This window comes from Natator depressus, chromosome 20 (assembly GCF_965152275.1).
Source record: "Natator depressus isolate rNatDep1 chromosome 20, rNatDep2.hap1, whole genome shotgun sequence".
NCBI lineage: Eukaryota > Metazoa > Chordata > Testudines > Cheloniidae > Natator > Natator depressus.
The window spans coordinates 8,706,607-8,777,884 of NC_134253.1; the positions used below are offsets into that span (position 1 = coordinate 8,706,607).

The window sequence follows — 71,278 nt, forward strand, 5'->3', positions numbered from 1 at the left end:
TGGTCCCACTATTGTGGGGAACTTTCCTGGCTTATACATGACCCCGGTGGAATGGGCTGGCAAAAGGATCTGAGCCCTCGCTCCCACTCCCTTTACCCAGAGGCCTGCCTGACCTCGAGGGTTCCCCTTCCACTCTCCTGTGGCAAAGTCCTTGTAACCCTGACAAGGCTGGGGGGGCTCGACCCCCAACCTTGTCGTGGTCACTTAGGGCAAGGGCTCGGGTGTCCCCACTCCGGGGTGCTCTCTCTGCTCTGGACGCGTCCCTGACCCACTGATCATCACACACAGTTATTAAACAGCAATCAATTTTAAAAAATAAGGAGAAAAAGGGAACCGGTTAGAGGAAAACACGTCACCCTGCTCTGTGGCCCAGGGACACCACAACCAGCATCTCTGGAATGTCAGGGCAGATCACAGTCTGTCCCGCACATGGCCCTGGCTGTGCTCCGGACTGCCCCAGCCCCAGCCCCAGCCCCTGCCCCTGCCCCTGCCCCTGCCCCAGCTCCAGCCCCAGCTCCAGCCCCTGCCCCTGCCCCTGCCCCTGCCCCTGCCCCAGCCCCTGCCCCAGCTCCAGCCCCAGCCCCAGCTCCAGCTCCAGCCCCAGCAGCTCCAGCACCAGCCCCAGCCCCTGCCCCAGCTCCAGCAGCCCCAGCCCCAGCCCCTGCCCCAGCCCCAGCTCCAGCTCCAGCAGCTCCAGCCCCAGTCCCAGCCCCAGCTCCAGCCCCAGCCCCAGCAGCCCCAGCCCCAGCAGCCCCAGCTCCAGCCCCAGCTCCAGCTCCAGCAGCCCCAGCTCCAGCCCCAGCAGCCCCAGCTCCAGCCCCTGCCCCAGCAGCTCCAGCTCCAGCCCCAGCTCCAGCACCAGCCCCAGCTCCAGCACCAGCCCCAGCCCCAGCAGCTCCAGCTCCAGCACCAGCCCCAGCTCCAGCACCAGCCCCAGCCCCAGCCCCTGCCCCTGCCCCAGCTCCAGCCCCAGCCCCAGCCCCTGCCCCTGCCCCAGCTCCAGCCGCCCCAGCTCCAGCTCCAGCTCCAGCCCCAGCTCCAGCTCCAGCAGCTCCAGCCCCAGCTCCAGCTCCAGCCCCAGCCCCAGCAGCTCCAGCTCCAGCCCCAGCCCCAGCAGCCCCAGCCCCAGCTCCAGCCCCAGCAGCCCCAGCCCCAGCTCCAGCCCCAGCAGCCCCAGCCCCAGCCCCAGCCCCAGCCCCAGCTCCAGCTCCAGCCCCAGCTCCAGCCCCAGCAGCCCCAGCTCCAGCCCCAGCTCCAGCTGCTGCTCTGCCTCCAGCTCCCTGGGCTGCTTCTCTGGCTCTGGTTGCTGCAGCTCTGCTCCCAGCACTGTCCTGCTCCCTGGGCCTCTTCTCTGGTTCTGTCTGGCCGGCGCAGCCCTGCTCCCCAGATCAGCTCGGGCCCCTGCTCTTGTCTTAGCTCCACCCGCTCTGGCCCAGGCAATTCCAGCTCATACAGAGGATGGGACCCCCCCTGGCCTCCTGACTCCCTCATTAGCCTGCCCGCCCTGTCAATCAGGCTGACCTGCAGCGTTGGCCTCTCCTCATTGCCCCTGGGGACTGTCAGTCTCAGGGCCCTGGTTTCCCATCCACCCTTCCCCTTCCTTTGGGACTGGGAGCTAGCCAGCCAACCCTCCCCACTGAGTTTTAGTAAGAGGACAAGAGTCCTCTTACATAAGGATCAGCTGCTGCTGGGCAGGTCCCATGCTGCAAAGGGAGCTGTGAGCTTTGGCCCTCTCGCCACGTCATGTGCCATGCGGAGGGGGAGGATGAGCGATTAACACTGGTCTAATATAACAGTGATATTAATATTCTGGGTTCCATCCCCAGTGGTGCGAGGGAGCGCGGTACAGTGGTTAGAGAAGGGGGCTAGTCAATAGCAATCCCTCATTTGAGTGGTTAGAGCAAAGGACTGGGAATCAGGACTCCTGGGTTCTTTACCTGCCTTTGTGAGAGGAGTGGTGTCTCGTGGTTAGAGCAGGGAGTGCTGGAAGTCAGGACTCCTGGATTCTGTTGCTAGCCCTGTCACTGACTCTGTGTGGGGCTTGGGCAGGACACTTCCCCGCTTCGTGCTTCCATTTCCTCCTCTCTAGAATGGTCGGTGTTACTGACCTGCCCAGGGCGATTGTGTTAACATGGCTGGAGGGTGATTGCTCTGAGCTGTCCAGTGGACAGAGCCATGGAGGGGCCAGTTTGCCATGTGGATTGATCTCACTGACTCAAGATGTCAAGTGGCATGAGCAGCACATGGGTTTTCTCTGTGATCTCCCCACACTGAATAATGAGCCTAGCTAATCCCCCTCAGGAGCCAGGGAATAGAACATGGAGCTTCCCATCCCCAGGGCACCGGCGCAGCTCCCTCTGTCGCTCTCCACTGGCCGGTTTGGAGTGAGCAGTGTGTCTGGTCAGTGAGTTCTTAGTGGAAAGGGCCCAGAGCCCACACCCCTCGCAATCGCTGGTTCCCGATGTGGCTTTCTCCAATGAGTCGTTGCCATCTCTGGGGCTGGCTGGGGAGAAGAAAGCTGCCTGGGGGAATGCTCAGTGCCCTTCCCCATGGGCGCTGGGTGGGGGAGGGTGTCTCCCCAAATCCGTGCCTTTTCACCAGTGGTGCAGGAATGCGCGAGAGACGGGTAAGTGCTTGGCATGTGGCCGTTCTGCTGAGGGTGAGGAGGGCTCTCCATCACTTGCAAGCATTGAGTCAAGCCTGGGTGTCTCTTTCTAAGGGCACAGCTACACTGCAATTGCAAACCCGTGGCACCAAGTCTCAGAGCCCGGATCAATTGACTCAGACTCGTGGAGCTTGGGTTGTGGAGCTAAAAATAGCAGTGTAGACGTTCAAGCTCGAGCTGGAGCCTGGGCTCTCAGACCCACCTCCTCATGGGGTTCAGACCCTGGGCTCCAGCCCCAGCCTAAACATCTCCACTGCAATTTTTAGCCCCACAGCCCCAGCCCTGCGATCCCAAGTCAACTGACTTGGGCCAGCTGAGATTGTGTGCTGGGTCTGTTGTTGCAGTGTGGACGTACCCATAAAGATCTGCTCTAGCTCGACCAGACTTGCTGGGCTCTGGGTGATGCTTTGCAGGAGCTCCGATTGGATGAGTAGAACCGTCCCTTCTAGCCTTAATGTCTATTAAGCTTGCCATGGCTCTGGGCGGTGCTGCTAGAGCCCTGAGGCCTCTAGGTATGCCTATAAAGTGCATAGTAACAGAGATGGCAAACCTGAGCCACAGAGAGGAGAAGGGACCAGAACCCAGGTTTCTTCAGTGCTGGTACATGGACCTCTCTGCTGTCGGATGGGTAATATGGAGCTAAGTCAATTGTGTGACTTAGATGGAGACTGGTCTGGGGTGGATGCATGGCCATATGACCCCCCAATCATTCTGAATGTGTGGTTCACCCTGTGATGAAGCGGGACTATTCTTAATGTTTCCTCTGAATATTGTGGGGGTGCCTCAGTTTCCCCTATGCAGTTCTTAAGTATCTAGGTGGTGGGATAAGGGTGTATGATCGTTCCAGAGCCCTAGAGGGCAGGTGTGTGAAGGGGTCTGGACACAGAGAATGGCCGACACCCTGTTTCCTGGTGACTGATGGCCTGGGCCCTTCCTCCCTGCAAGGTGAGAGCTAAAGAGTTGAAGACAAAGAGATCAGGTGACCTCCTGGCCCGGGAAAGGGACAAAGCCCAGAGGAGGAGGGGCTGGAGAGAGTTTCAGTTTGGGGCTGGCTGGGGACATGGAGTGAAGTGCAGACGTGGTTGTCTGGCTCACTGCCCCCCAAAATGGACCCGGCTGAGGGGTCCTGTTCTGTGTATCTACAAGCTCTGTTTCAGACCATGTTCCTGTCGTCTAATAAACCTTCTGTTTTACTGGCTGGCTGAGAGTCACGTCTGACTGCAGAGTTGGGCTGCAGGGCCCTCTGGCTTCCCCAGGAACCTGCCTGGGCAGACTCGCTGTGGGAAGCGCACGGAGGGGCAGAGGATGCTGAATGCTCCGAGGTCAGACCCAGGAAGGTGGAAGCTGTGTGAGCCGTGTGTCCTGAAGACAGTCTGCTCACAGACAGGAGACTTCCCCAGAGTCCTGCCTGGCTTCGTAGGGAGCAGTTCCAGAGCATCGCCCAGGGACTCCATGACACACCCCATCCCCGCACACATTACACCCTGTTCTGAGACAGGTAGGGCCCGATCCAGCTCCTAGTGATGTCAATGGGAATCTCTCTCCTTGCTTTCATTGGAGGTGGCCCAGGCCCTGACACCAATACCATTACAGCTGGAGTGAGAGTCTGTGCAACATGCGTGGTGGGAGGCCAGCCAACTGCTCGTTTGCCTTGGATTCAGCAAGAGCAGAAAAAGAGAAAACAGGAAAACAATCCACAGCCCTGAGCAAGACCATTTAAAACAAGAGTCACAGCTTTATTTGCGCCAACAAGCCGATTTTGCTTTCTTTACAAAAGGATAGAACGTTTGCTCTTAGTACAAAACAAAATGAACCAATAATAATAATGCTAGGGGCTGTACAAACAGGTTCCTTTGGAGTTCGAGACATTACAAAATTCCAAACTCTATACAAATGTCCTCTGCAAAATAGTGAGGATTCCCCAATAAAGGGCTCTCTGGGCCAACAGTCATAGCGTGGGATTCCAAAAATAGTGGCCTGGCTTTTCTTTAAAAGTTATTGCTCGTATAAAAGTGTTTAGGGACGGAGTCAGGAACTGATAGGCCAGGTCCTACAAAGAGCTTCAAAAAAATGAAAAAGGGCAACATTAAATATGCAATTCCTTGGTTAAATACTTGGTTTAATAACCAGAAGATGGGCACAGAAGCAGCAGAGGGAGAATAAATTAAATAAATAATGTTCTAATAAATAATCATGGAGCAACAGCACGGCAAAAACCTACATGCATTTCCCCACAAAGCTAAACTCCAGCTAGACACTTTGAAGTTGATTGGGAAACAAGCAGGTTATTTAGCACGTTCCACATTTTCTGTAAAATGGAAAAAAAAATAAATTAGACCCAGTTAAATAATAAATAAGAGAGGAACTTAAGACACACTTATTTTGGCAGGATCTGTTTTCGAAACACAGGGTGTGATAAATATACTACAAACCATAATGACACATTTGCCCTGGCCGTGTATGTGTCTGTGGTTTAGTTCTAAACACTTTTGTAATTATTACGTCCAAGTTTTACGTGACAGATATTTGTGCTTCTGCAAGGTGAAGAGTCTTACGGTTTGGAGTCTTCGGTTTCTCCGCAGGTTACATGTAACTGCCCCACACGCTTCTGCACATGGTCTCTGACATGGACTGAAAAAAGGGTTTCATGCTCTGATAAGCTCATGCTGGTTTTGAGCAGCACAAAAAGTGCTGAAGGACAGGATTTCACTGGAGGCAGATCGGCAGCCTCAGGACAGGCGTAGATGTCGGAGGCGATTTCCTTGAAGCTTTGAACCTGGGCTGATCTTCTAGTGCCTGATTGAGAAGGGGACAGTGAAGGCAAAGTGTCCAGGGTTTCAAGCTTCTTGTCTCCATGGCGTTAGACGCTTCAGGAGGGAATAATAATTTTGTTCCTGCTTGGAGGACAGGGGATGTTTGGGAGCTGGGAGGATATCAAACGCATTGAAGAGCTGGCTGGGAGAACTCACCACAACATGTCTTTTTGCACATTTATTTTAGTGCTGTCTGTATCTGGTTCAGATAATCGCCACCTTCCCCAGCCAATAAAGCCACGGCTGGACTTGAGAGACCACTAGGGAAAAGCTGAGCTGCCTTTCCCAGGCGCATAGTCCATGTTATGCTGATCATTCAGAATGAAAAAACCCTGCATGCTGCCCTCAGAACAGTGGTTATTAATCATGTGGCTGAGATGCATCCACACTCTGGGAGTATCTTGCGTCTAAATTGTGTTTGGTGGGATTCCTCAGGATGAAGTCTGGGTGCAAAGGCAAGGTTCTGGTGCCAAGACACCCCAAAGAAGGAGCTAAAGGGAGACCTATTTGATTGGCAACAGACAAAGAGAAGGTTTGTCCAGTGGCTACTGCACTGATCCTTCTTCACCCCCTGGCAGGGATGGAGCTTTCTGCGGTATCGTTTTCAGGTTCCAGTCTAGCTGTCTTGTGTTTGTCTCTCTTTCTTGATTCAAGCTCCTTTGGGAGGTGGTTATGACTCAGTTGACTCAATTTCTTCTGTTAATGGCTGTTGCTTTTATCAGTTCCAAATTCCAGAATTCAGCAACCAGGTTTCCCCCAGATGGATCAGTGTGTTGGATTCTGTTGCTTGCGGCAGAAGCCTGGTGAGGAGTGGCTGTTCCGTTCCGATACTGGATGCATCTGGAACCAGTGCAGAGCCCTGAATGGTGCAGATATCTTGAAATACTCTGCAGGCTCCTACCCCCACCACTGTATCTCCCAGGGTGTCTGCAGAAGGGGGCATTGGATGTTCCATTCAAGAGCCAAAGTGATCATCCCTGTGTGTGCTTGGCTGTCAATAAACAAAGAAGGAGACAGTCACGGAGTTTCTGGGGGCAAACGTGAAAACCAGCAAAATAGCACAACTAAACAATTGTCAAGACAGTGTGAAAAGGGCTAGCAGAGATTTTCATAGAAGTGTCTCAATGAGACCAGTCCAGAGATCTTTCATACAGCTTTGGAGCAGTGATATCCCTGTCCCAGTCGTGTTCACTCCAGAAACATCTACGCCGCCTGGCTGCATTTCTCTTGATTCTCATATGTTCATGTCGAACTGTCATCTTTCTCATTATTCATTAAATATGGCGTTGAGCTGGGGCCCAACCACATGGTGCGGGTAGGACTCGTAGTTCATGTCTATGGGGAGCTCGTAGCGGGGCACTGTGCTTTGGAAATGAGACGTGTGTCCATGAGCTCCGGCCAGGCTCACCGAAGGGTAGTGGGCCATGAACGTGTAGGACTTGTCCAGGTCTGGAGACCCATCCTGCTTCAAGGAGAAGTTCCCACTGATGCTCAGGGGAGGCGTCAGGGGCCCTTCATACGGTGGAGTGGTGCAGTCTGGGTGGTGGCTCCCAAAGGAAGGATCCACCAAACTTTTGAAGGTGGGAGGCTTTAGATGTAAGAGGTGAGTTTCCATGTTCCCATAGGGGGGGCTCGGCAGTCCCGGGGATTGGTAGTTGAAGGTATGGCTGGGTATGGCAGAGTCACACACTGGGGACTTCTCTTCATGCTTCTCAAGGAAGAGGGACTGAGGCCCCAGCTGCAGACAGCCGGCAACTAGGTTACTGGTTGGCTGTGACAGACCTTTGCAAAGCATCTCCACAAAGCCCTTCCCTTCTGGGGTCTGCCCAGTCTCCAGCACCTCAGACAGAGCCCATATGTAATTCCTTGCAAGCCTCAGAGTCTCAATCTTGGACAGCTTCTGAGTCTTGGAGTAACAAGGCATCACCCTCCTCAGATTATCCAGAGCATCATTCAGACCATGCATCCGAGTGCGCTCCCTGGCATTGGCCTTGACCCGCCGGGCTCTGAACCGCTCCAGACGTGCCTTGGTCATTTTTTTCTTCTTTGGTCCTCTTCTCTTAGGCTTTTCTCCATCCTCCTCCTCCTCCTCTTCCTCCTCAATGCTGTCATGTTCTTCGTTCAAGCCAGCCATCATTCCATAGGGGGCTTGTCTGCTGTCTTCTTCCTTCATTTCATCTTGGGAGCTCAGGGCTTCATCCATCCATGACTGGGAGCTGACAAGCTCTGACATCTCTTTGGGTTTGGCATATGTCTTGGTCATCTCTGATGTCTGCAACAAAGAAAACAGTGGGTGTTAATAAGGCCCAGGCCAGGGACTCACTCATCACTTCACATGCATCAGAAATTGAATGCAAGATCACCTTCCAATAATGTTAATGTTACAGAACAAATCTATGAATGACAGGCAGTATCTAGCTCTGCATCTATCTGGCTGTCTCTCCGCCTAGGTGCCTACAGTATCTAATTTAATCTATCTATCTATGTTTTTATTCCATGCCTATCACTGTGGTATCTGGTCATCATGTGCATAGATTTCAGTGGCGTGGACTCCTGCCAGCTGGGATGAGCTTCTCCCAAGAGCACAAGGCAGAGGAATCTCCGGCACTCCCTAGTTAAGGAGCTGTATTTTGGGAGCAGTAGACCACAAGTTCTGTCCATCCCCTCCATCCCCCTTCCATACTGCATGGATGGGATTTACCAGTGAGCACAGTGTTCCTTATTATGCATGGTTGTGTGCCCAGCCTCTGGATTCAATCCCCTCTTACCCCTGGGTGTTAAGGGTTCATTTTGCCTAAGAGGGGGAGCATGGACAGACCAGCTAGCTGTGGACCCACTGCCCCTGCTGGATAGCATTAGAACTCAGTGAGAGTTTGTCTGTCACCTCCGCAGTACTGGAGGAGAAGAACCCTAAAGTCTCATGCTGATGTTGTGCATATCTTCCATTCAGGGTCTCATGGGTTCCAGTGACGGAGTTTTATGGATTTTTTTTACTCCTTTAAATTTCACTGTGAGTATTTCAAGTCTGAATTCAGTCTGGCTCCATGAGGCTCATGACCTGCCTGGCCATGCTGGGGCTCCACTCTGCACAGCATGGAACAGGGATGGATTTGTCTGATTGCTTCATGGCTGGTTGGAAAATAAAAATAAAGGGAACGATCCTACTCTGTGAGCTGGAGATATGCAGGAGGCGGGAGAGGGACAGATCTCCACAGAGCAATTTGGGTTGAACCAGGCAGACCTCATCCTGAAAGTCCCCAGGGCAGACACAGCAATGCTAGCTCAGCCCCTCTGCAGAGGGGGTAGCATATTCCCTGCTCCACCATCTTCCCAATCCACCATGTCCTGTGACTGATGAGCTGGAGCATGGGGCCCTCAAACTTTTTAATGCAGCTGACTTGGGGGTATAGCGGTCCTGGCTAGCTGGGAGAGGCCTCCCATCATAGCAAAGGTTGAGAATTACTGAGCTAAGGAAAGGCTAAGGTTTACTCTTGTAAAGTGTGTGTGTGTGTGTGTGTGTGTGCGCGTGCGTGTGTGTGTGTGAGCATATGTGCATTCTTTCTGCCTGGTTGTGGAATTGTGTTGCTGTTTGGAACATGGGCGCCTCTGTGCTAGCTTGGCTTAGCATCTCTGTGTTCAGGACTCTCATGCCCTCTTTTTCAGAGGTGCTGAGCTCGTGCGGCTCCCACTGACTGTGGAGGGGACTGTCAGTCTCCAGAGCTCTGGAAGCTAGGCTTATGGACAGGGCATCCCTATGCAGGAATAAGCTATCATCCAGGACCTGGAGTTTGAGCTCCACCTCAACACACAGTAAAGCAGGTTCAAATGTTGAAAAAGCAATAGCAAAAAAAAATTTAAGTACATCAGAAGCAGGAAGCTTGCTAAACAACTAGTGGGGCCACTGGATGATCGAGATGCTAAAGGAGCACTCAAGGACGATAGGCCATTGCGGAGAAATTAAATGCCATCTTTGCATCGGTCTTCAAGGCAAAGGATGTGAGGGAGATTCCCAAACCCTGAGCCATTCTTTTTAGGTGACAAAACTGAGGAACTGTCCCAGATTGAGGTGTCAGTAGAAGAGATTTGGGAACAAACTGATAAACTAAACAGTAATAAGTCACCAGGACCAGATGGCATTCACCCAAGAGTTCTGAAGAAACTCAAATGTGAAATTGCAGAATTACTAACTGTGGTTTGTAACCTATCATTTAAATCAGCTTCTGTACCGCATGACTGGAGGATAGCTAATGTGACGCCAATTTTTAAAAAGGGCTCCAGAAGCGATCCCAGCAATTTCAGGTCAGTAAGCCTGACTTCAGTACCAGGCTAAGTGGTTAAACCTATAGTAAAGAACAAAATTGTCAAACACATAGATGAACATAATTTGTGGGGGAAGAATCAAATCATCACTCACCAATCTACTAGAATTCTTTAGGGAGTCAACAAGCATGTGGACAGTGGGGATTCAGTGGATATAGTATACTTGGATTTTCAGAAAGCCTTTGACAAAGTCCCTCACCAAAGACTCCTAAGCAAAGTAAACTGTCATGGAATAAGAGGGAAGGTCCTCTCATGGATCTGTAACCGATTAAAGGATAGGAAATAAAGGGTAGGAATTAATGTCCTGTTTTCAGAATGGAGAGAGGTAAATAGTGATGTTCTCCAGGGACCAGTACTATTCAACATATTCATAAATGATCTTGAAAAGGGGGTGAACAGTGAGGTGGCAAAATTTGCAGTTGATAAAAAAACTACTCAAGATAGTTAAGTCCCAAGATGACTGCAAAGAGCTACAAAGGGATCTCACAAAACTGGGTGACTGGGCAACAAAATGGCAAATGAAATTCAATGTTGATAAATGCAAAGTAAGGCACAATGGAAAACAATAATTCCAACTATACATATAAAACGATGGGGTCTACATTAGCTTTTACCACTCAAGAAAGAGATCTTGGAGTCATTGTGGATAGTCCTCTGAAAACATCCACTCAATGTGCAGCGGCAGCCAAAAAAAGCGAGCAGAATGTTGAGAATCATTACAAAAGGGATAGATAATAAGACAGAAAATATCATATTGCCTCTATATAAATCAATGGTACACTCACATCTTGAATACTGCGTGCAGATGTGGTTGCCCCATCTCAAAAAAAGATATATTAGAATTGGACAAGGTTCAGAAAAGGGCAACAAAAATTATTAGGGGTGTGGAACAGCTTCTGTATGGGGAGAGATTAATAAAGCTGGGACTTTTCAGCTTGGAAAAGAGACGACTAAGGGGGGATATGATAGAGGTCTATAAAATCATGACTGGGGTGGAGAAAGTAAATAAGGAACTGTTATTTACTCCTCATAACAAAGAATTAGGGGTCCCCAAATGAAATTAATAGCCAGCAGGTTTAAAACAAATAAAAGGAAACAACGAGGAGTCCAGTGGCACCTTAAAGATGACCAGATTGATTTGGGCATAAGCTTTCATGGGTAAAAAACCCACTTCTTCAGATGCATGGAGTGAAAATTACAGATACAGGCATAAATACTGTAAGGTAACTCGCTTCTCTTCATGTGCCAATATATATTTATGCTTATATCTGTAATTTTTACTCCATGCATCTGAAGAAGTTGGTTTTTTACCCATGAAAGCTTATGCCCAAATCAATCTGGTCGTCTTTAAGGTGCCACCGGACTCCTCATTGTTTTTGTGGATACAGACTAACAAGGCTACCCATCTGATAAACAAAAGGAAGTATTTCTTCACACAACGCACAGTCAACCTGTGGAACTCCTTGCCAGAGGATGTTGTGAAGGCCAAGACTTTAACAGGGTTCAGAAAAGAACTAGATAAATTCATGGAGGAGAGATCCATCAATGGCTATTAGCCAGGATGGGCAGGGATGGTGTCCTTAGCCTCTCTTTGCCAGAAGCTGGGAATGGGCGACAGGGGATGGATCACTTGCAGATTACCTGTTCTGTTCATTCCCTCTGGAGCACCTGGCATTGCCACTGTCAGAAGACAGGATTCTGGGCTAGAGGGACCTTTGGTCTGACCCAGTATAGCCATTCTTATGTTCTTATCTTCGTAATGCTAGTCCCAGGGCTTCACAGTGCGGGTGTTGACATGCTGTGCAAGCCCCTTATCTAGCAGTGCAAAGACCCTGCAAGACAACTGGGTGCATCATCGCTCTGAAGAAGGTGCTATCCAAGCTTCTTTTGCAGGAAGTTTGGCCACAATGGAACAGAGCCTGGGGGGTCAGTGAGGAAGTCTCTTGCAGAGGATTTCTCCTGAAAATGTAGCCATGGTGGTGCGGGGGGGTTGTCTGTCTACCTGTTACAGTACATGGTTAGATCAGGGGCTGGTACTTATTCTGGATTCTGTAGATGTGAAACCAATGTTTGCTACATACAGACAGTGCCAGAGACAAGCAATGAAAAGAAAGGGCCATGCTGATGGATGAGAGGAAGGAAGGCCCAGTAGATCAGACACTGACCTGGAACTCAGGAGAGTTGTGGTCAATTCCTGGCTCTGCCACAGACTCGCTGAGTGACCTCAGGCAAGTCACTTCATCTGTCTGTGCCTCAGTTCCCCCACCTGGAAAACAGGGACAATAACCCTGCCTTTGTGTCTTGTCTGGATAGGTTGTAAGCTCCCTGGAGAAGGTCCACTGCTCCCCATGGATCTGTGCAGTGCCCAGCACAGTGCAGGCTTGACATGGCTGGGGCATTTAAGTGCCTACTGCACCATAAGTAAACATGTAAAATCAAATGGCTCTGATGGGTGGTTAAATCTCAGCAAGAACCTATTAGACATATATTGTCCCTGGATCTCTCACAATGGGCTCCAGCTTGCCATCTGAGTTCTGGTAGATATAACGTCTTCCATGTACTGAGTTGTTTCAGTCCTTACAGGTCATTTAAGGCTCCTCTTCTAAAGGGCAAATACCAGGTAGCATGAAAACCTGATCTCGGTAGGAGACAGGGGCAGAGCCCTCTGTGAGCTGCTCTGGTTTTCATTTTTCTGCATTAGCTCTTGTAACCTGAGCTTGTTTGCCTGGAACTTCGTTTACCTCCGCTGCATAATTAATACAGTCACACTGCACAAAACAGCCTCGGTTTCATGTTAATCAGCCCCCCAAATCCCGCCAGCTTGACTGACTCATTTAATAAAGCTTAAAGTGTAAGCAGCTTTATTGAAAGTGTGCCGTCCAAGCAATGGGTCAACTGGCCACCATCCCATCCAATGTGGAAAATCCCACATTTAATATGCATCGTGGGGCTTGTGCAGTGGATTAGGTTGTTAATTGCTGCAAACACGGGTCGCATCCCAGAAGCACCAGGTGGGCACTAATTAGCAACAGTAATAGGAAGTAGTCACAAGATATTTTCCCTATTAAATCAATCATAGAATCACAGAATCAGAGAATCTCAGGGTTGGCAGGGACCTCAGGAGGTTCTAGTCCAACCCCCTGCTCAAAGCAGGACCAGTCCCCAACTAAACCATCCCAGCCAGGGCAATGTGGGCAAATATGACAGGAAACATTTGGGGGCCATATCTTTGGATGCAGCCAAGCCATGAGGGGGTATGTCCTCTGTGCTAGGGAGCAGCCAGGGACTGATCCATTCTCTGGCATAAGGAAAGCCAGGTTCTGGGCTGCTCTAATCTATATTGCAATGGCCCCCTATGGGCTGGTCCACTGCCCTCGGATGGCCAGAAAGCAAAGCAGCCCAGCCACACCTGATCCTGCCACAGCACATCCCTATGCAAGATGACCACTTGGGGCAGCTTTCCAGACCCTTTGCATCATGAGCTGAAGAACTGCTGCATTCGCTCTTCAGACTGGGGAGACTGTCAACCCACCAGCAAGGGCAGAAACTGCAACTCCAAACTTCCATGCTCTGGTACTGAGCGCAGGGCTAGCACTGACTGGGGGAGTTCGCCATCGCTGCCTACTTTGAAATCGAGAGTGGCTGTTCTTATAAAAGATCTGCTCAAGTTCAACCAGGAATGAAGGCGGGGCAGGTCTCTGGCCCATGTTACAGGTCAGGCTACATGGCCACAGGGTCCCTTCTCACCTTTATCAATAATCTAGGAATGCAAAAGGCGAAGTGGGATTTAGTGGCCGGTCTCACCTTGATTTTAATGGGAGATCTCAGAATCCACGAGTGAGAATGACTAACCTGCCAGCATTGACCAGTCTGACAGGAATGCAATAAAGTGAACAGTGCAGATAAGGGGAGGATCAGGGGAGTGCTAGGAACCCACAGCTGCAGGGTGTCCTGAGGGAGGGGAGGGAATGCCCCGGAGTGCCATTTCCAGTATCCGCAGCATGCATGTGTTTGTGACAGAGAGAGGATGAAATCCAGTAGTAATGTCCAGCCCCCAAAGGCTCAGGACACTGGCATGTAGTGCTCCATCACAGGAAGATACCCATTCATACAGCAATGTTCAGGCTGAAGGAGGAACGGTCTCAAAGCCCTTCAAAAACAGAGCAAGCGAAAAGAAAATCTGCATTGGGCTCAGTTTATTCTCCACTGAAATGCAGACACCTCTAGGATGGCCATGCAGAGGCTATAAAATGGTGCACAGCGACACCACCCAACAATCTACATTGGGTAAGGAAAGAAGGTTCCCTTATCCAGCTGACAATGCAGGAAGAATGTGATCAGTTTCCTGAGCTGGAGTTTGAGCAGGATACGAGGCAGGACACCCCAGCTGCTGAAAAAAAGTGTTCTGTTCTTTTTTTTAAAGACGACAAATGGCCAGCACCTCTGTTCTATCCCCCACCCCAAAGAAGCCACCTCTCAGAGCACGGGGTCCCCTGGAATCAGACGAGGCTTGGGCTCAGGACTCAGGACTTGATTCTGCCACCCATTGCTAAGTCACATAGATGCGAGCAAGCTCAGTGTGACTAATGGTGGGAGTCCAGAGCTACTCAGCAGGAGGGCCAGGGATATGGCCCATTAGAGGGAAGGGAATAAACAGCACCAGTCCCGGGGACACCCATGTGCTCTTTGTTGGCCTCACACAGCCAAACTCAACCGAGTTTATCACTGAGCTGCAGGATCTTGGTACCAGCTGTTACCTAGGGCAGCTCAGATTGCAGGGGGGTCATGAAAAAGACAGAAAACAAACAGGTTTTGTTCATTGGACCTTTTACATTTTTCCCCATTTTCAGTGAAATATTCCAAGTAAATTTTTTTTCAAAATGAAATGAAAATTTTTGTTTCATTTTTAATAATTTTGGTTTGAATTTTTAGGGATTTTTTTCCCTTTCTCTCACTTTTTTACATTTCTCCCTTTTATTTTCAATGGAAAAGTGGGAGGCAAAGGGGGTAAAGAGTTTAAAATGGGAGCTGAAGTAAGACTTTCTTTTGCAAAACTCTGTTCACATTTTTCCAGCGAAGAAATGTTTAAAAGTACGAAGCCCTGCTTTTTCCACTGGGAAAAAGGGGGTTGGAAAATAACACACTGAGAGAATTTCCCCTTATTTCAAAATAAAAAATATTTAAAAATCAATGGTTTTTTTCAACAATTTTCATTCTGAACATTTTTCATTCCACATTTTTTTGCAAAATGAAAAATTTCATTGAAAACTAATTTTTTTTCCAAAAAAACTCATTTTCTGTGAAAAATCATATTTCGACAAAAAGCTTTGTCGCAAAATAATGTCGAGCTACTCAACTCTTCTGACGGTGCTGCAGAGGGGAGAGAAGCCAATGGACAGGGCCTGCAACGGGAACATCACAAACCAGGAAGCCACAGTGAGGCTCAGGCATAAAGAAGGGGGATCCACTGGTCATGGTATTAGCCTGGGACTTGGGACACCTGGGTTCTTCATAGATTCCAAGGCCAGAAGGGACCATTGTGATTGTCTAGTCTGTCCTCCTGTATTGCACAGGCCAGCGACTGGGGGCACTGGGCATGGATTTGTAGATTCATAGATTCCAAGGTGAGAAGGGCCTGACCTGGTGTATAGCACAGGCCTGAGAGACCTGCCCCCAGTAACTTCTAGAACAGAGCTTTTAGATACACATCCAATCTTGATGTTAAAATTGTCATTGATGAAGCGTCCACCACAACTCTCGGCAAATTGTTCCAACGGTTAATTATGTGCCCGGGTAAAAATTCACACCTTCTTTCCAGTCTGAATTTGTCTAGCTTCAACTTCCAGCCATTGGCTCACGTTAGACCTTTCATTGCTAGACCTAAGAACCAATTATTAAATATTTGTTCCCCGTGTAGGGGTCTTACAGGCACTTGTAGACTGTGATCAAGTCTACAACCTTCTCTTTCTTAAGATAAATAGATTGAAATCCTTGAGTCTCTCACTCTAGGGCAGGTTTTCTGATCCTTTGTTCATTCTCATGGCTCTTCTCTGACCCCTCTCCAATATATCAACATCCTTTCTGAATGGCGTACATCAGAACTGGACACCATATTCCAGCAGTGGTCACATCAGTGCTAAATATAGAGGTAAAATGACCTCTGTGCTCCTACTTGAGATTCCCCTGTTCATGCATCCAAGAATCGCATTAGCCCTTTTGGCCACAGCATTGCACTGGGAGCTCATATTCAGCTGATTGCCCATTTTCAGTCACTGCTTAATCAAAATGTTATGCAGTATGAAGACAAAACCTTACAGAAGTCCCAGTCTATTACATCAACACTATTTCCTTTATCACCCAAACTTGTAATCTCAAAAAGAAAAGAAAAAAAGCTATCAAGTTAGTTTGAACAGAATCTATTTTCTATAAACCCATGTTGGTTGGCATTAATTATATTACCCTCCTTTAATTCTTTATTAACTGAGTCCTGTATCAGCTGCTATCTTTTCTTGTCTCAGCTCAATATCAGATTAATAGGCCTATAATTACCCAGGTCATCCGGTTTACCCTTTTAAAATATACTTGCACAACATTAGCTTTCTTCCAGTTCTCTGGATGTTCCAAGACTTATTGAAAATCAACATTAACAGTCCAGCGAGATCCTCAGCCAACTCTTTTAAAACTCTTGGATGCACATAAGCTGGACCTGCTGATTTAAAAATGTTTAATTTAGTAGTTTTACATTCTCCTGATATACTAGTGGAAGGGGGAAACGTTATCATGATCATAAGATAAGACTGCATTATCTGTTTTTTCCCAAATACAGATCAGAAATATTTATGGAACACTACTGCTTTTTCTGTATTGCTATTGAGAACTTTACCATTTCCATCTTGCAATGTACTGATGCCATTGTCAGGGTTCCTTTTGTTCCTAATATACTTTAAAAATTCCTTCTTATTGTGCTGCCTCACAGTGAGCAGCATCCCCTAACAGAACACTCATAGCACTGAATGCAGGTGTCCTGCTGCGGGTTGTCCTGTTTCTACCATGTGGGAGTCACTGGAGATACTGAGCAGTTCTTCATCAAAGAACTGTATTGAGTCACCTCCTCTCCCTCTCTAGCTGCATTAGCAAAATTAGACTGGGCTCTACCCATGGTTCCTTGCTCGTGCTTCGCTATGGGGGTTCCGTCCTCCAAAACAGCTGGTACCTGGCATTGTCTGAGAGGAGGCTCTGGGCACTGTCTAAGACCAGGCTAGATGGATCCCTGCTCTGACAATGCCTCTGCTTCTCGCCTTGCATTTCCTTTAGGCTGGCACTTGGCACTAAACACCCAGCACATGATGGGTGGGCCAGTGCCTTTGGGAACAGAATATTCAACCCCCCCCCACACACACATATTCTCCAGAACCAGGCAAATTAGGCCTCCCAGACAAACACTGTGGACCCCTGGCAGGTACTGACACTGTGATGGGTATTTCAGAACTGTTGGGGTCTCCAGAGCATGCATGTCATTCCCCAATGGCTCCCAGAGCCGTTAGTATCATTGTTTCAATTGTGGTGATAGGCAGCAGAAGCGCACACCAGGGCCATGTTGTGCCTTGAAGGCAGTGCACAGACTCAGAGCAAGAGACAGCCTCTGCCCTGAAGGACTCAAGGCTGCACAAACACAGGTTGGGAGAAAAAGTTGAGTCATTATACCCATTTTGCAGATGGAAACTGAGGCCCAGAGCATTGCAATGACTTGGCCAGGGTCTTTCAGGGAGTCACTGGCAGAGTTGGATTTGAATCCAAGTCTCTTAAGCCCCAGCCCTGTGCGTTCATCATAGGCCCATCCTTCTTCTACCTGTAACCCCCTACTAAAGGAGAAGGAAAGCCAGCATTTGTCAATACAAGCTTGACTGAGCTTCTTGGGACATAAAATCTGAGCATTACCCAGAAGGAATTCCAAATCTGGATGAGATGCTCCCTTGGGCTCATCCCCTAATGGCCCTGAATGTGTTTTCACTGGAAAAATTAGTACATTTCTTTTTAAACTGGAGAGTTAAAGGCATTCCCCAGGTCTGGTCAGAAGAAGCCTGTTTTGGTGATTACACTGATTTCCAAGCTAGTCTTCCTGGGGGATTCAGGCCTAGGTACTATATATCTCCCACCCTGTACTGCCTGGCAGGTGGTCTGAGGGGCAGGGAGGGAGGTACTGAGGAGGGGAGGGCAGCATAGGCAGCTCCAGGCTGGAAAGGAGACACCCCAAGGTTCCCACCTGCTCCTGGGCCCATTCTAACCCCTCCAGGTCCCAATCCTGGGTCCTACTCTCACCTCTCTCCCAATCCCCACCGTGCACAAGTTTATGCAGGGGCAGAGGTGTACACAATACTTCCATAGCAAGGGTGCTGGTCCTCTGTCCCCCACCGCCCTGGGGTCTAGGCACTTCACAGTCTTTACTGTATTGGCTAGATTGTCGGGCTCAACGGGTAGTGATCAATGGCTCCATGTCTAGTTGGCAGCCGGTGTCAAGTGGAATGCCCCAGGGGTCGGTCCTGGGGCCGGTTTTGTTCAATATCTTCATAAATGATCTGGAGGATGGTGTGGATTGCACTCTCAGCAAATTTGCGGATGATACTAAACTAGGAGGAGTGGTAGATATGCTGGAGGGCAAGGATAGGATACAGAGGGACCTAGACAAATTGGAGGATTGGGCCAAAAGAAATCTGATGAGGTTCAATAAGGATAAGTGCAGCGTCCTGCACTTAGGACGGAAGAACCCAATGCACCGCTACAGACTAGGGACCGAATGGCTCGGCAGCAGTTCTGCGGAAAAGGACCTAGGGGTGACAGTGGACGAGAAGCTGGATATGAGTCAGCAGTGTGCCCTTGTTGCCAAGAAGGCCAATGGCATTTTGGGATGTATAAGTAGGGGCATTGCCAGCAGATCGAGGGACGTGATCGCCCCCCTCTATTCGACATTGGTGAGGCCTCATCTGGAGTACTGTGTCCAGTTTTGGGCCCCACACTACAAGAAGGATGTGGATAAACTGGAGAGAGTCCAGCGAAGGGCAACAAAAATGATTAGGGGTCTGGAACACATGACTCATGAGGAGAGGCTGAGGGAACTGGGATTGTTTAGTCTGCAGAAGAGAAGAATGAGGGGGGATTTGATAGCTGCTGTCAACTACCTGAGAGGTGGTTCCAGAGAGGATGGTTCTAGACTATTCTCAGTGGTAGAAGAGGACAGGACAAGGAGTAATGGTCTCAAGTTGCAGTGGGGGAGGTTTAGGTTGGATATTAGGAAAAACTTTTTCACTAGGAGGGTGGTGAAACACTGGAATGCGTTACCTAGGGAGGTGGTGGAATCTCCTTCCTTAGAAGTTTTTAAGGTCAGGCTTGACAAAGCCCTGGCTGGGATGATTGAATTGGGGATTGGTCCTGCTTTGAGCAGGGGGTTGGACTAGATGACCTCCTGAGGTCCCTTCCAACCCGGATATTCTATATTCTATTGATCCTTGAACCACCTGTGAGACAGAGCCGATGGTGAACAAAGGGCCAGAGAGTCTAAGTGATGTGAGAAAGGTCACGGGGAGCAGTGGCAAGCCAGGGACGGGAGCCTCCGATCACTGGGGAAGTTCCAGAAGACTGGAAGAAAACTAATGTTGTGCCAGTTTTAAAAAAGGGTAAATGGGATGGCACAGGGAATTATAGGCCTGTCAGCCCAACATCGATCCTGGGCAGGATAACGGAGTGGGTGATATGGGACTGGATTAATAATGAACTAAAGGAGGGTGATGTCATTAATGTCAGTCAAAATGGGTTTATGGAAAATAGATCCTGGAAAACTAACTTGATAGCTTTTTTTGATGAGATTGCAAGTTTGGTTGATAAAGGTAACCGTGTTGATGTAAAATATACTTAGGCTTCTGTAAGGCGTTTGACTTGGTGCTGCAGACATTTTGATTAAAGAACTAGAACAATATAGAATGTACATGGCACACATTAAATGGATTAAAAGCTGGCTAACTGATAGGTCTCAAAATGTAACTGTACATGGGAAATCGTCATCACATAGGTCTGTTTCCAATGGGGTCCTGCATGGATTGGCTCTTGGCTCTATGCTGTTTAACATCTTTATCAATGACTTGGAAGAAAACATAAAATCATCGATGATAAAGTTTGCAAATGGCACAAAAATTGGAGGAGTGGTTAACAATGAAGAGGACAGGTCACTGATTCAGAGCAATCTAGATTGCTCTAGATTGCTGGGGGGGAGGGATAGCTCAGTGGTTTGAGCACTGGCCTGCTAAACCCAGGGTTGTGAGTTCAATCCTTGAGGGGGCCATTTAGGGATCTGGGGCAAAAATTGGGAATTGGTCCTGCTTTGAGCAGGGAGTTGGACTAGATGACCTCCTGAGGTCCCTTCCAACCCTGATATTCTATGATTCTATGAAATTGTTTGATAAACTGGGCGCAAGCAAACAATATATATTTGAATACAGCTAACTGAATGTACACAGCTAGGAACAAAGAATGTAGGCCCTGCTCCCAGGATGGGGGCAGGGGCTCTATCCTGGGAAGCAGAGACTCTGAAAAAAGATTTAGGGGTTGTGGTGGATAATCAGCTGAACATGAGCTCCCAATGTACACTGTGGCTGAAAGAGCTAATGTGATCCTGGGATGCATAAACAGGGGAATTTCACGTATGAGCAGAGCACATCTGTATTTGGCCCTGGTACAAGTGCTGCTGGAATGCTGTGGCCACAATTCACAAAGGATGTTGATAAACTGAAGAGGGTTCAGAGAAGAACCATGAGAATGATTAAAGATTAGAAAACCTGCCTTATAGTGACATACTCCAGGAGCTCAGTCTATTTAGCTTAAGAAAGAGAAGGTCAAGGGGTGACTTGGTCAGAGACTAAAAGTACCTACATGGGGAACAAATATTTAATAACGGGCTCTTCAGTCTAGCAGAGAAAGATCTAACATGATTCAATGGCTGGAAGTTGATGCTAGACAAATTCAGACTGAAAATAACGCATAAATATTTAACACTGAGTGTAATTAACCACTGGAAAAACTTACCCAGGGTTGAGGTGGATCTTCCATCACTGACAATTTTTCAGTCCAGATTGAAAGTTTTTCTAAAAGCTCTGCTCTAGGAGTTACTCGGGGCAGGTCTCTCTGGCCTGTGCTATACACCAGGTCAGGCCCTTCTGGCCTTGGAATCTATGAATCTACAAATCCATGCCCAGTGCCCCAGTGAGGCACTAGGGGGCACTGTGCTGCTGCAAGCACCATCTTTTGGGACCAATACAAAGCCATGCTCCCAGCATCCATGGTCACTAAATATCACAGGGCACTTTCCAGAGGAATAGGCAGCTGGCAGCTTCGATTTGCACTGGTGCATGCATGGGTTCTGCTCACACACACCTCACTGGTCTGTTGCCAAAGAGGCCACAACAGTGCCAGGATCTGGCCTGTGGATTCCTTCAACCCTCCTCCATCTCTTCAACTGGATCAGAACGAAACCCATTTCAGTTTGGAAACGGGCCATCTCATCTGCCCTCCTCCCCCACTCCTGACCTCTGTGCTGGGGTTTCTGGGCCAAGTGTGGCCTACTAGCCACAGTAGCTAGCCTGTAGCCCTGTTGCTGTTCCAGTGATGGGTGCTGCCCTCACAGGTGGGTTTGCTCCCTTCATTGCCCTCTGGAGCCCACCTCGCCAGTTCTGTGTAAGAGACTCAGAAACTGCCCTGTTGGCTCCTGCTGCCCCCTCCCTTTAAGCTGTTATGGGGCTGGGGAGCCGAAGCCTGGAGCAATCAGGGAGCTCACCCAGCCCCCACACAGCTGGGGCAGAAGGAACATGAGCATCAGAGGGGGTTCCCTGGAGCCAGGCCTGCTCTGTGGTGGGGATCCGGGGCAGGTTTTCAAGAGCCAAGAAGCAGAAAAGAAAGTCCCTGTTTACTGGATCCCTCAGTTCCCGGCCAGTCACTGAACTGCCCTGGAGATCCTGGACCCACGTACTAGGCCTCATTCACCAAGGTACCCTAATCCTATTGGGGCTTACTGCAGCCAGTTCCAATGCTGACCCTTTGATGGTCCCCCATCACAGTACCCATGCTTACAGGGCCTGGGGAGGGCGCTGCACACCACAGTGGCACACACTGCCCTGGCAAAGGGCCAAGCCTATTGAGAGCGGAGTCACCAGGACCCACATGACCAAGACCAGGATCTCAGGGACGGTGGGGGTCACCTGGGGCCTGGCTGTCAGGCCAAAGCTGCAGCTTGAAAGGTACACAACCAGAGAGACTTGTAGGGCCCAGCTCCCTCCCCATTCACACCAGGTTTTACACCAGTGCGACTCCCCTGGCCGCAATGCAGTCACACCCAGGTGAGGGAGATCAGAATCAGTGTCAGACAAGAAGATAAACTTAGCTTCAGGTCCCTCCTCAGCCTTTTTGTAGTTTTATGATCCCAACCCCTCATAAACCATCCGGCAAGCTGCCCTGCAGAAGGACCCTTCAAGCAGCCACAGCCCAATTCAGAGCCCATTCCCACTGGTGCCAGGGCCCCGCAGCTCCACGGCTGGCTGTGCTCAGCACCTCCGACAAATCCGACACCAGCTGCTGGAAATGCAGCCAGAGCACAGATAGGAGTGGAGGGTTTGCACTTCCCATGCTCTGACCATTACAGTCTGAGCTGCTGCTGTAACAACATGAGATGTGCATGTCCAGAAAGGAGCTGGGGTTTTATCAACAACAGCCATCCCATGCATGCGCACACCCACACATACACCTACGCACAGACACAGATATGCACCTTGCCTGGCTTACCTATACTGGTTGCAATATTGGAGACTTGGATTAGGATGGGTTGGAGAAGATGGATTTCTGTCTGGCCTCTCTCAGTCCCAAGAGAGAACAACCACGTAAACAAAAAGCACAAACAAACCCCCCCCCTCCTCCGCCCCCCGCAAGATTTGAAAGTATCTTGTTCCCTTAGTGGTCCTTTGGGTCAGGTGCCACCAGGTTAGCTGAGCTTCTTAACCCTTTACAGGTAACAGGATGTTGCCTCTGGCCAGGAGGGATTTTATAGCACTGTATACAGAAAGGTGGTTACCCTTCCCTTTATATTTATGACACGCCCCCCAAATCACAGATAGGGTGAAACACTGGCTGTGATTTCTTCCTGGAGCTCTAGGAGAAAACAGAGTTAATAAGACACATGCATCTCTAAATATACTACTAACTGTATAAAGACTAACAATATTTCCCACATCTTAAAGACGATTTGGACCAGTTGATTCTGGGAAACTTTCACAAGAGAGTGCATCAGCCACTTTGTTAGAAGCTCCTGACATGTGTTGGATGTCAAAATCAAAATCTTGGAGAGCTAAACTCCACCAAATACGTTTTTTGTTATTTCCCGTGGCGGTATGAAGCCACCGAAGCGCAGCATGGTCGGTTTGCAGGTGGAAACGCCGTCCCCAAACGTATGGGCGTAGCTTTTCCAGAGCGTAGACAATGGCGTAACATTCCTTTTCACTGATTGACCAGTTGCTTTCCCTCTCAGACAGCTTCTTGCTGAGAAACACGACAGGATGGAACTCTTGATTCGGTCCTTCCTGCATTAAGTCTGCTCCCACACCACGCTCGTATGCATCTGTGGTCACTAGGAACGGTTTGTCAAAGTCTGGGGCCCTTAGCACAGGGTCAGACATGAGTGTCGCTTTAAGCTGGTTAAAGACCTTCTGACACTCTTCAGTCCACTGAATGGCATTTGGCTGTTTCTTTTTGGTTAGGTCTGTCAGTGGGGCGGCGATTTGGCTGTATTGCGGTACAAATCGCCTGTAATATCCGGCCAAGCCTAAGAAGGATTGGACCTGTTTCTTTGACTTTGGGACAGGCCACTTTTGGATAGCATCCACTGATAGTTCCTTGACCCACCTGGTATCCAAGGTAAATCACTCTGTTTCGGCCTATTTGATACTTCTTAGCCTTAACAGTTAGTCCTGCCTCCCTTATGCGCTCTGTGGCAAATTGCTGGTACAATTAGGATGGGTCCCGCCCTTCCTCTTCTTGTGGGGGGGTTCAGGGTGCAGTTTCCTGCCCCTGAACTAGGGTATTTACTGTCCCACTAGTAACCCAGAGAAGGGTAGTGGAGAGGGAGAGACCTGGGCCCGCCCTCTACTCCGGGTCCCAGCCCAGGGGCCCTTGGGATAGTGGTAAACCACTTGAACTAGTGCATCCTTCCCCTGGGCTACTTCCCTCTCCTGGTCTTCAGCTTGTGGGGCTTCCTGTCCTCTCTCTCTGCACAAGCCAGGTGTCTCTTTACCTAGGGTCTTGGTCTTCTAGCCAGCCATGGCAGTTCTCCAAACTCTCCTCTACTTCAACTCCTCCAAACTGCACTCTGCTCCAACTCCTTCCCCTGGCTGATTGAAGCAGGGGGTTTTTATCAGGTGACTAACTTCAGGTGCTCTAATTGGCTTCAGGTGCTTTTAATTAATCTATAGAAACCTTTCTTCCCTCTACAGGGAATAAGGCTTCTCCTCATCCTGAGACTTACATATCTCTCCTATATCACTCTCCTGCTGCCTTCTGGCCATGCTGTATCACAGCTCGAAGACTTTTTGTAAATGTTCCAGGTGTTCTGCCCAGGAATCCAAAAATATAGCCACATCGTCAAGGTAGGCAACTGCATATTCTCCTAATCCCGCTAGGAGACCATCTACAAGTCTTTGGAAGGTGGCGGGTGCATTCCGCAGCCCGAAAGGGAGCACATTAAATTCATACAGCTCGACATGGGTGGTGAAGGCTGACCTTTCCTTGGCGGATTCATCTAGCGGTACCTGCCAGTACCCCTTGGTTAAGTCCAAGGTAGAGATGAACTGGGCCCATCCCAGTTTCTCTAATAGTTCATCTGCGTGTGGCATTGGATAGTTGTCTGGGCGAGTTACAGCATTTAGCTTATGGCAGTCGACACAAAAACGTATCTCCCCATCTGGTTTGGGAACTAGAACCACTGGAGATGCCCATGCACTGCCAGAGGGGTGGATTACACCCATCTGTAACATATCCTGGATCTCCCGTTCTATAGCAGTTTTAGCTTGAGGAGACACCCGGTAAGGTTGGACTTTAATTGGGTGAGCATTACGTGTGTCAATGGAGTGGTATGCCCGTTCAGTCAGTCCTGGGGTGGCTGAGAACGTTGGCACGTAGCTAGTGCACAGCTCCTTGATCTGCTGTCACTGCATACACCCAAGGGTCATGGAGAGGTTCACCTCTTCCACACCACCAGCAGTTTTCCCTTCGTAGTAGAGACCTTCAGGCCACTCAGCATCCTCTCCTCCCTGGGCTGTAAACTGACAAACCTTTAATTCTCTGGAATAAAAGGGCTTTAGAGAATTAATATGGTACACCTTAGGCTTTTGGTTTGAGGTGGAGAATGCTATGAGATAATTAACAGCTCCCAGGTGCTCTTGGACCGTGACTGGCCCTTCCCATGATGCTTCCATTTTATGGGCCTAGAGCACCTTTAAGACCATGATTTGGTTCCTTACTTTGAATGAACACTCTCTGGCATGTTTATCATACCAGGCTTTTTGCTCTTTTTGAGCATCTTTTAGGTTTTCTTTAGCAAGGGCTAAAGAGGTTCAGAGGGTGTTTTGTAGGTTGGTTACAAAGTCCAGAATAATAGTTCCTGGAGAAGGTGTAAGCCCCTCCCATTGCTGCTTCACCAACTGTAATGGCCCCTTAACCATGCGGCCATATACAAGTTCAAATGGTGAAAACCCTAAACTGGGATGTGGTACAGCTCTGTAGGCAAACAGCAACTGCTGCAACACTAGGTCCCAATCATTGGAGTGCTCATTTACGAATTTACATATCATGGCCCCCAAAGTCCATTAAATTTCTCCATCAGGCCATTTGCTTGATGATGGTAAGGGGTGGCAACCAAGTGATTCACCCCATGAGCTTCCCAAAGGCTTTCCATTGCCAGGAAATTAGTTCCTGCATCTGTAAGGATGTTGGAGGACCAACCTACCCTGGCAAAAATGTCCGTTAGTGCCTGGCACACTCTTTTAGCCCTCGTGTTACTTAGAGCTACTGCTTCCGGCCTTCGGGTGGCAAAATCCATGAAAGTCAGTATGTACTGCTTTCCTCTGGGTGTCTTTTTCAGAAAAGGACCCAGAATATCCACAGCTACTCGCTGAAATGGAACCTCAATGATGGGGAGTGGCTGGAAAGGGGCTTTGACCTGGTCGTGGGGTTTTCCCACTCTTTGGCATACCTCACAAGATCAGACATAGGCAGAAACATCCTTGCCCGTTCCCTCCCAGTGGAATGACCTCCCCAAATGATCTTTGATTCTGTTCACCCCAGCATGGCCACTAGGATGATCATGGGCTAAGCTCAAGAGCTTGACCCGGTACTTAGTTGGAACTACCAACTGTTTCTGAGGATGCCAGTCTTCCTGGTGCCCACCAGAAAGAGTTTCCTTGTATAAAAGTCCTCTTTCTACAACAAACCGGGATTGATTAGAAGAGTTGAGAGGCGGTGGGTTGCTCCGTGCCGCCGTCCAAGCTCTCTGGAGGCTTTCATCTGCTTCCTGTTCGGCCTGGAACTGTTCCCCTTGATGCTGGAGACATCAGTTCCTCACTGGATTGTGAACCTGGGCTTGGTCCCTCTGGAAGTGATGCAGGGGATGGGGCTGTTTCCGTTGATGCTGAACCGCTCTCCGCTGGTGCACTATGGGGTATTTCAGGCTCTGGCTGAGCCTCTTGTGTAGGTCATCTGCTGCTGCTGCCAGTGCAGGGTCGGTGGTGCCCTCTGGTGTTGGAGCTGTAGATGGGGTTTCAAGCGCTGGACTCAGTGCTGGCAATGGTTCTGGTGCTGGTTGCTTCTCCAATTTCGGTTCGGGGACTGGCTTTGGCTGGGTCTCTGGGACTGGATCCACTACGGCTGCTGCAGTTGTTGGCAGGGGATCCAGTTCCACCACCTCCATCTGGTAACACAGACGGGGGCCTGGTGGAAGGCTCAGGAACAGGGATAGGTGTGGAAGCTTGCTTACTCTGGCTGCGGGTGACCATTCCCACCCTCTTGGCCAGCTTTACCTGGTTGGCCAAGTCTTCCCCCAGCAGCATGGGAATGGGATAATCATCATAGACTGCAAAAGTCCACACTCCTGACCAGCCCTTGTACTGGACAGGCAACTTGGCTGTAGGCGAATCGAAAGAGTTGAACTTGAAGGGTTGAATCGTCACTTGGGCCTCTGGGTTGATTAAGTGGGGGTCCACTAAGGATTGATGGATAGCTGACACCTGTGCTCCAGTGTCCCTCCACGCTGTAACCTTCTTCCTTCCCACACTCACAGTTTCCCTTCGCTCTAAGGGTATCTGGGAGGCATCTGGGCCTGAGGACCTTTGGTGTGACCCCAGTGCAATGAGCTGTAATCTGTTGGGTCACTGGGGCGAGGTGGGTTGCTGGAGAATGGTGTGGTGGGACGATAAGGTGTCTGGGTTTTCCTTGGGATGTAGGTGGGGCCTTGGGTTGCCCCCGGTGATAGGCTTTTGTTTTGGGTTGCCCCTTCTGATATTTGCCCCAACTGCGACTAGTTTTTTTCTTTTCTGCACCTCCACCCATTTGGCTCCAATCTCCCCCTCCTCGATTACAGTTTTGGGCTTCCCATCTAGGATGTATCTTTCTATTTCCTCAGAAACACCCTCTAAGAACTGCTCTGTTTGCATTAGGAAGGGCAACTCTTCTGGAGATTTAACACTTGCTCCTGATATCCAGGCATCCCAATGTTTCACAATGTGGTAGGCATGTCGGGTAAATAACACGTCTGGTTTCCACCTTAGGGCTCTGAACCGCCGATGGGAATGTTTGGGTGTTAGCCCCATTCTGACTCTCGCCTGGATTTTTAAAAGTTCATAACTGTTCATGTGTTCCTTAGGCATTTCAGCCACCACCTCCGCTAAGGGTCCACTGAGCTGCGGCCTCAGCTCTACCATGTACTGGTCTGTAGAGATGCTGTACCCAAGGCAGGCCCTTTCGAAGTTTTCTAAGAAGGCCTCGGTATCATCGCCTGCCTTGTAGGTGGGGAACTTTCTGGGATGGGAAGCGGTACCTGGAGAAGGATTTCTATTCTGCTGAGCCTTTGCCTTCTCCATCTCCAGTGCATGCTTCCTCTCTTTTTCTTTCTCCTCCATAGCTCTCTTGTGGGAAGCTTCCTCTCCCTGGCTTTTTCTACCTCCATCTCCAAGCACCTTAAGGCCATCTGTCTATCATGCTCTTTTTGTTTCTCTTCAGCTTTGAATCTGGCCAGCTCTAGTTTATTAGCTGCTTCACTGGTAGTCATTTTCCTGCTTTCTTGTGCTTAACTCTAGCTATACCCAAGAGTTAGGAAAGAAAAAAAAAACTTGTGAATTTCCCTGCAGGAGGTTAACTACCCTGCCTTTAGGTAGAGAAAACTCCTGCTCAAAAAGAAAAAACCCTTTGTAAAAAAACTAACACCTCTGTCTCCAGGCAAATAGACAGAAAACCCTCTAGCTGCTCTCAGCTTAAAAAAAACCTCTTCAGGTCTGTGTTTTTGGTTCAAAATGATCCCACCACTCTGTCATCATGTCAGGGTTCCTTCCCCACTCTGAACTCTAGGGTACAGATGTGGGGACCTGCATGAAAGACCCCCTAAGCTTATTCTTACCAGCTTAGGTTAAAAACTTCCTCAAAGTACAAACTTTGCCTTGTCCTTGAACAGCATACTGCCACCACCAAGCATTTTAAACAAAGAACAAGGAAAGAGACCACTTGGAGACATGTTCCCCCAAAATATCCCCCCAAGACCTACACCCCCTTTCCTGGGGAAGGCTTGATAAGAATCCTCACCAATTTGTACAGGTGAACACAGACCCAAACCCTTGGATCTTAAGAACAAGGAAAAATCAATCAGGTTCTTAAAAGAAGAATTTTAATTAAAGAAAAGGTAAAAGAATCACCTCTGTAAAATCAGGATGGAAAATACTTTACAGGGTATTCAGATTCAAAACACAGAGGATCCCCCTCTGGGCAAAACCTTAAAGTTACAGAAAACAGGAATAAACCTCCCTCATTAACACAGGGAAAATTCACATAAAACAAAAGATAAACTAATCCGCCTTGCCTGCCTTACCTATACTGGTTGCAATACTGGAGACTTGGATTAGGATGGGTTGGAGAAGATGGATTTCTGTCTGGCATCTCTCAGTCCCAAGAGAAAACAAACACTTAAACAAAGAGCACAAACAAAAGCCTTCCCCCCCCCCAAGATTTGAAAGTATCTTGTTCCCTTATTGGTCCTTTGGTTCAGGTGCCAGCCAGGTTAGCTGAGCTTCTTAACCCTTTACAGGTAACAGGATGTTGCCTCGGGCCAGGAGGGATTTTATAGCACGGTGTACAGAAAGGTGGTTACCCTTCCCTTTATGTTTATGACAGCATGTAAACACGAACACATACACACACACACCTATATATGTCTGCACACATACACACACATGCATATTCAGACACACAACCCGGCACACATGTACACACACAGACTTACACACACATGGCAATAATAAAGGTTTCAGTGAGCGGTTACTGCTTAGACCCAGCTCCCCACCTGATATCACAACTGGCACGTACTATGGCAATGGCTTGGCTGTGACTGTATTTAGTAATGGACCTTGGGAAACTGAGGCAAAAGGGTTGGAAAAGGATCTGAAAAGAAAGTGCAGGTGGGGTGGAGCGAGGGCCTAGAACCTGGCTGTGTAAATCAGTCACTCTCTTGATGTCAATGGAGCTACACTCACTGACCCCAGCAGCCAGATCCAGCACCATTCAAGTCACTGCATTGACTCCAGTGGAAGCAGGATCGGGCCCTCTCAGAGGATCTGGCCCAGAGTCTATAGGAGACTCTTAAATGGCTCATAGACCTTGTGTTGCATGGGGACAAATGGCACCCACGAGGCCCAGTTCACCACTGCCCCTCCCACAGTCGCACCAGGGCACAGGGGTGTGAAACGCTAGCAGACCAACAGGGTGATGTCCTGGGGTGCGTGACTATGCTGGCACAGGCAGGCATGAATTGTGCCCACCCTGGGAGTGTTGCAGTGTGGAGCCTGGCCCAGGCTTCGCTTGGCACCATTCCACAGTCACAGGCTAGCTCCAGAATGAGGCCTGGACATTGTCGCCTCTGAGCAGGGGAGTCACTAGATAGAGCAGCGGGAGAGAGACTTATTCTTGCCCAAGGGGAAATCTCAGAGCCCCCTGGAAGCAGTGCCCGGGCAAGCTAGTCCTGTGTGTGCTCTGAGCTCCTGTCCCCACCATGCAAATCTCATGGCCGCTCTCAAATGAATTGCGTTCAACTTGCCCCTCATTCCCTGAGACAGGGAAGTGGCGGAAGAACCCCAGCCCCCCAGACAGCATACTGCCCCCATATCCTTTCCAGGGCCCAACCCCACCCTGCTTTCCGCTCCCACTGCCCCCTCCCCCAGCATGGGAGTTACAGCATCCTTAGCATAGCCCTCAGGCCAGCCCTGCAGGATGCCCTGGCAGCAGCTCTTACTGCCCGCATGCCAAGCGCTGTGTGGGAGTCGGTCCAGGCTGGATGTCAGGCTGCTGGCGATCGCTACCCATGTGCCAGCAGTTTGAACAAGGCTGGTTGGCCCTCGCACTGTTCCATATGCCTTCACTGGCATCACTCCTGCTCTTACACCTAGGAGAAGGCAGGCAGGCCCTGACTTCTGCATAACCCCTCCCGCTACAGTACTGCTGCTTGCTGCAGGGAGAGCAGGGCCGAGAGCAGCTGAGCTTCCTCGTCAGCTCCAGCTCCTCCACCTCACTCTGCCTGGCTTCCTGGCTCCCCCTCCCTCACACATAGCAAACCTGGCTACTCTGTGGCTTTTAAATCATTGTAACTCTGTGTAAAATTGGGCTGAGCATTATCCCTGTCCAACCCCTGCAAGCGACCCCAAGCCTCTGATCCGGGCTCCGGATCCAGACAAGCCCATGGTCTAGCAGCACTCAGAGCCACCGTGGGTGTGGTTGGTTAAAGGGATGGGAGACAGCCACATCTTTGTACCCAGTCAAGGGCAGAGAGAGTTCTGTGCAGCTCCTGGTATGACAGAGTCCCTGATCTCAGGAGCAGGAAGTGGGTGTGCCTAGCACAACAGGGCCCTGATTTTGATGTGCCACCAGCATACAAATAACAGTGAAACCAGAAGAAATCTGTGAATTGCTTGAGAAAGGATGGGATCTAGGGAACAGCCAAGCTGCAGAGTCAGTTCCAGCAATCCCAGGGGTCAGCATATTCAGAGACTCTGAGGGTGAAGGCTGGGTTGGTACCTGAGTTGATAAACCAAGAGACCCAAAACTTATGACAAGGAAAAGTAGAATGCCATTGGGCACAGACTCTTAAGGTTCTGTGTTACTACTTCATGATGCAAATGATGTGTATGACCTGCCCTGGCTGAGTCCAGGTCTTCGTCCCCCCTCTAAAGACTAGTCAGTCTATGAGATTAAAAGCCTACCGTGGCGGCCAGCTAGAGAAGCTGCTCATTGAGCTCAAGCAGAGAGAACTCATCCTGAAGGGATGTTTACACTGCAGGTGGGAGTGTGCCTCCCAGCTTGCGTAGACAGACATGCACTAGTGCTAAAAATAGCTCCCCAGATGTGGCAGCGTGGGCTAGCAGCCCAAGATTGGGCCCAGGGGGTTGGAGGGGCTTGAACTCAGGTGGCTCGCCCAGGCGGCTACAACATCCACCCTGCTATTTTCAGGTTGCTAGTGCAGGCGGAGCTAGCGTGTCTGTCTACCCAGGCTGGGAGGCTCACGTCCAGCGGCAGTGGAGACAGGCCCAAAGAACCAAGGCCCTAGGAGAGGGCTGTTGTAGGAAACGCTATTGAAGTGCTAGGGCAAGCTGTGACTGCTGCTTTGGTGGGATAGTGATCCCTCTCCCCATGAACATGCCCAAATTTCAAACCTTTCTAATCTCTCCCACGTTGCAGCCCTCTACATGTCACCGGGGGCCAGCAGTTCTCTAGGGTGCGTCACATCGCAGGGGATATTCTGGGGCAGCACCACTTACCAGCATGGTGCAGTGGGAACAGGAGCAGGGGCTACAGTAACTTCCACTGCCTCTGAGGGTCAGACATTTCCCTACGCAGGCACCTGAGACTGGCTCTGATCAACTTCCCTGCAGCAGTGCCCCCCTTGCTCTTAAAAATCTGGGATGAATCAGAGCATGAGCCAGCCCTGGCTTCTCTCTCTTCAGGGAGATCCCTGCCCAGAAATATTCTCTCTTCCCTTGTGGTGGTAGGATTTGTGTTAAACACCCGCCCCTCAGACACACAGTCTCTCCCTTCCCTCCCCCTAAAGCACAGATAATTACCCAGGTACTCACACTTTACTCAGGCCAACTCCATGTGGCTGGCGGGGGGAATTTGTCACAGGGAGCAGGGACCATGCAGTGCACACAGGACCTAAGGTTTGGTTCTGTTCTGCTGTCCCCATCACCCGAGTGCTGAGATCCCATTGAGAGCTGAAGTAGTTTGGCCCATGCCTTGTACTGAAATGTCACTAGATCAAGGCGGATGACGTGGCTTGAGTCTGGAGTTAGAGCCCCCACCCTGGGCAGGAGAACTTGCAGGATTTCAGGCTCTGCTGGGAATCCAATAGGTGGGCCTTTCCTCTCGCCATAGGGCTAGGGGACGCTGTACTGCAGGAGGAGAGGCAGCGACCCTGTGGTGTGTTTTGCAAGAGCAGGGGGGTTAACTCTAGTGTCCTGATTAAATCCCAAGCTAGGTAATTACATTCTCCTCTCCTAAATCCCTCCCGCAGCTCCAACTGCACACGGCATTCTGCTTTACTTCCTCCCTAAGCCCTTGTATAGTGTTGCTGTGATCTGTTAAGGAGACACTGTACTCCGCCCCAAAGGTGGGTGCATCTCAGTGGCTACCAGCTCGTTAATTAAGTGCTTTTGGATGAAAACTGCATAGGCACCAGAACTTCAAACCAGCCAAGTGACAGCCGGATAGCTGGGCAGTGGGCCGACCCGAAGGCAGCCTCTGCAATTCTTTGCTGATGGATGTGGTCAGGGAAATACATTCCCCCAAATGCTCCTATCAGCCAGTGGACAGAGCTCAGCTGCACGATGTCTTTGCCAGTGATGGTCCAGAGATTCCTCACCCGATTCCTGCGCACTTTCAAGCCCCACAAATGTCATGGATTGCTATTAACCCTGAACGTCCCTTGCTAGCATCTGTGCTAGCTCCTGCCTAGTTCATTTCTGCTGCCACAGCACTGTTTACCCCTCATTTGCTCACTGGGGTAGTTATTTATGACTTAGCAAACTTCTCAGAAGTGGGAGGGACTTGGGGAGTTGACGGAGGTGGGGTTGTGTTGGAGTACACAGAGGCGTGTTTAACTAGGACAGGTAATGTGGTGCCCTAACACACTGGGCACTCTTGGCAGGTTACACTGGGCACGGTTGGTGGGAATTCACTTTTGAAGTGATGTTAACAACTTGGAGCTTTTAAAATTCTATAACGCTTGGAACATGAGAAGGAAAGAAAGAAAGAAAGAAAGAAAGAAAGAAAGAAAGAAAGAAAGAAAGAAAGAAAGAAAGAAAGAAAGAAAGAAAGAAAGAAAGAAAGAAAGAAAGAATCTCCTGATCTGGGGACTGTAACAGGTTCTGTCCCCTCCCAAGCTCCCTTAGCAAAATATGCCAATGGCAGGCTAATGGTGGGACAACCCAATATGGGAATGGCAGGAAAATATTTCCTGCAGTGCAGCCCCAACCAAAGGCAGAGCTGAGATGTTGGGGAAATACCTTATTCATGCATCTGTTTCGGGCTTTGCTTCCTGCAGCGGGTTTGCCTTGCGACACTGCTTTACAAACCACAGTGGGAACTTCCATCTGCCGGTGGCTCGGCCAGTCTGAAGTGGGAGTGGAAGAATTTCCAAGCCACCGACTTTCACCCCCTGGCAAGCATTTAAGGGATTGTTGGTAGAAGCAGGAGCCCCGTGCAGTGCACAGCTGGGAACAGCTACTCTCTGCTCCTGTCGCTCCAGAGGTCCATCGCTCCAGCCTCGGCTGGCTAAGCACCGCAACCCTCCCGCAAATCACCCTGCCCGCCGCTGACCGGATTCTAATGCTAACGTGCCCCTGTGTCCCGAGGGCTCCGCAGCTGTTGGTGACTAGCGGTTTCTCACCACCGGCCTGGAGCTGGGGGAGCGGTTTGGGAGGAATAATTAATTGGTAGGGTCGCACCGCTGCTTTCTGCTCACAAACAGCCCCAGGCTTTCCGGCGCGGGTCACCGCTTGAGCTTAGCGGCCAAATGGTTCCGAGACGCAGCCCCACTTTGGGCCTTGCGCCAGAGCACTTCGCCGAGAGCATCTGTTATTCCGAAAGCCAGGGGGCCGCTTTGGAGACGCAGCTCACCCGGCACATGCCGCTCCCCGGGGGGGCCAGGGGCAGGGCTCCCAGTCCGCAATCTGAACTTCAGCTTTCCCGGCAGGTCCCTTGGAAAGGGGAGCCGAGCTCTAAGGTGAACGGGCTGAGCTGGGTCTGCCCATCTCCGCAGAGGGGCAGGCCCCCGTGCCCAGCGTCCCCAGGGGACAAGCGGGGCTCGGGGCTCAACCCCCGGCTGCTTCCCTGCTGAAGACCGGTGGGATGTGCTAGCAGGCAGCCCGGTACTCTCCAAGCCGGCTTCTCCGCTCCGGCCGTCTCCGCTGTCCGAGCACAAGGGGCAGGCCCCCGCCGAGCCCGGGGTGCAGGCAGTGCCCGCCTGCCCTTGCCGGGGCCCCGGAGAGCCCGCTGCCCGCTCACCCTGTCTGGCGGCGCAGCCCCGGCTCCTGCGGCCGCCTCCGCCGGGCTGGGTCCCGTCGCTGGCGGCTTGAGAGGGGTGGGACCGGCCGCAGCCCGCCCCGGGGAGGTCCCAGCTCGCCGCGGTCGCACCCTTTGCCCCGCTCGGGTTGTCCCGCCCGTCTGGCAGGCGCGGGCCGGGCTCGGGGCCGGTCCCGCCCGCGGGGAGCCGCGAGGGCGCAGCCTTACCTGCCGCCAGCGCCGAGCGAGTCCCCGACGGTGCCGCCGTCAGCGAGCCAGCGCCGTGCGCTCCGCCCGAGCCGCGGGTTCAGCACCAGGGCTCTGGCCAGCTCCTCCCGCCCCGCCGGCCTCGGGGCTTCCCCGACGCGCCCGGCCCAGCCTGCCCCGCCCGGCCCGAGCGGTCCAGGAGCAGAGCCCGCCAGGCTGGGCTGCTCCTTCTGGGCCACGTGCAGGACCACGCTCCCCTCGGGCAGCTCCGCGGCTCTGCTCCAGGCGCCCGGGCCGCGGCCGTTTTGAAAGCCTCCCCGGGTGCAATTTCTGCACCACTGCGCCGCCGGGGCGACTCCTCCCCTTTCCGAGGGGCCGGCCGTAACCTGGGGCTGGCTCCTCCTGGCGGGCAGGCCGGCCCCTCCGAGCGCTCCTCGCAGCCCCGCCCGGGCACGGCGCGGCCGCGCTCCGGTGACTTTCCAAGGCGGGGCGTTGCACTGTGTGAGGCAGAATGCGCCGGGTTAGTACAGCACCGGGCACCCGGCGCCTGGCCCCGGCCTGGGGCTCCTAGCAGCTACCAGCAGCCTCAGAGCAGGCTAGGGACCATCTTCACAAGCCCCGAAGTGCCACGGATTTTCCCACTGACTCCAGCTCCTAAATGCGTGAGTCACTTTTGAAAATGGGCCCTAGGCTCCTAAGTCACTTCCACGCTTTTGAAAATTGCATTGTAGGGCCTATAATCACAATGACCTTCTAGCTAATCTGTTGATTTATCTATCTACAGCATGTGCCATATTAACACAGCTCTCTATTGTTATTCTTATTCTTATTAATAATAACAACAATAATATTGTATATAACCAATAATTATTATTAATACTATAATTAATCATAATAGTAGCTCACATTCTTCCCACCCCCTCCCCCCCACCATCCAAAAGTAATTTTCAATTTGCTAATTCTTCCCAGGTGGAAGCCAAAGAGCAGTTCTCAAACAACTTTAGATTTTGTTTAAGAACAAAGTAGGATCGCTCAAAGAATTGCATGAGTTCGGTTTTAAATGCCCATGAAAATAGCAGATTAAAAACAAATGGAACATTTCCCCATGTTGTTAGAAATCCAAATTCAGCTGTGTTGGGGCTGAGCATGGAGAGGTGGAAAATGAAGTTGACTAGAAACTGATCACAGACAAAATGAAACTGCCTGGCAGATGTGTGGGTGCTCTAGGGTTAAGGCAATGGACAGGGGCTCCGGACACCTTGGTTCAATCCCTGGCTTTGATACAGACTCCCCATGGGACCTTGGGGGAGTAACATGGACACTCTGTGTCTCAGTTCCCATCTGTAAAAGCACGTAAATAATTCATAGATTTTAGGGCCAGAAAGGACCATCCAGTCAGAGCTCCTGCATAGCACAGTGAATGCACCCAATGACTCCTGGATCGACTTCTGGTTGAGCCAGAATGGATCATACGGAAAGAGACAACCACTCTTGACTGAAAGACTCCAAGTGATGGACAATGCACCTGTCCCTTGGTCTGTTCCAGTAGCTAATTAAACCCATTCTCTGTCTATCTTGCCTATTTAGAGTGTAAGCTCTCTGTGGCAGAGACCACTTAATACAGCATCGCCAACTCGAAAATCTTGAATCAGGTCTAAAATAAGCATGAGGTTAGTTTTAAAAGAATAATAAAAATAGGGCTCTTTTTATTTGCCTTCTGCTTTTTGAACCTGTTGCTCATGATTCAGTCACATTTCCAGAGTTTTATCCTCAACCACAAGGGCAAGAAACTTTCTTCTTATTCAATGAAAGCTGAGATTCTCATGTGATCACTGGACTCCTGGAGCTGGGACTTTAAGAAAAGCACCAAATATCATGCAACTTGCAACAGAATCATAAGAGTTGGTAACACTGCTCTTGCACTGTGTCTGTGCAGCGCCCGGCACAACGGGGCCCTGATCTCAGTTGGGGTCTGTGCAGCACCCGGCACAACGGGGCCCTGATCTCAGTCGGGGTCTGTGCAGCACCCGGCACAACAGGGCCCAGATCTCAGTCAGGGTCTGTGCAGCGCCCGGCACAACGGGGCCCAGATCTCAGTCGGGGTCTGTGCAGCGCCCAGCACAATGGGGCCCTGATCCAATTTCAGTTGGACGCCAAGTGTTCTCAACCTCTCTGCACTTCCCTGTGAATGGTGGGTGCCCAGCCTTTCTCTCAGCCAGGCCTGCATCCCCGCATCCTCCAGGTCAGTGTCAGTGAGGGCCCTGGGAGGAGGGTGATGTGAATGATGCACAGCAGCCACTGTTAACACTCGATGCCATGTCTGGCTGTTTGGTGTCCTTGGCTTGGGCACACAGTACACTTGTTTGGGAGATTCCCTGCCTATGCCAACACTGAGGACACTTCACATTAATTTAGGGCGTGCACACTCATTTCCTTGGGAGCCTGGGATTACAGGGAATACTAATTAATTCATTAGTGGATTGATGCCTTAGGTCCCATCTCTAGGCTTGGATGCTCAGGGTGTGCAGGGAACAGATTGCAGCCAATAAATCTGCCTGTTGCCACACTCCCCCCAGCTCTGTATCGAATATCACCCTCTCCCTTCCTGGCAGATGGTTCCAACAGGTTTGGACTCCTGCCTCTATTCGGAAATATACAAAGGGGGAGAGCGGCCGACCAATGAGATGAATCTGGTAGCAGGAGTGGTACATGCAAATGTCCCTGCTTTTCTGGACAGCCCCGGCCCCTGAAACGTCTGAGTCTCAGAGAATGAGCAGCAGTCTGCCTGGCCTCCTCTGGGCTGAGTCTGTGCGAGTGACCCCAGTGAACTAACGGGGGAGATCATGGCCCATTGTCTGCCGACAGGCTCCCTTTCATTGCAGAGCCAGAGGAGCCCACGTGCCACAGACTAATCCTATTGTGAGGAGACTTTACATCTGTTCGAGTTAAGAGGGACTTGCCCCCTGGGAGCTTTCTCTCAAGATGTTCACCTTTCCGCTCAGATTGCTAGCTCCTCCTTGCTCCCCCCTTATGAATAATACGGGGGGGGCTGACCCTCCTTTCAGGACAGGTCACACACCAGAGATCTTTGAAACAGAGGCCTCAGCATGGAGTGTGACACAGAGGGAGATTGCCCCAGCTTGGTTCCATCGAGTGTAATAGACACACTCCAGCAAGTCTTTGGTAGGGCTCGGCATGTCCTAGTGTTGCCTCCACCCTCCAGAGCAGAGAATCAGATCCACATGCAAACCTCTCCAAAGTTTGTTATAGGGCCAGAGTTGGTACATGGACACAGATTTCCCCATAGTTCAGGGGAGTTCAGTTTTGGGGCTCAGTTACTCTCCAAAGGGAAGTCTGGACCTTGCTGTGGGGACAATGTGAGGGCAAGGTCCTGGGCCAGTTTTTACGCAAGGGAAGTTTTTCAAAGTAGGGGCTGGGACTTGGCAACCCTTGATATCTACACGGCAAACACAGACCCACAGTAGGGAGTCTAAAGAAAAGGAGGACTTTTGGCACCTTAGAGACTAACCAATTTATTTGAGCATAAGCTTTCGTGAGCTAGAGCTCACTACATCAGATGCATACTGTGGAAAATACAGAAGATGTTTTTATACACACAGACCATGAAAAAATGGGTGTTTATCACTACAAAAGGTTTTCTCTCCCCCCAACCCACTCTCCTGCTGGTAATAGCTTATCTAAAGTGATCACTCTCCTTACAATGTGTATGATAATCAAGGTGGGCCATTTCCAGCACAAATCCAGGTTGGGAGTCTCTGAGCCTGGGTCAACTGACTTGGGCTCGTGCTCTGGGGTTGAAATTTGATGTTCAGGCTCAGGCTGGAGGCTGAACTCTGAGACCCTCCCCCCTCTCTGGGTTTCACAGCCCGGGCTCCAGCCCTGAACACCTAGGTGGCTATTTTTAGCCCAACAGCACAAGCCCCGCACAGAAACCCGAGTCAGTTGACCTGGGCTCTCAGATTTGCTGCAGTGGGTCTTTTTTTGCTGTGTAGATGTACGATAATGGGACAACACAGATGAGGTGAAGGAGTGTCTGGGAAAGTAAAGGGAACACAGAACAATTTCAAAAATCCCTCAGGCCCAGATTTTGAAAGCAATTTAGGCCTTGCTGAGTTCAGCATTGCAATTTAGGAGCCTAGCTCTCATTTTCAAAGTGGGGGTTGGGTGCTCCTAAGTGGCTAAGTTCCAGGATCCACAAAGGGACCATGGTGCCTAAGGCCAGTTTTAGGCTTCACTGCAACTGCCACCTAACCCCACAGGTGCCTAAACTCACTCAGTGCCTACGTCATCAGGGGAAAAGTTCCCTAGGCACCTATATTGCTGGGCAGCCCCAGGGAGTTCCACGAACCAGAGGAAAATAGGCAGAAGTGTACCTATATCACCCATGGGCCCTGATCCAGCAGGTGTGGTCAGAAGCTACCTACTGGATAAGGCCCCATTCAAAATCCAGCCAGAGGAGGAGGAGGTGGGTGCCCACCTTATAAGGGTTAAGACATGACTTGATTACAGTCTATAAATATCTACATAAGGAACACATATTTGATAATGGGCTCGTCAATCTAGCAGAGAAATGTATAACCTGATCCAATGGCTGGAAGCTGAAGCTCGACAAATTCAGGCTGGAAATAAGGCATACATTTTTAACAGTGAGAGTAATTAACAACTGGGCAGAAAATTAACTCAGCGGCAGACAAGCTTTGAACGGAGGTCTCCCCTCTCTTGGGAGAGGGCCCTCACGTCTGGGATACTCTGATGTGGGGCTCCTTCAGTCTCTCCTGTCCAAGCTGTTCCACTGTGGATAAATAAAGTCACGGGGCCAAGGAGAGGGGGCGTATGCTAGCCGGGCAGTCAGGCTACATGCCTGCCAGCTGGGAGACTTGGGATCCTGACTCCAAGGGTTAATCACTTATACAAAGTGGAACACCCTCAGCAGGAGAGACTGAGGGAGCCCCACATCAGAATATTGCCTACCCCAGTGGCTAGAGCACTTAGCTGAGACAGATTCCTGCTCAAATCTCTGCCAGAGCCCGGGGTCTTGTACTGGGGCCTCCCACATCCCGCACTAGCGTGTTAACCACTGGGCTAAAACCAGCCAAAAAGCACCTCCTCGTGGCTGTTTTGTGTGGAGCAAAGCACGTGTCTTGCTCAGAGAAAGAGCTTAGGGGCTTAAGCCACTGGCCTCTGGAAGAGGGCTTCCTGGTTGTGAATGGCTAGCAGAGACAGCCCTGATTTAAGTGTCTAGGTCTGTGGGGGCTGGAGCTTAGGACACACCCCTCCTTCAGCATCTCCCATGGGCTGGCTTAGGCGACTCCTTGCCAGGTGTGCTGACTTTGGGGGGTCGCATTCTGAGGTACCCTTTTCTCCCCAATCGTTGCACAGCAGCCTGGGGGCCTAACTCAGCTCTGTGGGTCCCATTGTTGTTCTGTGATTTTCCAGGTGTCTAAAAGTGAGAGCTGCAGCGCTAAGCATCCCAGTGCCTGAGTGCCTTTGTGTGTCTGGGCCTAAATCCCATCTGAAAATGAGACTTAGGCCAGGTCTACACTATAAAGTTACAGTGACCCAGCTGTGTGAAAAATCCACCCCACTGAGCAACGGAGTGAAGCCGACCTAGCCCCCAGCATAGGCAGCACTATGTCTCTAGAAGAATATTCTCCTGTCAGCCTAGCTGCTGCCTCTCAGGGAGGTGGATGAGAGATGGGAGAACCCCTGCTGTCAGCACAGGTAATGTCTACGGGGAAGCACGGCGGCCTTAGGCTCCTACCTCGGTCAAGCTGAGTGTCAGCAATGCCTAAAGAGCTTTAAAACTTACGGGCCCCACTGACAAAGGGCCCTAAGGTCCATTTCAAAAGTGACTCAGGCACTCAAGAGCCTAAATTTCTTTGAAAGTAAATGGGACTCAGGCTCCGAAGTGACACTGCTGCTTTGGAGAATGTTTTCCTCGGCTGCTGCATCAACTGCACCCTAGGGATCCAGGGAGCTGCCGGAGGGCTGAGGACAACAGTGCTGACTGGAGCAGAGCATATTTTTCTGTAGATATTGGTTCAACCCCTGCAGCGGCTGCATCTGTGGCCCATTGGTATTCGCTTTCCACAGGTGTTCGGGCTCTTGTACTGTTCTGGTTGGGAGCCTGGGGGCAGTGGTGGGTTAGCCACTGGGTCAACGGGGGGCTCTGGAAAAATGGGTGCCCCCAGACCCTGACTTGCTCTGCCCACCCGGCACTCCTGCCGGGGAGTGGGGTCAGGGCACGGGGGCTTGCTCCGCTCTGCCCGCCCACCTGGTGTTCCTGCCAGGTAATGGGGGAAGCCCCCATGCCCCAACCCCAATCTCCAGTAGGAGTGCTGGGGGGAGTGGGGAGGGGAACTGCAGGTGGGAGGAGTGGGGAGGGGTCCCCACTTGTTCTGTCCCAGGGCCCCACAAAACTGTAATCCGCCTCTGCCTGGAGGAAAGCGCAGTTTAAGATCAATTATTGGCCGAAAACAAATTTCAGTTGTATTCTGCCATTGAATTGCAGAGCACATGTTATTAGCATTTCTATTACAGTGGAGCCTGGAGGCCCCAAGTGAGATCAGGCCACCGTGGTGCCAGGCATTACTGAGCTCATGGCACCATCATGCCGGGCGCTGCACAGACCCTACTCAGGCCAGGCCCCATTGTGCTGGGTGCTGTACACACACAGAGTGAGAGACAGTTCCTGCTCCACATCCTAAATAGACAAGACAGATTGAGAAGGGGAAACAGAAGCCAGCTATTTGCCCACAGTCACACAGCAGGTCAATGCAGAATCAGGACCAGAGCGCAGGTACCTGGGCTCCCGAGCCAGAGCTGCACATGCTGCCCCTCTCAATAGTGTCTGCCTGGTTGTCTAGTTCCATTGTTATCAGCTGCAGCCACATGAAGCCCTATCAGCATGGGGAGCCATTCCAGCAAGTTTGTTCCAAAGTCGGTGGAGAACAAGGGCAGTTTATTTTGCAGCCTCTTTTCTAGGCATGGTTAGTGCCTGAGGGTCTGGAGAGCTGGGTTTGAATCCTGACTGTGCTGTTGATTCATTGTGATGTTGGCTGAGGCAATTACCCTTCTGTGACTCAGTTTCCCTCTCTCTACCAATATACACCACTACTGGAGATGGCCCTCAGCAAAAAGATGATAATATTTATTGATTGTTATTCTGCTCTCACCCATCCGCCATCTGTTTTTGACTGTGGCGGTTGTCAGCTCTTCATGACATGGGCTGGATTTTATTCCCTGGGTGTGAGCTGCCCAGCATACTGGGGTGCTGTAGAAAAACAATTACAAATAATGGCCAATTTAATCTATGTGTTTAGCAAGCCCCACAACCAGAATCAGTGCAGTATCTCTGGGTATATCTACTGGCCTGTGGCCGCCGACTCGGGCTCGTGGGGCTTGGGCTTAGGGGCCGTTTCATTGCTGTGTACTTCCGGGCATGGGCTGAAGCCTGGGCTCTATGAACCTGTGGGATCGGAGGGTCCCAGAGCTCTGACTCCAGCCCAAACCCAAAAGTCTACACAAGAAACAGCCCCATAGCCAGCGAGCCTGAGTCGGCTGGCACAGGCCAGCCACAAGTTTTTCTTTCCTGTGTAGACATACCCTTGGACTCCTGCTTTCTGTATTACTTCACTCTCCTTTCTGGTTTCTCCTGGCTCTCCCAGTGTTTGCCAGTGCACATCTCTTGGCTCACTGGCGCTAGAACACTGCACATCTCTTGGCTCACTGGCGCTAGAACACTGCACGTCTCTTGGCTCACTGGCATTAGAACACTGCACATCTCTTGGCTCACTGGCTCTAGAACACTGCACATCTCTTGGCTCACTGGCGCTAGAACACTCCACAACTCTTGACTCACTGGTGCTAGAACACTGCACATCTCTTGGCTCACTGGCTCTAGAACACTGCACATCTCTTGGCTCACTGGCGCTAGAACACTGCACATCTCTTGGCTCACTGGCTCTAGAACACTGCACATCTCTTGGCTCACTGGCTCTAGAACACTGCACATCTCTTGGCTCACTGGCGCTAGAACACAGTGCACATCTCTTGGCTCACTGGTGCTAGAACACTGCACATCTCTTGGCTCACTGGTGCTAGAACACTGCACATCTCTTGGCTCACTGGTGCTAGAACACACTGCACATCTCTTGGCTCACTGGCGCTAGAACACTGCACATCTCTTGGCTCACTGGCGCTAGAACACAGTGCACATCTCTTGGCTCACTGGCGCTAGAACACAGTGCACATCTCTTGGCTCACTGGCGCTAGAACACTGCACGTCTCTTGGCTCACTGGCGCTAGAACACACTGCACATCTCTTGGCTCACTGGCTCTAGAACACTGCACATCTCTTGGCTCACTGGCGCTAGAACACTGCACATCTCTTGGCTCACTGGCGCTAGAACACAGTGCACATCTCTTGGCTCACTGGCGCTAGAACACAGTGCACATCTCTTGGCTCACTGGCGCTAGAACACACTGCACGTCTCTTGGCTCACTGGCGCTAGAACACTGCACGTCTCTTGGCTCACTGGCGCTAGAACACAGTGCACATCTCTTGGCTCACTGGTGCTAGAACACACATGGAAAGACAGTGCCTCTGTTTGTCTAGGCAAGAGCAGCAAGATTTTCTCTGAAAAAACACATACACTGAGCCCACCTGCATGCTCATCCCCACACAAACGACGGGGGTAACAGAGTCAAGTGGTTAGAGCATTGCGGGCCAGGTTTCCTGGGTTTTATTCCCAACAGTCTGCAGGACATCAGGTAAGTCGCTCTCCCCTCTCTGTGCCTTGGAACAGTAATTCTGATCTACCTCGCAGAGATGGTCTGGAGCGTAAGGCATTATGTTTTGCCAAGCACTTTTGGAACCCACAGACCAAGAGTGCTGGGTGAGTGCAAAGAACATTAATACTGAGCACTTATGGCCCTCATCTCCACCTGCAGGGGGAAACTGAGGCATGAAGAGGGGACAGTACTGGCTGCAGGACACAGAGGGAGTCCTTGGCAGAGCTGGACATAGAACCCAGGTGTTGTGGCTCTCTGTCTCACCCTGCCCACCGGACACACTGTTGCAGGCTGATTGTCATGTGTACACACTTGCGCAGAGCTGCATGCTTCTGCACAGACATTACCCGGGGTGTGGGGTGGGGGATACATCTTCCACCCCCAGCTTTAGTGCCAGGCCCCTGGAATCTTGCTGCTGCCTCAGCTGCTTGAGAGGCCGGAGCACAGTGGCCGTCAGGCAGGGTCTGGTGCACGGGCACATGCCAGCACCGCACACACGGGATTCTGCTCTCCCAGGCTGCATGGATGACCCTGCCTTCGGCTCCGGTTTGGTGACTCTGAGCCAGATGCCCCCGAGCTCCCAGTAGCTCCCCTGCCAGAGAGTCTCTCCTTTCAGTGCACATGGTCCCTGATTGGATTCACTGCTGTACATTGTATTCCTCTGGCACGCTGCACAGAGCAGACCCATCTGCCAATCGCCCTGCGTGGCCCCCTCCCCCTCCCGGGACTGTGGGACACTCCTGTCCTGACACCATTCAGCTCATGTCACATTCAAAGCAGCCAATCAGGACCCCGAGCCGACCTTCCCGCAAACACAGATGGTAGCGCTCTCGCCAAAGCGGAGCAAAAGGCCAATTGCTCCCTCGAATGGAGCCTGGTGCAGAATGGAGAGCACCTGGGAAAGGACAGACAGGGGGTGCAGGGGCCACAGATGGGGAAGGGGTTTTCCTCGGCCCCACTGCAGTGTTTTGAGGGGGATAGGGGCTCCCAGGACTGGATGGGGAAGGCAGAGCCTTGGCAGAGTGTGCCATGCTGTTCCATGGCATCCTGGGCAAGGCAGGCTGGTAGAGTCCAGGCCAAGCTGGCAGGGAAAGGGATGCCATGGGATCCTCTGCTCTTTGGGACTCCCTGGAAGGGGGGTCCCATGCAGCATCATGCCAGTGAGGGGATTCTGGGGAGTGTTGAGCTCATTGTGATGAGGCATAGGTCATCAGGCACCAAAGTGCACGAAGTGGGGATGGTTCTCAAGGGTGCCACACCATGCTATGGGGATGCAGGTTGGGAGGTCCCATGCTGTGTTGTACGTAGCGGGGTACCAAGAGGTGTTATACGGGAGGATGATCTACTCAAATACGTGGAGGGATGCCATGCTGTGTTACATAGGGGTGCCATGCTGTGTTACATGGGGATGCCATTCTGTGACATATGTGGGTGCCATGCTGTGTTACATGGGGATGCCATTCTGTGACATATGTGGGTGCCATGCTGTGTTACATGGGGGTGCCATGCTGTAATATATGGGGGTGGCATTATGTTACATGGGGTTGCCATACTGTTTTGCTTGAGGGTGCCATGCTGTTATATGGAGCGCCATGCTGTGTTACATAGGGTTGCTACACGGTTTTAGGTGATGAGTGGTATATCAGGTTATGTGGGAGGTGACATATACGGTTGGCATGCTGTGTTACATAGAATCACAGAAATGTAGGGCTGGAAGGGACCTCAAGATGTCATCAAGTCCAGCCCCCTGTGCTTAGGCAGGACCAAGTCAACCTAGACCATCCCTGATGGGTGTTTGCCCAACCTGTCCTTAAAAACTTCTAATAACGAGAATTCCACAATTTCCCTTGGAAGCCTACTCCAGACTTTAACTATCCTTGCTCTAGATTAAACCCATTACTTCTTGTCCTCCCTTCAGTGAACATGGAGAACCATTGATCCCCGTCCTGCTTGTAACAGTCCTTATCACGTTTGAAGAGTGTTCTCAGGTGCCTTCTCGGTCTTCTTTTCTCCAGACTAAACATGCCCAGTTTTTTTAACATTTCCTCAGAGGTCACGTTTTCTAAACTTATCATTTTTATTGCTCTCCTCTGGACTCTTTCCAATTTAACCACATAGTTCCTGAAGTCTGGCATCCAGAATTGGACTCAGTACTCCAGCTGAGACCTCACAAGCATTGAGTAGAGTGGGACTATTACCTCTGGTGTCTTACATATGTCAGTCCTCTTAATACACACCAGAATATAAGCCTTTTTCGCAACTACATCACACTGTTGACTCCTATTCAATGTATGGTCCATTATAACCCCCAATCAGAAGAAAATGATCTTCAGTGTTTATCAATCAATGTTTTAAGACAGGGGTAGTCAATAGGCAGATTGCAGGCCAAATCCTTTGGGTGAGGATGAGGAGTTTGGGGTGCAGGCAGGCTGCCCCAGGACTGGGGCCAGAGGACTCCCCCCAGCCCTCTCCCTGCCAGCAGCAGCTAGCTCCAGAGAAGGGGCCTGTATCCCCCCTGCCGGCAGGCAGCACGGAGCCAGGGGAAGGGACCCTCTCTCCCCCCTCCAGGCAGCAGGGAGCTCCGGGGCTCGGGGAGAGGCCCACAGCAGCCCTGCAAGCCCCAACTTGCTCCCTTCCCCAGTTCCCACCCATCCCCTACCTCTCTCCTCTCCAGGTCCCTGCTGCGTGGCCCTTTAGAGCTGCTGCATGGCTATTTATAGCCTGCTGCACGGCCGCACTGCTTAGCGGGAACTTAGGGAGCCGCACATAGGGTCTATGGGAGGCACCACTGGCTCACAGGTCTTGCAATGAGGAACACTGGCCTATTGCTTTTATTTTTAGTGAATTGAATGAAAAGTGAAATCAAACCACTGTATAACCTAAAAATAACCTCCAAGAAAAATGTAATAAACTGTATTTGAGACTTTGAGAAAGTACATAGATAAATGTTAAATACATGCAAATATTAGCATTAAGACACTTTCAGACAACTGTTTTAACTTTTACATTTGTTTTGAGTTAACAAAGAGTACGAGCTTTGGTTTTGTCAAATAAAATTATTGTAAGCGTATAACCCCCCAATTGCCCCAACCCAGTTCCCCTTCCCTAAGCTCCCCAGCCCCCCAATTGCCCCCCAGCTTCCCTCCCCTAATACCCTGATTGCCCCAACCCAGCTCCCCTTCCCTAACCCTCAATACCCCCAATTGCCCCACAGCTAGGGTGACCAGACAGCAAGTTTTAAAAATCGTGACGGGGGTGGGGGGTAATAGGCGCCTATATAACACAAAGCCCCAAATATCGGGACTGTCCCTATAAAATCGGGACATCTGGTCACCCTACCCACGGCTCCGCTCTCCTAACCCCCTGATTGCCCCAACCCAGCTCCCCTTCCCTGACCCCCCAACCCCTCCAATTGTCCCCAGCTCCCCTCCCTAACCCCCCCAATTGTCCCCACCCAGCTCCCCTCCCCCAACCCCCGATTGCCACCACACAGCTCCAGTCGGGGGTCTGGGGGGGTATTTGGGGATGCAGGAGGGGTATGTGAGTACTGGGAGAGGTATTTAGGGGTGCAGAAGGGGGCATTTGGGGTCTGTGGGAGGTGGTATTTGGGGGGTGCTGGAGGAGATATTTGGGGGTGCTGGTGGTGGTATTTGGGGGCATGAGAGGCTGTGTGAGTACTGGGAGCAGTATTTGGAGATGTGGGAGGGACCATTTGTGTGAGGTGATATTTGGGGTACAGGAGGGGTGTGTGTACTGGCAGGAGGTATTTGGGGTGTGTGGGAGGTGGTATTTGGTGGTGCTGGAAGGTGTGTGTGTACTGGGAGGGGATATTTGAGGGGCAATGTTGAGGGTATTTGGGGGTGCTAGAGCAGGTACGTGCAGCCTCAATCTCAAGGTGGGGGCAGTGTCACTCCCTGTCACAGTGGCAGGGTGGCGAGTGCGGGCCCAGGATGTAGCACCAGCCCATCAGTGAGCACGTCCCTGCAGGCCTCTCCCACTCCCCATGGCAGCACTTGGGGCCTGGCTCCTGACTGGGCTCTGAGGCCCCATAGCAGGGCAGGCAACACAGCCAAGAGGCATTTGGCAGCTCCGTTTACCTTTTGGGCCAGGCAGCCCAGCTTCCCACAACCATCCAATTGCCACCAGTTCCCCACCCAGAGGAGCCTGAAAACCGTCTCTTACCTCTGTCTGCATAGGGGGTACATGGGTTCTCCTCATTCGTCTTCTGGAGGTCACATGCTGCCAGTTTTCTTCCCTGTTCTGCACTGCCTTCTCTGATTCTTTGGCATGTTGTGCCTCCAGAACCAAATGCTGACTTCTGTACAGAAAGTCTTCATTTTCTCTGATGCAAAGCAAGGTTGCAATGGTCTCAAGTTGCAGTGGGGGAGGTCTAGGTTGGATATTAAGAAACACTCTTTCACTAGGAGGGTGGTGAAGCACTGGAATGGGTTACCTAGGGAGGTAGTGGAAACTCCATCCTTAGAGGTTTTTAAGGCCCAGCTTGACAAAGCCCTGGCTGGGATGATTTAGTTGGGGTTGGTCCTGCTTTGAGCAGGGGGTTGGACTAGATACCTCCTGAGGTCCCTTCCAACCCTGATATTCTATGATTCTATGATTCTATGTTCTGTCATCTGCCACCACTGAGAACAGCTGAGCTCCATCCTCTTTGGAACCCCCCTTCAGGTAGTTGAAGGCTGCTATCAAATCCCTCCTCACTCTTCTCTTCTGCAGATTAAACAAGCCCAGTTCCCTCAGCTTCTCCTCGTAAGTCATGTGCCCCAGCCCCCTGATCTTTTTTGTTGCCCTCTGCTGGACTCTCTCCAATTTGTCCACATCCTTTCCGTAGTGGGGGGACCAAAACTGGATGCAATACTCCAGATGAGGCCTCACCAGTGCCGAATAGAGGGGAATAATCACTTCCCTCGATCTGCTGGCAATGCTCCTACTAATGCAGCCCAACATGCCGTTATCCTTCTTGGCAACAAGGCCACACTGCTGACTCATTTCCAGCTTCTCATCCACTGTCACCCCTAGGTCCTTTTCTGCAGAACTGCCGCTTAGCCAGTCGGTCCCCAGCCTGTAGCGGTGCATGGGATTCTTCCGTCCTAAGTGCAGGACTCTGCACTTGTCCTTGTTGAACCTCATCAGATTTCTTTTGGCCCAATCCTCCAATTTGTCTAGGTCACTCTGAACCCTATCCCTACCCTCCAGCATATCTACCACTCCTCCCAGTTTAGTGTCATCAGCAAACTTGCTGATGCTGCAATCCATCCCATCATCCAGATCATTAATGAAGATGTTGAACAAAACCGGCCCCAGGACCGACCCCTGGGGCACTCTGCTTGATACCGGCTGCCAACTAGACATGGAGCCATTGATCACTACCCCTTGAGCCCGACAATCTAGCCAGTTTTCTATCCACCTTAAAATCCATTCATCCAGCCCATACTTCTTTAACTTGCTGGCAAGAATACTGTGGGAGACCGTATCAAAAGCTTTGCTAAAGTCAAGATATATCATGTCCACCGCTTTCCTCATATCCACAGAGCCAGTTATCTCATCATAGAAGGCAATCAGGTTGATCAGGCATGACTTCCCTTGGTGAATCCATGTTTACTGTTCCTGATCACCTTCCTCTCCTCCAAGTGCTTCAAAATAGTTTCCTTGAGGACATGCTCCATGATTTTTCCGGGCACTGAGGTGAGGCTGACCGGTCGGTAGTTCCCCGCGTTCTCCTTCTTCCCTTTTTTAAAGATGGGTACTATATTTGTCTTTTTCCAATAGTCTGGGACCTCCCCCGATTGCCATGAGTTTTCAAAGATAATGGCCAATGACTCTGCAATCACATCAGCCAATTCCCTCATCACCCTCAGATGCTTTAGAGCCGGCCCCATGGACTTGTGCATGTCCAGCTTTTCTAAATAGTCTTTAACCTGTTCTTTCACCACTGAGGGCTGCTTACCTCCTCCCCATACTGTGTTGCTCAGGACAGCAGTGTGGAAGCTGACCTTGTCTGTGAAGACCGAGTCAGTGAAGAACCATGATGATGTCACTCTCCTGCATTAGATAGCTTTTGCATATGGCAGGCACCCTTTATTTCAAAGCTTGGTTCCCACACCCGGTCAGTGGAAAAACACTGATATCCCAAGATAGGGTGACCAGATAGCAAGTGTAAAAAATCGTGACGGGGGTTAGGGGTAATAAAAGCCTATATAAGAAAAAGCCCCCAAAATCGGGACTGTCCCTATAAAATTGGGACATCTGGTCACCCTATCCCCACGATGAAGTCCAGCACCAGATGACCTGGTCACATATCCCTGTAGTGTCACAGCAGCCATGACTCGAGGCTGTCTCCAGAGTCCTCAGGAAGGCCCCAAGGTGGGAGATAAGTTTCTTCTAAGGCCTATAGTTTTCTCTAATGGCCCTTCCCCACCCAGCTTTTCAGAATGAAAGCATCTTGTCTAGTGGGCATTCCCCAGGTGTAAATACATTTGTAATAAAGATATATAGTCAATATTCCTAACTTCCGATACAAAAATGATACATGCATGCAAATAGGATAATCACATTCAGTAAATCATAACCTTTTCAATGATATCTCACATGACCTATCTTGCATAAAACACATCATAATTATGCCATAATTATATCATAATAATATCTCTACGAAGAATATGGGGTGTAGTGTCACACTGCCAACACGGGGTGATTCTATATTAGACCTTGTCCCAACAGGAACTAACCACAGAAATAAAGGCTAATGGTAGCTTAGGTACAAGTGATCAGAACTGGGCAAGCAGAATAAAGTCGAGACCAGTACTTTAGATACCTGGTGCTTTAATAGAGCCAATTTCACAAAGCTGAACACAATTCTGAGCCAGATCAGCAGGGAGAACGGATTTAATCATAAAAATGTGAATTATAATGGGGAATCACTTTAGAACACAGTGACAGGATGCATTAGTCCGGGGGGAGAGCGGGGGGGCTGGATGCCTTGTGCTCCTACTACGCCTACCCCAGAAAAGAGCATTGGAAGTGGGTCTTCCAAGCTGTCGAGAATGGTTGCATGGGACACAGCCAATCAGAAAGAGGCTACAGGGAAGCAGCCAATCAGGGCCCAGCAGGGTTGTATGCAGTACCTGGTTTACCATGATGCCGGGCCCAGAGTCAGAAGGGGCCACGGCCAGCCTGATCCCCCGGCTGGCTGAGCCGGCCAGGAAAGCTGCCCCTGCCCCGCCTCTTCCCACCCCTGCTCCGCCCCAGCCCCGCCCCCACTCCACCCTTTCCCCTGAGCAATGGCCCGGGGCACTGCAGCAGGGGTTGGGTGCGCCCTGCACTCACCAGGCGGTAGGAAGTGAAGCAATCCAGGCCCAGCCCACTCCACGCCGCCGGTGAGTGCTGGGGGGCGGTTCTCCCCTGCCCCCCAGTCCCAAGGCTGGGAGCCAGGGGAGCACAGCAGAGCGGGCTGGGGCCGGGTCACTCCACTTCCTGCCACCCCATGCGTGCAGGGTGGGCCCACCCTGCAATCACCGAGCGAAAGGAAGTGAAGCAACCCGGCTCGTGCTGGGGGCAGTTTCCCCCCTGGCCCCCAAGCCTGGGGAGGAGATGGAGCGGTGGGGAAGGGGCATGGGATGGGGAAGAGAAGGAGATGGGGGAAGCGGGGACAGGGGGAATAGGCGGGGGGAAGGAAGGGAGTGGGATGGGGAAGAGATGGAGTGGTGGGGAAGGGGCATGCGATGGGGAAGAGAAGGGGATGGGGGAAGTGGGGGCAGGGGAAAGAGGCAGTGGGGAAGGAAGTGGGTGGGATGGGGAGGAGATGGAGTGGTGGGGAAGAGGCATGGGATGGGGAAGAGAAGGGGATAGGGGGAGCAGGGGCAGGGGAAAGAGGCAGTGGGGAAGGAAGTGGGTGGGATGGGGAGGAGATGGAGTGGTGGGGAAGAGGCATGGGATGGGGAAGAGAAGGGGATAGGGGGAGCAGGGGCAGGGGAAAGAGGCAGTGGGGAAGGAAGTGGGTGGGATGGGGAGGAGATGGAGTGGTGGGGAAGGGGCATGGGATGGGAAAGAGAAGGGGATAGGGGGAGCAGGGGCCCAGCATGCAGATCCCCTTGGCAGCAGCAGCTGAGGCTCCCATGTTAAGCAGGCCCATCAAACCCTCACCCTGACAAGCCCCACCTCCCCTGCATTTGTACCACCCCGATGAGCCCCCCCAAACACCCTCCCCACTGATCCCCAACCACCCAACCACCTACACCTGGACTTCCACCCAAATGAACCCTATCACAAGGAGGGTGGTGAAGCACTGGAATGGGTTACCTAGGGAGGTGGTGGAATCTCCTTCCTTTGAAGTTTTTAAGGTCAGGCTTGACAAAGCCCTGGCTGGGATGATTTAGTTGGGGTTGGTCCTGCTTTGTCACACCACCTTATAGTCCATTCATCCAGCCCATACTTCTTTAACTTGCTGGCAAGAATACTGTGGGAGACCGTGTCAAAAGCTTTGCTAAAGTCAAGGAATAACACATCCACTGCTTTCCCCATATCCACAGAGCCAGTTATCTCGTCATAGAAGGCAATTAGATCACATGCCCTATTTCCCCAATGGGGGTCCACAAATATGATTGGCGCCAGGCCCAGAAAAAGTTAATCAGGCCCTGGTCGTATGAAAGGAACTGCAGGGCGAGAGAGTTCGGTCTGCTGACAGGGACTGGTGGAGCAAGGAAGGTGCTCCTGGCTTGCTGCTGGGACTCAAGTAAGACTGGGGCTGCAGGGAAGTGGCCCAGGGATGCAGTTAGTTAAAGGGATGTGGCACATGGCTGCTAATTAAAGGGTCACTGGATTGGGACCCAGAGTAGTGGGTGGGCCTGGGTCATCCCCTCCCAAGCAGCCACTGGGGAAGAGTTCAAGAAAAGTGGCTCAGCGGGGAAGCTGGGGTCATTGAGGACTCAGGTGCAGGCAAAAAGTCTCTCGGAATGAATCCCTGGGGCTGCTGCTCCATCCCCGAGCAGGAACCCTTGCCATGTATCCAGATCCCAACTCTGCCATCCCCGGAACCGACAGCCAACTGCGACCGGAGATCGTCATCACCAACGAGGATCAGAAGAAGATCATGATGGTGAACATCACAGTGCCCTTTGAGAACAGGACCCCGGCCTTTCACAATGCCCAAGCTCGAAAGGTAGAGAAATACGCCCCTCCGGCTGAAACCTTGAGAGCTAAGGGTTACCAGGTTCAGACACACACACTGATTGTCAGAGCACTGGGCACATGTGACCCCAGTAATGAGAGAGTGTTGCGGGAATGCAGAATCTATCAATGCTATGCTTGGCTGATGCAGCAACTCATGATGTCAGATGCCATCAGGTGGTCTATCTAGAACACATCACCAGACATCGGCAATCCCAGGAGAGATGAGCTGGAGAGCCAATGAGAAGTGCAGTCGGGAAAGTAACTGAAATAATTCTCTGATGGACTGTATTTTCTAAATGGACAACCTACCCTAAATTCTCAATAACTGAGGGACAGACTTAACTCATTGATATATTTTGCTTTCCACAACCAACTCTCTGTACAGCTTTTCATGAGTGATGTACCCAAATACTTGGATGCTAATATCTCAACTGTGTTGTTAAATTTATTCACCTAAATTTGGGTTATTGCTGATTATGTACTATATGTATCTTATGACTTTTAAAACAAACTTTGTATTTGTGGATAATCTAACCACTATACCCAGATATACAGACACTCTTTTCTTAACCTGTGTATTATATAATTTTTTAACATTACCTTTAATAAAATTTTTGAATGCAGGGGTAGTGAAGTGTTGTTATCTTCATTGTATGACTAAAGGGGACCAGAACTGTGCTGAGCTTGTCCGGATTGAGGGGGTCACCCTCAGCTGAAAGGAACTCGCTAAGCCAGGGGCTCAAATGCCAGACCCCTGAGAAAGTAAGAGGGGTAGGGATAGGTATCCCAGCCAGGAGGTGTGGACTCTCCCCAAGGGTTCCTGGTCTGGTTTAACCTGTTTCTCCCCACTGTTCAAAGACAGAGCTAAATAGGCTTCATTAGGAGCCTTTTGTTATGTTAAAGTGCTCAAATGAGAGCTGAAATGACTTGTGGTAGGGCAGCGTTTTTGCCCAGTCTGCAAAGAGCTGAAAATCACTAAGAGACTGATGTGCAGAGGTCACAGCAGAGAGGCAGGTGGCAGCAGAAGGTGACTGACAGTCAGCTAGTGAATGAGCAGCTGGTGAGGCGGCATGTGGCAAGGAACTGTAGCTGGTGGGGTGCCCAGCCAAAGCAAGTGCTCAGATGGTGGAACAATAAAGGTGCCTTCTCTCCAGGTGGGAGGTGAACTCACACAGGTGCACCTCTGAACCCTGGGTCCTCACTGACCAAGGACAACCCAGTGTGAGTGGGGTATGGTGAGGGAGCAGAGAGGGGCCCAGAAAAGGAACTGTTGATTGTAGAACTTAAGAACTTGAGGCAGAAGAGTCTGCCCCACGGACTCCGGGGTGGGCGTCCTGCTCACAGTTTTATGATTATGAATCCTGCTTGTGGCATTTTCTCTAATTAATGTTGGATGACTCCCCTCCTTTCATTCAAAGTTTCTTTTCTACACTTAGACCTGTGCTTGCAAGTGGGGAAATATTGAGTCTCAGAGGTGCCTGGGGGTAGTGTGTAATGTTCCCAGCTTACAGGGTGGGGACTCGAGCCAGTTCTGTGTTGTATTGTTGAAAAGGAACCCTTAAATATTTAACCCAGCACTGGTTGCTGCTGGCTCCACCTGGCAGAAAAGTTACAGAGAAATGCCAAGAGAATGAACAAAGGATTAGAAAACATGCCTCATAGTGACGAATTCAAGGAGCTCAATCTACTTATTTTAAGAAAGAGAAGATTAAGGGTTGACTTGATTACAGTCTATAAGTACCTACAAATATTTAATAACGGGCTCCTCAATCTAGCAGAGAAAGGTCTAACACAATCCAATGGCTGGAAGTTGAAGCTAGACAAATTCAGACTGGACATAAAATTTTAACAGTGAGAGTGGTTAACAACGGGAACAGCTTAGCGAGGGTTGTGGTGGATTCTCCATCACTGGCAATTTTTAAATCCAGAAGGGATGTTGCTCTAAAATCTCTGCTTTAGGGAGTGTTTTGGGGCAGTTCTCTGGTCTGTGCTGTACAGAAGGTCAGACTAGATGATCACAGTGGTCCCTTCTGGCTCTGGAATTGATAGAAGCCTCTAGCCCAGGGGTAGAGCACTCACCTGGGAAATGGGTGATCCAGGTTTAATTCCCCCCTCTGCCTGAGGGGCAGAAAAGCTTTGAACAGGGGTCTCCCCTCTTTTGGGTGAGTGCCCTCACCTCTGGGATACTCTGATGTGGGGCTCCTTCAATCTCCCCTGTCAGAGCTGTTCCACTGTGCATAAATGCGGAATCTGTGGGTGCTCCAGGCCTGGAGCACCCACAGAAAAAATTAATGGGTGCTTACAGCCAGCTCCCCCCCCCCCAACACCTCCAATCTGCCGTGATCAGCTGTTCTGCGGTATGCAGGAGGTGCTCGGGGGCAGGGGCAGAATTGGGCAGGGCGGGGTGGGGGATTGGGGGAAAGGGGTTGGGTGGGGGCAGGGCCTGGGGCAAAGCAGGGAGCTGAGCACCCCTGGGATCCAGAGGAAGCCAGCACCTGTGCCACTGTGGAATAATGAAAGTCACAGGGCCAAGGAGAGGGTGAGTATGCTAGCCTGGCGGTCAGGGCACACGCCTGTCGAATGGGTGACTCAGGATCCTGGCTCCAATGGTAAATTACTTATACAAAGTGGAATAGATTCAACAGGAGAGGCTGAGGGAGCCCCACATCAGAATATCACCTAGCCCAGTGGCTAGAGCACTCAGCTGAGACATGGCACATCCCTGCTCAAATCTTCTCTTCTGAAGGGGGGGGTCTTAAAAATTCGCAAAGCCAATGAAACATTAAAGTTCCAGAGGCTTTGTGGTGCTTTCCAGCTGTGAATGGCTTCCACCTTCTGCAGATCCATTTGGAATCCCTCTGGGGAGATGTTGTAACGCAAAAATTCAATGGTGGCCTAGTCAAAGGTGCACTTTTCCAGTTTGGTGTGAAACCCAAGCTTCCATAATCTCCCCAGGACACACCAGACATGATGGCAGTGCTGCTTCAGGTTCTCAGAGAATACAGTATCTTGTTGAGATAGATAATCACACACTGGTCCAGGATAACCCTAAACACATTGTTCACAAAATGACGAAATGATGCATTGGCGCCGGTTAAGCCCAAGTATTCAAAGTGCCCACATCAGGTACGAATTTGTCCCCAGGCCTTATACACACCAGACTGTAAGATCTAGTTTTGTGAACATAAGAACATAACATAAGAATGGCCCTACTGGGCCCTACTGCGTCAGATCAAAGGTCTATCTAGCCAAGTATCCTGTCTTCCAACAGTGGCCAGTGCCAGGTGCCCCAGAGGGAATGAACAGACAGGTAGTCATCAAGTGATGGCAAACAGAGGCTAGGGAAAACATTCCTGCCCATCCTGGCTAATAGCCATCGATGGACCTATCCTCCATGAATTTATCTAGTTCTTTTTTGAACCCTGTTATCGTCTTGGCCTTCACAACATCCTCTGGCAAGGAGTTCCACAGGTTGACTGTGCGTTGTGTGAAGAAATACTTCCTTTATTTGTTTTAAATTTGCTGCCTATTAATTTCATTTGGTGACCCCTAGTTCTTGTGTTATGCAAAGTAGTAAACAATACTTTCTTATCTACTTTCTCTACACCAGTCATGATTTTATAGACCTCAATCATATCTCCCTTAGCCGTCTCTTTTCCAAGCTGAAAAGTCCCAGTCTTATTAATCTCTCCTCATATGGAAGCCATTCCATACCCCAATAATTTTTGCTGCCCTTTTCTGAACCTTTTCCAATTCCGATATATCTTTTTTGAGATGGGGTGACCACATCTGCACACAATATTCAAGATGTGGGCGTACCATGGATTTATGTAGAAGCAATATGATATTTTCTGTCCTATTATCTATCCTATCCTTAATTATTCCCAAAATTCTGTTCACTTTTTTGAGTGCTGCGCACATTGAGTGGATGTTTTCAGAGAACTATCCACAATGACTCAAAGATCCTGGCGGTCCTCAGGTGGTCCAGCAATTGCAAAATGAGGGGCAGAGGTACTGGTTACAATTAGTCACTTGGCTTAATGCACAGTAGTCTATGCAGATGCGTAATGACCTGTCCTCCTTCTTCACAAAGAGGATTGGTGCCCCTGCTGGAGAGGTAGACTGCCAAATGAAGCCCTTGAACAAGTTTTTCCTGGATATACCCGTGGAGCGCCTCCAGTTCTGGTTCAGACATGGAGTATATCCATCCGTAGGGCACCTTTGCCCCCGGCTGTAGGTCTATTGGGAAGTTATAGTGATAATTGTCAGGGAGGCTGAGGTTCTGGCCTGGGGTCACTCCCTTCTGGCTAGCCCCTGCACTCTGGAGTTCCACTTCCAAGGATCTCCTCCCATCCTAGGTGCAGGTCAGTTGGGGTTAGTTTCTTTGTTGGAGGCACACTTTCTGACAGTATTGAGGAGAAGCTAATACTCCTCTGCCACCAGGAGATGCATGGGTCATACTGAGCCAGCCAAGGCGTGCCTAGAACTATCGGGAAGAATAAGAAACACATCACATCAAGGCATATTGTTTCTTGTGCTCTTCCATTGTGACCTCTAGGGGGACAGTCTCTGCAGTCACTAGTCCCGATGATAGGGGTGACCCATCAATCGTCTCCACAAGGTCGGGTGTGGGTTTTGGCTGGAGGGGGATCTGGAGGGTTTTGGCTGCCTCAGCATCTATACATTGGCAGTGGCCCTGGAGTCTATCATTGCTAGTTGGTGGGGTGGGTTCTGCTGCGCCTGCCCCAAGACCTAAAACCACAGTAGCAACTGGAAGTGTAGGGAGGCACCATGGTTCCCAGGTCAGGTTCTACCTGAGGGTAGGGAAGGGGTGGTTTTGGAGCATGAAGCTCTGGTGGTACTCAGGCTGTGCTGGTCCATTTCTTCAAGCTGGGCAGGAGGCAAGAGCATGTCCTGATCCCCCACAGTAAAAACAGTGGTTCAACTGTCAGCAGTCTTTCTGCTCCGGTCAGCAACCCAGGTTGATCTGCGTGGGTTTGGGACTTGGTTCTATGGGCCTCCGCATGGAGGGCAGGCGTGGGGGTGTCGGGTCAGGCTTCCTTTCCTTCTGCTCATGAAGCTGAGAGTCAAGCCACAGGGCGAGGTCAATAAAGGTGCCGAGGCAGCTGGGGTTTTTGACGTGGGCTAGTTTGTCTCATCATTGAGCTCCCGGTGGAACTGGTAAAGTTGGACTGCCCCACTCAACATCCGCCACAAGCCACTGGAAATGGATGGCACAGGAGGTGGCAAAGCTTGCCCTGGAGAAGCTGCAGGAGGGCAGCCTGGCTGTGTGGATGCAAAGTGGGGCATCGAAGATGGGTGCGAAGGGTTGCAGGAAGGCGTCCCAGTCACAGGGCACGGGGCTGTTCTGCTCCAACTGGGGAGAGGCCCATTCAAGCGCTTTGCCAGACAGCAGGCTCACTACTAGCCCCACCTTAGTCTAGTCCATGGGATACGCTCAGGGGCGGAGCAGGAAGAGCCGTCTGCATTGATTCAGGAAACCCTGGAATTTGTAACAATCCCCATTGAACCTTTCGGGCAGTGGCACTGCTGGAGCCGGTTCAGACGATGCATGGTCTGTTTGGGCATGTAGGGTTGCTGCTGCTCCCTGTGAGAGTACGAGGTGCTTGTGTAGGGTCTGTGTCTCGGCAGTGAGCTCTGCCACCTTTGCCTGAGACAGGTCCAGTTGCTCACGCAGGGCCTATGCTTCACGTGCACGTTGCGCAGCCTGGGTTGTAGTGTGAGGTTCTCCACCAGCAGATGGGCGACGGCTCAGGCTGATCCTGGGCCCCTGGGGAGCTGCTAGTTGGAGGGAGGCCTGCCCCTTCCATTATCTGTGTAGGGGTTGGATGGGTTGGAGGGCGGGTGAAGATGGTCTGAGCAAACTTTCATGACCAGGACGGGCGCAGTCAGACCTAGTGGTCAGCGCAGGGTTTGAGAGTCATGCCGAGGCAGGTACTGGGAGGTCAGAGTGCAGGATAGGCCAGAGGGCAAACCGAGAGAATCAGCAAGCAGGTGCTACTTCCTGCCAAGCCCAGCCTCCCAGGGTCCCAAAATAAGCCTCCTGTGGTGATGTGTAGATGTCAGAGGCCCAGAACTGCCATGGCCCTGGGTTCTAGCCCTGTAGGTTCTTACAGTTGCATTTGGATGACATTCTGTGTTAAATGGGGAGGCCATTGTCTGGTGTGGGCGGGGGCGTTCATGCTGTGTTACAGTGGGGTTGCTGTTCTGTGTTACATAGACACAGGCCCACCGACGGCAATTCTGGCTCTGGGGGCTGTCCAGGGCTAACTCAGCAGGTGCTGGCTGCCCAGTGCTGCCGTGGCCGGGGGCCCACAGGCCCTTCTAAATCCCCTGGGCAATTGTGCCTTTGCAGGGCTGGCCTTACCATGAGGCGAACTGAAGCGGCCGCCTCAGGTGCCAGACTGTGGTGGGGGGGCGCCAATAGGACCCAGAGTGTAGAAGATTGTGTCTGCTGCTGGTGCATCTGTATTCTCCCTGCTCTAGATGCACAGAGATGGTGGAGGAAGGAGGGCACAAGAGACATAACTGGCAGGCAGGAGAAAAGGGGAGAGGGAATAACAGAAAGCAGCAGGAGCTGCAGGGAGAGAGAGGAGGAGGAGCCTCTTATGTGCCTCTCTAGCACCCCCAGGAACCTGGACTGATTAACCCCAGCTTCTCAGGGAGCTTCCTGTTTCCCGCTGCTTCCCTGAACCCAATGAGGAGGACAGGCAGTCAACTGAAGTAGTAGGAGCCAGTTAGGCCCTTAAGACGCTGATATCTTCCCTCACTCAGGCCCTGCTACCAGCCTGCTTATTTGTCCCCTTCAATTGAGTGTTGAGAGCCACTAGAGCTGTCACAGAACAGCAGTCATGAGTGAAAGAAGAAAACGCCCCTCTGGGGCAGCATTCAGAAAAAGAAAGAAAGCAAAGGAGGCTTTTCTATCTCAGCAGGAAGGAGCTCTCCTGAGATACATAGACACAAATGTTCACGGTGAGCCTTCCCGCCCCAGTGAGGATGTGAGTGGTGAGGAGATGCCTGATCTTCCAGTTAGTCAGAGTGCAGGTGACCTGGCAGCTACTGCAGCATCCATATCTCCATCTCAAATGAATGTAACCGTGCACATTGCTGAAGAAAAGTGTAGATCAGAGAAGAGTGTGGTGGAGGAGCAAGAAACAGCTGCTGCTGAGTTTAGTTCCTTTAGTCTAGATGATCCAGGACTGTGGATCCACTTGAGCAGTAGCCTGAGGGACTTCCTTGTACTGCATGGGCCACAGCAAGTGAAAAACTTCATGTTCCCCAAAGACAATGAAAATAGAAGTTTCCATCCAGCACATTACTTGCGTGAAATCCCCATTGGTGACAAAGAGGAGAGGCCATGGCTTATGTACTCAAAAACCTAGAATGCTGCATACTGGTTTTGTTGCAAACTCTTCCAGTCTAATGTTCCAGCCACATTGGGTTCTACAGGAACAAAGGACTGGAAAAATCTGGCTAGAAATCTGGCTTGCCATGAGAAGGCAGCAAATCACCAAAGAGCATTCCATAGGTGGAAAGAGCTTGAGATGAGACTAAGGTTAAAGGCCACCACAGATGATCAGCATCAAGAGAAGATTGCATCAGAGTCTCTTTACTGGCAAAATGTTCTGAAAAGGCTCGTTGCCATTGTGAGAATGCTGCTACCCAAACCCTAGCACTGCGCGGCACTTCAGATCCGCTGTATGTGCCAAACAATGGAAACTTCCTTAGAATTGTGGAGCTGATGGCTGAGTTTGATGCTGTACTCCAGGAGCAACTAAGAAGAGTCACCACCCAAGAAATGTACACACACCACTACCTTGGAAAAACCATTCAAAATGAGATCATACAGTTACTGGCAACAAAAGTCAAACAGAAGATTGTGGCAGCTCTGAAGTCAGCAGATATTACTCTGTTATTCTGGACTCACACCTGACATCGGCCATACGGAACAAATGACTTTAATGGAGCGTTTTGTAACAACAACAGAACCTAGTGACAATGTCCCGGCAGCGGTGACTGTCAGAGCATTTTCTAGAATTTATTGACATTGATGATACTACAGGAGCTGGGATGACAAATGTGCTTCTTAAGAAGCTGGAAGATCCGGGAATGGCGATAGCTGACAGGAGAGCTCAGGGCTACGATAACGGTGCCAACATGAGAGGAAAGGACAGAGGAGAGCAGACACGGATCCGAGAGTTAAACCCTCGAGCTTTTTTTGTCCCATGCAGTTCTCGTTCATTGAACTTGGTGGTCAGTGGTGCAGCATCAGCTTCTAGTGAGGCTGCTGAATTTTTTAATGTAATTCAAAGCATCTATGTATTTTTCTCTGCATCAACTCATCGATGGCAAATTTTGAAGCAACATCTGGGACCATCCTCTCTGACACTGAAACCACTGAGTGCCACATGATGGGAAAGTCAAGTGAAGGCGATAAAGCCCATCAAACACCAAATTGGGAAGATAGATGATGCCATAGTTGCCATTATGGAGGATAAGGCTATGACAGGAACTGTTCGTGGGAGAACAGTGGCAGAGGGAAATGGAATCACCAGAAACATACATCACTTCACATTTCTGTGTGGCTTAGTGTTGTGGCATGACAGACTGTTTGCTTGCTTAAATAAATAAATGTTGTAAGCAAGAGACTCCAAGGTGTTGACCTTGATATATCTGGAGCAATGGAACAACTGGACAAAGCAAAGCCAGACCTACAGTCTTAGCGGTCAGATGAGGGATTTTAAAATGTTCTGATGAGTGCACAGAAGTTGGTAGAGGAACTTCACACTGAAGCTACGTTCCCACCCATTCAAGAATACAAGAGTCACCGAAGAAGAAGACATTTTGATTACGAGGCACGGGATAATCCCATAAGAGACCCCAAACAACAATTCAAAGTTGATTTCTTTAACCAGGTGCTAGATTGTGCAATACAGTCAGTTCAAGAACGTTTCATGCAGCTCAAGGAACACAGTAGTATATTTGGGATGTTGTATGATATTCCAAAACTCCTCACTATACCTGGAGAAGACCAACACCAGCAACGCAGGGCACTAGAGACAGTGTTGACACATGATGACATATGTGATATTGATGCGAGTGATTTAGGTGATGAACTGAAAGCCCTTTCAAGATACATTTCAGCAGGATCAACGGCAAAGGCTGTTCTGGACTCTGTGTGCACAAATAAGATGACCACCCTCTTTCCAAATGCTTTTGTTGCTCTCTTCATACTTCTAACACTTCCTGTAACAGTTGCCAGTGGAGAACGCAGCTTCTCCAAGCTGAAGTTAATAAAAACACATCTATGCTCCACAAGGACACAGGAGAGGCTGGTCGGCCTTGCAACCATCTCAATAGAGCATGAGCTGGCCCAGACTGTGGACCTTCAGCAGGAAGCAGTTCAAATCTTTGCAACCAAGAAGGCACAGAAAGCACCACTTTGAGTATTCAAACAGATAAAAATGCCAGTGTTTACTATGACAGGTTTCAGAGTAGCAGCCGTGTTAGTCTGTATTCGCAAAAAGGAAAGGAGGACTTGTGGCACCTTAGAGACTAACAAATTTATTTGAGCATAAGCTTTCGTGAATGCATCCGATGAAGTGCGCTGTAGCTCACAAAAGTTTATGCTCAAATAAATTTGTTAGTCTCTAAGGTGCCACAAGTCCTCCTGTTCTTTTAGTGTTTACTATGCAGACAAGAAAAGTCACATTTGCTGTTCAGGCGTTTGAAAGTTAAGTGTTACTTAAAATTTTTGAACAAGGCATTTTAAGTTGGTCTCTTTTATTGGGGTAGGTAGCAGGGCAGTACCATGAGAGGAGTAGAACAGGAAGAAGGCAGAACTGAGACCTTTCAAAGTTTTGGCCCAAGCGAGGGGGCATGGGGGCATCATTTGAGCTCCCCGCCTCAGGTGCCAAAATGTTGTGGGCCAGCCCTGTGTCTTTGCTGCCTTTGCCCCTTCCCTGCCCCATTCAGTGGGCACCTCTGGGGCCCTGATCCTGATTCCGTGGGCAGGGACCCCAATTCCAAAGCACTGGGTGGGGGACGAAGTGTGCTCACTTCTGTGGCATGGCAAGGCACATGCTCTCCTGCAGTAAGAGGTTCCCCCAGCAGGGTCAGCGGGCACCTGCTGCAGCTGATGGACCCTCCTGACTTCCATGCAATGTGGCTGCTGACACTGCCAAGGGGCAGGGAGTCAGCTGGGCGGTGGGGCTGAGTGAGGAGCCAGAGGCAGCAACCAAGGGGTGGGGCAATACAGGACACTGGCAGGACCTCTGCCGGGAGAGAACAAGCTCTACTGGGTCGGAGGAGCTGGGGAGGGGTCACGCCCCAGGAACATGGCTGGGCAGGTACCACTCCAACTTCACTGCACAGCAGGATTCATCCCCTGCCTGGCCAGTGTGTCCTTTCCCCTCTTCCCCCAGGATCCAGATCCTTGCACCCATGTGTGAGCTGCTCCCCAGCTGTCAGGACAGGCTGTGGAGATATAAGCCTCTTTGGGAGAGGATGTGACCCACATAGCCCAGGCTACATTAAAAACACCATGGACAAACTGCTGCCTGCTGGCACTGTCTGAGCCATAATTACCCCTAAAAATCACAGTGAGTGTGCACGGCACCTCTTGGGCCTGGACTGAGATCTGGAGGGGGCGGGGCTGGATGTGACACTGGAGAGGGAGGCTGGGGCATTCGGGATACACTGAATCCCGAATGCCCCAGTCCCTTCTCCTGCAGAGAAGACAGGACAGGGAATCACTTCCCCCTCGCCCCGATCATGGTCTCTACCTGGGGAGCAGGGTTCTGAGAGCATCGGGCTCCTCTAACTAGCAGGCAAAGGCAGAATGGGATCTGATGGCTGGGAGGTGAAGTCAGACAAATCCAGACCAGAAAGAAGGCGCCCCTTCCTAGCGGAGGGGGTGAGGGATTAGCCATTGGTGCGGCTGCCACGGGACGTGGGGGAGTCTCTGTCACTTGGAATCTTGGGCTCGAGGGCTAAAAATGTAGCAAGAACCTGGCAGCTCTTTCCCTGGGAGCCAGCTCAGAGGAGTCTCCTGAGGACGAGGCCTGTGTGCTGCTTAGGTCACACTGCCCCGTGGGGTTCACCCCACGGGTTCTCAGCAAAAGCTTGGGGAAATGGTCTGGGAGCCAGGAGGCCCTGAAATTGGCTCTCCCTCCAGCTCCGTTGGACTTAAAGCACACAGTGCCCCTCGTCAGATGGCACCAACATCACTGCTCCCCGAGCCAACCCACAGATCCACTCAGCTCCTGGCTGCAGGCCTCTTCCACTGAGAAACATCCAGCAGCATCTCAGCTCCCAGCCCCTTCTCCTGGGGCAGAGCCTCAGGACCGGAACCAGTATGAACTGACCCCTCAGTCTGGGCATGCAGGCCTGAAAGCCAGTCACCTCACAGTCCACCAGGGCAAGGCCTTGGGATCCGGATGAGCCAGTCCCTTGACTTGGGGGAAGACCCCAGACGAGTGTGGGGGCGGGGGGGGGGGGACTCAGCTGAGGCCTAGTACTTCTATTGGCCCATCCCTGGCACTGTCAGCTGCAAGAGCGATGGAGTGAAGATGTGTGTCTGGCTCAGTAAGGAGGATTCTTTTGCCAGTGTCTGAGGAGTGTCAGGAAAGCAAGTGCCGCCCAGGACTGTCCTCTGCTCCCTGTCCCCCAGGCTCCAGACCCAGTGCTAAATGCACCCAATACAGGGCCAGCTGGCTAATTCAGCTCCAAGGCCTGGGTGTCTTTTTTGGCGCTCTGAGTCCCAGATCCCTTCCACTCCACAACCTGGAGCAGGATTGAAATGAGATTCCATCTGTCAGCTCTTAACTGGCTTAGCTGGGACCTGCACTCTGCATTGCCAGTCCCCGGGAGGGAGTGGGGACAGGGTTCATCCCAGACAGCGAGAGACAGCCCCACCAAAGGGTTGATGTGGGGCTCTTCTATTGCTGCTCTGAAGCAGGAGCAGGGCTAGTTAGGCTCGGGGCATTAGGGGCTCCCCAAGAAGCTGACAGAGAATGGGTTGACATGGGAAAGCTGCTGCCCCTCATCAGCAATGGGTTCTGGATGCATCTTTAAGCCGTTGATTTGTGAGGGGCAGGGGGAAGCTGCAGTGATTCATTTACAGGCTTGTAAAGAAATCCCCTAATTGCGGATCCGATGCAAAGCCCTGCAGAAGTTCACAGACACCCTAGAAAGGGGGAGGGGAAGCCTTTCCTCAGGGCCCAGCAAAGCAAAGTGCTGTGTTCGGCCCTGACTATACTAGAAGTCATGAGGCAAGGTGGGTGAGGTGATGTCTTTTATTCGACCAACATCTGTTGGTGAGAGAGACAAGCTTTCGAGCTTACACAGAGCTCTTCTCAAGTTTCTCAGACCTGAAGACGAGCGCTGTGTAGCACAAAAGCTTGTCTCTCACACCGTAGGTGGCGGGTCGCATAGGCTGAGGGAAGCAGCAGTCAGGCGTGACCTCGCATCCTCCCATGACCACTCCCTGCGTGCGGCCCCAGTCCTCCAGCTACAGCCCTCCAGTGCTCCACTGGGGCTGGGGCCACGCACCGCTCACCTTCCTGCGCTCCAGGGCTGGGGCCGTGCGCTGCCCGCCCTCCGGGCTCTCCCTTGGGGCTGGCAGGTTAGCCGCAGGACTGGGCTGGTGGCTACTGTGGGGAGCCAGCCCTGGGCTCCGGTGGTGGGGGTCAGCTCTGGGCTCCAGCGCGAGGTGGGGCAGAGGAAGGGGCAGAAGGGGGGCTCAGCTCTGGTGGGGGGAGGGGCGGGGCCATGGGCAGAAGGTGCGGGGCTGGGGGCTAGCCTCCCCCAGCCAGCCATTCACATGCCGCCCATGTCTCTCACCAACAGAAGCTGGTCCAATAAAAGATCTTACCTCACCCACCTTGTCTCTTTAATAACCTGGGACTGACACAGCTACAATGTCAGTGCATACTAGAAAGTCGTAGCTTTTTAACTATCCTGGACTAGTTAAAGCCTCCCTCCCACTGTGGACATGGTTATATTGGTGCAAAGATGCTCATCCCAACAGAACTGTGTCTACTAGTATCACCATATCTGGAGAAAAGTATCCCCCAACCGCCAGTTATACATGGAGGAAAGGTACGTGTAGAGCTGGAGTTGTGAGTAAGGCAGGCCCCAAACAGATGCACCCCGCGCTTGTTGGGGAGTGGGGAATTAGGGTGGGGAAACATTTGTTGCACAAAAAGTTCTCCCATCAGAAAAGGCGGTTTCATGAAAATGGAAATTTCCTGCACGAAAATGGAGATTTTTGACAAAATTTTTAAATTTCCCCTTAGGACAAAAAAGAGACTTTCACTTTGATTTGACATGTCATGAATTTTGTTCCAATCCTGAGTGCCTGGACGTTTCGTTCCCCATCCCAAATCCCGGGGTGTTCCATTCCCAGTACCAGACACTGAGACGTTCCGCCCCCACCCTAGTTTCCTGTTGATCAAATGCTGCAAAGTTTCTAAACCCACATTTTCAGAACATTTCTTTCCCTGAAAATATTGATATTTGGATTTTCCTTCCCTGGAAAGGTGAAGGGTGGCGGGGTGCAGTGGAGGGGAGGGGTCCAAATTCTGGAACATTTGTCCCATCTCTAGGGAGCTACAGTGTTTCTTCTCCTATTCCAGCCCTGGTTTTCCTCTTCCCCAGACCTTACCTGCAGCATTACTCCCCTCCCAGCTCTGTCAATTCCCTGCAAATCCAACATGCACCCACTCTGCTTTTCCAACCCTGGGCTCCCCCATCCCACCTCTGCCAATGCCCCTCAATCCTGACTCACAGCCCCCTGCATTTCCATCCCTGGGCTCCCCCATCCCAGCTCTGTCACTGCCCCCACAGTCCTGACCCCAGCCCCCTGCATTTCCAGCCCTGGCTCCCTGCCACAGCTCTGCCAGTGCCCCTCAGTCTCAACCCATGGCCCCCTGTCATTCCAGCACTGGGATCCTCTCACCAGTTCTGCCTGTTCCTCTCATTCCCACACCACAGCCCCCTTCTATTCCAGCCTGAGGGTCTCGACACAGCTCTGCCACTCCACCTCAACCCAGACCTGCAGCCCCCTGCTATTCCAACCCTATTTCCCCCACCCCCCACCCCGCCCCCAGCTCTCCTGGTGCCTCTCAATCCTGATCACAGCCCTCTCATGTCCCAGCCCTGGGCTCCCCACACACAACTTTGCCCATGTCCCTAAGTCCTGACCCTGGTCTTCCTGAGCCTGAATTTGGTAAAATTCAGGGCCTGCTGCAAAGGTTCCTCTTTTTGTTTGGTGTGCGGAGAAGGGGAGACTAAGCGTGGAGGGTAGACAATAAGCAGACATGGGGCTGCAATTGCTATTGGGAAGCAGGACAGTTCCGAGTGCAGGGCACTGGACTGGGACTCGGGTGATCAGGATTCTATTTCTGGCTCACTGGCCTGTGTGTCCTCATGCAAGTCCCTCCCCTTCTCCATGGGGTTACGTCAGCGTAGCTACATCTCTCAGGAGTGTGGAGATCAGCCCTCAGAGAGATTCAAGGCCTGACCGTGAAATTCACTACAGCTGGGTTGTTGAATTGCTCTTGGCTGACCAGATTGGACTGTGCTTTAACCATTTTTTCTCTGTGTTGCCAACCTAAGGATTCTCAATGCTATGTTCCAGTGGACTAATAAACCCAACTGTTTCGAGAATGCTGTTTGAGAATCACTGCAAATACTGGGTAAAGTGCATTAGTCCCTGAAGAATGGACACTGATCTATCAGGAGCCTGTCTCAGTTGTACTTGCTGAGCAGAGCTCACAGTGTGAAGCAGGAGGGCTGAAGCCCCAGAGGTTCAGTTTCAGGAGGCAGTGAGGCCACGTGGACTTCCCTGAAGTGAAAGCGAGACCCCTTGGGGGTCTGGCACATGCAAGGGGATTCCTCCAAAGGACTACTCCAAAGCTGGGGGTCTAGCACCGGCCCTGTGAATCCGTGAAACCACCAACCTCACTGCCCCTCCGTATGCCTTCAGCACACTCCAATTCACTGCTCCCATCACATTCCCTTAGTACCCTACCAAACTGCCCATCACATTCATTCAGCACCCCCATCTCCCTGCCCCCCAACATTTCCTCAGCACCCCCACCTCACTCCTCCATCACATTCCCTCAGATCCCCCAGCCCAGCACCAGGGCAGATCACTACCCTCCGCACATTCCCTCAGCACCTCATCTCAATGCCCCCATCATTTTCCCTCAGTGCCCCACACCTCACTATCTCCACCACATTGCCTCAGCACCCCCACCACATTCCTCTGCACCCTCATCTCAACTGCCACACCATATCCGCTCAGCACCCGATCACACTACCCACACCGTATCCCTTCTGCACCCCCATCTCACTGCCCCACCACATCACCTCAGCACCCTCATCTCACTGCCCCACCGTATCCCCTCAGCACCCCCATCTCACCGCCCCCACTGTATCCCCTCAGCACCCTGATCTCACTGCCCCACCACATCCCTCAGCACCCCCATCTCAATGCCCCCACTGTATCCCCTCAGCACCCCCATCTCACCGCCCCCACTGTATCCCCTCAGCACCCTGATCTCACTGCCCCACCACATCCCTCAGCACCCCCATCTCAATGCCCGCACTGTATCCCCTCAGCACTCTCATCTCACTGCCCCACCGTATCCCCTCAGCACCCGATCACACTACCCCCACCGTATCCCTTCTACACCCCCATCTCACTGCCCCACCACTTCACCTCAGCACCCTCATCTCGCTGCCCCACCACATCCCCTCACCACCTCCACCACATTCCTCTGCACCCCCATCTCACTGCCCCACCACATCCCCTCACTACTCCAAACTCAGTGCCCCAAGTCACCTCTGTACCCCTCGTGTCACTGCTCCCACCACATTCTCTCAGCACCTCCTGTCTCACCCCCCACACATTCTACCTCAAATCCTAACCCACTTCCCTAATCAAATTTTCAGGCCACTGTTCTCCAAAGGAGTGAAGACTGAATGGGAAGGTAATTGCTATAGTAAATATTGTGAGAGCCAATTGCACCTCCAGCCCCCCGATTCCCTTTCAGAGAAAGCCCCTCCCTGCCACTAGCCACAGAAGAGAGAATTCCGGGTGCTGCATGGAAATATAATTACCTTCTATTATTTGGACCTAATTTAATCCGGGCAGCTGCGCCAACCCTGGGCTGATTAGCATGACACTGAGGGGAGATGGGGAATGTAATTAAAGAGAAATCAGGTGTTGGGGCGGGTTGGCTGGGGCTGGGTGAGGGGATCAGGATGGTCCGGGCTCAGTGCTGCGCCTTGGCCAGCGCTCGCTGACCTGTGTTTGTCACGTTGACTGATTGTGGCGCCAGGCGGAGCAACGGAGGGAGGGGGCAGCCCCTCTGCATAACAAAGGGGCCATTCAGCTGTGTCCCTGGATGGGGCCGGGGGCACGCCCAGCAATGGTGCCAGGCCAGAGACTCACTTCCTGCCTGACTGCAAGGCTACCAGGCACATGGCTCCCATCTCACTGGCCAGGTGGCAGCCAGCTCTGGGATCTAGTCTCATCCAGAGCTGTCTGTGAGGGCTGAGGTGGAGAGGCTTATGGCACAGGTAGCCTGGGAAGCCTCATGTCGGTCTCACTGCACTAGCCCCCCGAGAGGGGTTGGGGCCTTAGCCCATACTGGAGAAGACTGGAGCACATGGCTGGTGAGAAGCTGACCCCAAGCTGGGTCTGGCCCTCTCCCATGAATGAGTCACGCACGTGTGGCTGCAGTGCGCTCTCCAGAGGCAGCTGGGGCCTGGTGGTCCCCGTCCCTCAGAGGTGGCATCCTGAGCCCCACCGCAGCGTAGATCTGCCCTGCTGCAGCTCTTGCTGCCACATACTCCAGGGAGCTGGAACCAACCTGCTCAGGCCAGCCCTGCTCCCCTTGGCTGGAGCAGCTTAGAGCAGGCTCCCCTGCTGTCCCTTAGTGCTCCCAGCTCTGCAGCTGCCTGTTCTCACAGCCCAGGGGCTGCCCTGCAGGCTTTGCAGAGACCAGCTTGGGCTTGTTGTTTGGCCCCCAGCCCTCGGCACAAGCTGAAGGTGGGACGGAGAGTCCTATGGATACGGCAAAGGCTGGTGGCACTGTGCAGCCCTGGGAAGTGTCTCTTCCCCAGCTGTTAAATGGGGATAACACGGCTCCACCTCCCAAGGAGGCTGACTCTAAACGTCCGATGATTGCAATATGCTTTGGGAGCTTCAGGCGGGGGCCACAACGTGAATTTCTCCTCCTTGCATGGAGGAGGCATGGCTTTGTGGTTAGGGAATGGGCACAGACTCAGGGCACCTGGGCTTGATTCCTGCCTCTGCTGCGTGCTTCTTTGGCAGAGTCACTTAGGGCCTTATTCATCACTGGCCTGTGGGTTCTTTGTGCCAGTGAGGTGAGCATGGCTGGCAGAAGGCCCCCTAGCATAGCAGCCGTGGGGGTGAGGATCGGAACAGGGGTGGACCTGCACCCTCATGATTCTGCCCCTCTATAACGTGCCCAGCAGGCCGGGGTGGACTTACGAAACCACAAGACCATCCTTGGAGCCAGCACAGGAATGAAACTACCTTTGTTTCCCCATCTGTAAAATGGTGATAAGAGTTTTCTCCTGCAGGGGACCCATCAGTGTGTGAGTGAGGGGGTCAAACAGGGGCCTGGACAGACAAGGAGTATAAGAAAGGGACACACCTAGGCTACTAAACCACAATGGGGAGAGCTCTACAAGGGGAGATGAGAGGAAAGGGGTGAAATCCAGGCAGATCCAACACAGATCCCCCAGCCCAGCGCCAGGGCAGATCCCACCCAGATCCCCCAGCCCAGTGCCAGGGCAGATCCCACACAGATCCCCTAGCCCAGCAGCAGGGCAGATCCCACACAGACCCCTCCAACCCAGCACAAGGGCAGATCCCACACAGACTCCCCTAGCCCAGCAGCAGGGCAGATCCCACATAGATCCCTCAGCCCAGCACCAGGGCAGATTCCACACAGACCCCCCCAGCCCAGCACGAGGGCCGCAGCTGAGAACTCTGCAGTATGAATGGCTCTCTCTCTCTCTCTCTGCCTTTCCCATGGCAGCAGGGTTTATCTCTCTGTCTCTTGTTTGCTCTTTGCAGGGCAGTGTCCCAGCTGCTTGGCACAGCTGGGATCCCAGAACTGCTCCCACTTGCCTCAGGCCCCACTGAGCTGGCGTGGAAACCTGGGCCCACCCTCCCTCATTCACTGCGCTGCAGGGTCTTACAGGCCTCCCTGAAAACAATGACATGGTGCTAGCAGGGTCCTAGGGGAGCCCCATGATGTGTGTGGTGGGGGGATGGAGGGGACTAGACTCCTTTCAGAGATCTCTATCACCCACAAACAACCCAGTGAGTCCGGCAGGACCTCAGCACCCGCTGGTGTCTCCCTGCACCTCATGGCCA

The 71,278-nt window shown here is 51.5% G+C and overlaps 1 protein-coding gene across 2 annotated transcripts; it reads right to left on the bottom strand.

The window, feature by feature from the left end:
* Positions 1-5,055: 5,055 nt before the first annotated feature.
* On the bottom strand, positions 5,056-34,993 carry NEUROD4 (neuronal differentiation 4). 2 transcript variants are annotated; one of them, XM_074935021.1, is made up of 2 exons: positions 34,861-34,993; positions 5,056-7,750 (listed from the first exon to the last, which is right to left on the bottom strand). In XM_074935021.1, the coding sequence occupies exon 2, from the start codon at positions 7,739-7,741 to the stop codon at positions 6,746-6,748; it is 996 nt and encodes a 331-aa protein (XP_074791122.1). In that variant the 5' UTR covers positions 7,742-7,750; positions 34,861-34,993; the 3' UTR covers positions 5,056-6,745. The 2 variants fall into 2 exon arrangements, with proteins under 2 accessions (XP_074791122.1, XP_074791123.1); XM_074935022.1 differs by lacking the exon at positions 34,861-34,993 and adding an exon at positions 11,964-12,054.
* Between the last annotated feature and the right edge of the window lie 36,285 nt (positions 34,994-71,278).

Coding starts and splice junctions, on each gene's coding strand:
- NEUROD4 (XM_074935021.1), bottom strand. CDS start 7,741: ATGACCAAGACATATGCCAAACCCAAAGAGATGTCAGAGCTTGTCAGC.